The sequence below is a fragment of the Lathyrus oleraceus genome, chromosome 3, assembly GCF_024323335.1.
Source record: "Lathyrus oleraceus cultivar Zhongwan6 chromosome 3, CAAS_Psat_ZW6_1.0, whole genome shotgun sequence".
Lineage (NCBI taxonomy): Eukaryota > Viridiplantae > Streptophyta > Magnoliopsida > Fabales > Fabaceae > Lathyrus > Lathyrus oleraceus.
The window spans coordinates 87471281-87543369 of record NC_066581.1 but is presented as its reverse complement, the minus strand read 5'-3'; the positions used below and the strand labels follow the sequence as shown (position 1 = coordinate 87543369).

General features: G+C 36.4%; 3 protein-coding genes across 11 annotated transcripts; all 3 read right to left on the bottom strand.

The window, feature by feature from the left end:
- Positions 1–7672: 7672 nt before the first annotated feature.
- Positions 7673–14111, bottom strand: LOC127125504 (cell division cycle 20.2, cofactor of APC complex). 9 transcript variants are annotated; one of them, XM_051054296.1, is made up of 11 exons: positions 13678–14111; positions 13288–13551; positions 12905–13174; positions 10591–12465; positions 10203–10467; positions 9740–9928; positions 9562–9663; positions 9185–9421; positions 8819–9029; positions 8608–8721; positions 7673–8528 (listed from the first exon to the last, which is right to left on the bottom strand). In XM_051054296.1, exons 1-4 carry the CDS (start codon positions 13777–13779, stop codon positions 11740–11742), a joined length of 1362 nt encoding a protein of 453 aa, XP_050910253.1. In that variant the 5' UTR covers positions 13780–14111; the 3' UTR covers positions 7673–8528; positions 8608–8721; positions 8819–9029; positions 9185–9421; positions 9562–9663; positions 9740–9928; positions 10203–10467; positions 10591–11739. The 9 variants fall into 9 exon arrangements, with proteins under 9 accessions (XP_050910253.1, XP_050910251.1, XP_050910258.1 ...); XM_051054294.1 differs by having other exon boundaries at positions 9562–9608; XM_051054301.1 differs by having other exon boundaries at positions 9562–9608; positions 9740–9786.
- A 6768-nt stretch (positions 14112–20879) lies between these two features.
- LOC127129829 (uncharacterized) lies at positions 20880–24313 on the bottom strand. Its single transcript, XM_051058948.1, has 4 exons — positions 24217–24313; positions 22237–23074; positions 21979–22151; positions 20880–20884 (listed from the first exon to the last, which is right to left on the bottom strand). Exons 1-4 carry the CDS (start codon positions 24311–24313, stop codon positions 20880–20882), a joined length of 1113 nt encoding a protein of 370 aa, XP_050914905.1.
- A 19408-nt stretch (positions 24314–43721) lies between these two features.
- Positions 43722–48408, bottom strand: LOC127125503 (ABC transporter G family member 22). Its single transcript, XM_051054292.1, has 11 exons — positions 48306–48408; positions 47861–48222; positions 46845–46915; positions 46240–46475; positions 46006–46161; positions 45689–45872; positions 45304–45612; positions 44928–45215; positions 44524–44808; positions 44323–44430; positions 43722–44235 (listed from the first exon to the last, which is right to left on the bottom strand). Exons 2-11 carry the CDS (start codon positions 48213–48215, stop codon positions 44020–44022), a joined length of 2208 nt encoding a protein of 735 aa, XP_050910249.1. The 5' UTR covers positions 48216–48222; positions 48306–48408; the 3' UTR covers positions 43722–44019.
- Between the last annotated feature and the right edge of the window lie 23681 nt (positions 48409–72089).

Below are 72089 nucleotides of genomic sequence, written 5' to 3'. Positions count from 1 at the left end.
CTCCCCAACTTCACCATCAATACTATCCTCTATTATTTTCTCCTCATCATTTTTCTCATCCTCTCTTTTTTTACTCTCATCTCTCTTGTCACTCTCACTAATCAACTCCCTTCCACTTCTCGTCGTTATCGCTTTACAACACTCTTCATGATTCGTTTGCGTGTTCGCAGAAAAAGATGGTCCAGGTTGTTGTTCCGCTAGTTGTGTAGTAAGTTGACCGACTTGAGTTTCGAGATTTTTGATTGTCGCATCGGTGCTCTTTTGATTAGCCATCGACATCTGCATAAATTGTGTCAATGTCTCTTCTAACTTTGAAGTCACAACCGGCGGTTGTTAAGGTTGGTAAGGATTTTGGGGAGGGTTTTGACGGCTAGAAGAACCACCCCCATAACCTTGGTTATGGTAATAGTTACTCCTTGGTTGGAACCCTTGATTCCCTTGAAAGTGTTGTTGTTGATTTTGAGGATGTGATTGATAAGGTTGTTGTTGTTGTTGTTGTTGCCTCGGTTGGTAGTCTCGTTGGTTCGCCATGTAGTTCACTTCTTCGAACCCGGGAGGTGGACAAAATCCGGTGTCATGCTCACCTTTGCAAAGCTCACAACAAGCTATTTGTTTAGCTTTTGAAGGTTCTCTCAACTCTTTTATTTGTTGAGTTAAGAGTTCAACTTGTTGTGAAATGAGTTTGTTTTGGGCAAGAATGGCATCGTTCGTCCCAAGTTCAAGCACTCCCGGTTTCTTCAAAGAGTTGCCTCTACTTTGACTTTGGAGGTCATTTAGAGCCATTCGGTTAATGATATCTGTAGCTTCTTCGGCGCTTTTAGACAACAAAGAACCACCCGAGGTAGCATCCAACAAAGTCTTGCAATTCGGTTGAAGGCCATTTTTGAAAATATGGATTTGAGTCAATTCATCAAAACCATGCCCTTTACACTTCCGAAGCATGGATTTGAATCTTTCCCACGCCTCATTCAATGATTCGTTGGTCCCTTGTGAAAACACGGAGATTGCCGTTTTGGATTCCATGAAACGGTTGTGGGAGAAAAATCTTTCAATGAACTTCTCTTCCAACACGTTCCAATCCGTCATGACTGCAGGTGTTTGATCCAAGTACCAATCTTTCGCTTTGCCGAGCAAAGCGTGGGGAAAAAGTCTTTTGAACAACGGTAGCTCTTGAGCTTGATCAACTCCGGCCGCCAATGCTATCTCATAAAATTTGGTGAGAAACGCAAAGGGATCTTCATGGTCCATTCCGGTGAATGGACTTCCATATAGTAGGTTAAGAGTTCCCGTTTTCATCTCGGCTTGCCTTCCCGTGTGGTTGGCAAACTGAGCAGTATTCCTTGGACTGTTGACAAAAGGTGTGGACATGAGCGGTGGTTGTGGTGGTTGATCCATGATAGGTGTGAAAAGTGGTGGATGTATTGTAGAAGAACTTTCTCCTTACTCTTGTCGTTGTCTAGCTTGTTGCCTCCTTCGTCTCGTTCTGCTATTCAGTCTCCTTGCGGTTCTTTCGATCTCAGGATCAAAAAGAAGTTGGTCCTCAGGAATCTGCCCTCGCATAAAATGATAGCTGCACACTAAACCAAACAGATTAACAAGCACAAGTCAAAAATTCGAAAGCTAAAAATTAAGCAACTATTGCGATGCTCGCAATATCAATTCACAATCCCCGGCAACGACGCCATTTTGTTGGGATAGGGTATGTATGTCGGGTTTTTGTTATCGTCTCCACAGGGATTGTGAGATATCGCCGCCGTTCGACAGTTGTTTTAATTGTTAACTCATAGTAACAAGGGTGGTTTTGGTTTTTGTCACGGTATCTTGCATAAAAGTGTAAGAAAATGCGGTAAAAGTTTTGGTTTTTCTATTTGAGAAATATTGTCAAAGTTAGGGTTCGACGATCACTTTGCATGTATATGTTCGATCAACAAGACTTATAAACTCCTTTAGATGATAAACTATTTCACAAAGTCCTCCCAATGTGTTTATCTCTAACACACATTATGGGTTTTCCCATTTTGATCCATTGTTTATCTCTAACACAATCTATCAAAATGACAACTTTTTGGTTCAACTTTATGGTGAACAAAATCATTCATTACTATCTCTAGCTAACAAACAAGATTGGATGAAAACCTAGGTAAAGAGTTGGTAAACATCTCTCGATCATAAACCAACACAAAGAGTTTTCAATAAAATAAAGTTTTCACCATATATTTATCATTAAAGAGTTTACAAATGAAGATCATCTCATATACACACAAAGCTAATGATCATCTACATCTAACCTTGACAAAATGAAGAACTTAGCCACTCATTTTCATGGTGGCTTGTACAACAAGTCTCGGTTGAAGGTTGATCAACATCCAAGTCGAAGAATCGAGATCGGATGGGAATCCACCTTCTTTTTGTAGAATCTTGCTAAGAGATGATGAAAAATGAAGAAAAAGTGTTTCTAGGTTACAAAATATGATCCCAAGACAATCTGAAAAATATCTAAGTTCTAAAAGTATATGTTCCAAAAAGTAGCCCCAGCTACTTATAGTACTGCTATCTGAACTGCTATGCTCGCTAGGCGAGCAGAATGGTTCGCCTAGCGAGCCCCAAAAATAGGCACCAGAGGCACCTGCGCCCAGAGAAATATCTTTGGCCAGATTTCACATGTTCGCTAGGCGAAGAAACCTTCGCTAGGCGAAGCCCACGCTTCATCCTTCGCTCTAGCGAGTTCAGAAGGTTTTGCTACTGGAATTGCTTGCTGGGAGCTCGCTAGTGGCTCGCCTAGCGAGTAAGTGCTGGCTGCTCTTTTGACCAAGTCTGGGCGTGTTCGCTACCACCTTCGCTGGCTGTTCGCCTAGCGAGTTTGTTGACATTTGCTACTGTAAAGTTCTGGGGATGTTCACTGGCAGTTCGCTAGGTGCTCGCCTAGCGAGACCTTCGCCTAGCGAGCATGCTGATGAATGCATCCTTTCTTGGTTCCTTTGCTAACTTTCTTGTGCCTTCATTCTCTATTATTTCATGCCTAATTCCTGCATAATAACGCACAAATTAAAGGTACCAAGATCATTTAATATTGTATTACAATTCATCTAAAACAAAGGCGGTTTCGAACACTTTAGCAACAAAAATGAGTGAAATATGCCCATATTTGATAGCTCAAATAAGCACTTTTGGGCATCTAACACTTATGCACGAAAAATTATGTATGAGCTAGGGAACATATATCACATCATGTAGAATAAAATCACGATCATCGAACATTTTAAGTCTAGTCGTACCATGAACCTTGCAAGTCTGATTTTTACCAAGTCGAACGACTCTACCATCTTCCAACTTCAAAGTATCAAAGTATTATTTCCTTAGACTCATGTAATAAGAAAAGCTTTAGTCCATGACCCATATATTTTCAATCTTAAAACTCAACGCCACTAATTCACAAGCATTCTCATAACTATCATCATCTGAGGTAATTGTAATCTAAACATAATTTTCATTGTCCTCCCTCTTGGAAAAATCCTTCTTTAAGTGATCGTTTTTCTGACAAATAAAGCATCTTAACCTTGAATTATCAAACCTTTTGGATTTGTACACCCTTCTACGCTCATTTCCTCCTCATGAGACAATCAAGCATTCAGCATTATTGTCAATCTTCAAATCTTTTACCTTTAAAAGTTCATCGGATCTCATAATCGTCTAGACTTCATACAAAGTAATATTATTTTCCTTATCATAAATAAGTGTATCCTTAAAGTTCTCAAAAGATATGGGTAATGAGCTTAACGATAGTACAATTTTATCTTTATCATCAATCTTCACCTCAATATTTTCTAAATCATCAATGATCTTATAAAATTATGCCAGCTCCTTCATTATGCATTTGTTCTCTATCATTTGAAGTTATTAGAGTTGTTGTTTAAAATAAAACTTCTAAGCAAAATACTTGGTCATATACAATGATTCAGGATTTTCCCACGTCAAAGTTGCAAACTTCTCCCCAACAACTTCCCTTAGAAATTTATTTTTGAGGCACAAGATGATGGCATTTTTGGTCTTATCCACCATATTGGTCTTTTCAACATGTGCTAGGCATGTAGGCAATGATGTGTCACTCTTCAATACTTCAACACATTTATGTTCAGTTAATATTTCTTACATCTTCACTTTCCACAATCCAAAATTGATGTCCCCGAAAAACTTCTCAATATCCTAGATCAACCACTCATTCTATTGTTGAATGACTTTTGTCTTCCTTTCGATGACGAGCAAGAGATCTCTAAAAAGATTATTAGATTCTTTGTTCATCATAGAACTTGCACCCCCGAGAGAAACTCTTAGTTGTTGTTGTGGGATCGACGCTTCCTGGAATGATGATTGATTATGCATTGTAGCTCCAACATTACCCTTACGCTCGCACTAGAGACATTTGGGAAATTTTAGAGATTTCATGTGGTCGTAGCTACAACTTATGCTCGTTTTCTTTTGTAATTCAGCATCATATACATAGTGAAAAGAAAATGTGGAATCATTAGAAGAAATTTCGCACATATGATGCCAAATGATCTAATTTAGTCCTTTTTTATTTAAGATTTGTTTGTGACAATGGATCCGGTGGCGATTTCTCGAGTGGTCTTCTAGCTTTGTTTGTCTATGGGAGGTGTACCTGCAAATACTTCCACGCTTAATTTGATGAGTCATAATTGTGAGGTTTTAGGTTAGAATAATGTGAATATAAAAATTATGTGCAATACTCCTTTTATATTGAGGTTTTATGGTTTATGTGTCATAGAACCTTTTGCTCATTACGATTAGTTTAGAGGAGAAATGTCAAAGAGATCCTACAAAGTAAAATATGGCAGTTTCCAAGGACCTGTTAAATGTGATCAAGTATACTACTAAGTAGGGGTGCTAAACGGGAATGTTCGTCCCATTTAGCCTCGTCCCTCAAAATCCCATAAAAAACGGGGTGGGGAGGTGCATGCATTGTTGAGGGTGGGTGGGGCGGGTCCGCAAGCACTACACTTTTAAAGCCTAAAATTTACAATAATGTATGTTAATGCACACATCCACAAAATCCTATAAAACATGGATTATAGCAGGGTACATATTAGAGGATGCAGGTCTAATTATTGGTTCGTCCCCACCAAAAAGTGCGGACAAAATGGACATGCCTTGGTAGGTCGGACTCGTTTTCCCACCCATACTACAAAGGCATATTATCTTCATACTTTGAGGTACTAGAACCTTCTTTCAAGCATAGCTCCCCGTATGGGTGCATGTGGGTTGATGTTAGTGGATCTCAATGTTTATGTGATTCCATATTCCTTTGTTGATTAGTAGACCCCAATCTGGTACTACTAAACCAATTATCTGGTATTGTTGAAGCTGAAAGGGTTGGGTCTCAGCTCAAATCGAAAGATATATATTTTCTTATATATTCCTTTTTTGGGATTGCTTAGTACACCTCATATGTTTCTTGAGATAATATTATCCTGACAAATTCCTACGCAGTTTTCGGTTTTAAACTTTACTGTTGCAATGCGTGTAACCGTCATAATTTATGCCAATTCATTTCTCCATTTGTTTATACAACAATATGAGTGGACAAATTGAAAATTACAGTCGGTATTTTTTTGTAGAAAGATGGATGAATGGGCACTACATATATTATATATGGGAGTTGCTAACCGTATCCTATGAGGTTGAAAAACACCATATGAAAATCTGAAAATACCCTCCAAATTTTAGAGATGCATCTTCAGACGAACCTAAAATTACACAAACAAAGACGTTGCATGTGAGACACCTCTATTTTTCCTAAAAACAAAGTCCGGAGATACATCTTCAGAATTTGGAGATGTATCCCCGTAAAGTTTCATGGTGTTCCATTACCTATACTTTCTTCTCACTGTGGTCAACAATTACCCTTACATGGATAAAAAAAATTGAAAATGTATTTTCAGACTATTTTTTTACAAAATGAGGGTGTGATTCAGTTACGCGTGCATTTGATGTATTTTGGAGTGTGTCAGAAAATGCATCTCCAGAATCTGTGGGCATTTTATGTTAGACGATAGGCCAAGATCTAGAGGGGGTGAATGGATCACAAGTTAAAACTTGAACCAAATTTGGTTTCAAAAAAGTTTATAGCACGGAAGCAAGTTTCAAATTTTTCCCGGATCAAATAATCGTTTAACCGAACCTACTATCGAAAAGCTCGGTTATGCGTAGAGGTGTCAATGCAATGATAATAATCCACAACTCAATTAACAACAACTAATCACAACTAGTTGAATACAATACAATAGGAAAAGTCTATCTCCAATGAAAATACACACACAAAATTAAGTCAAGCAATTTATCAAACACTTAGTGTCGATCAATAATATTTGGAATTTTATATGGTGTTTGTTGTTCTAGAAATCCAATCACAATCAAATGGTTTGTGATCTACACAACAATACAATTTTCAAAACACATTCAAAATTATGATCCAAACAATATTGATCAAACGATCAATGCAATCGACAATTTGCAAACTGAAAAACAAAATAAAGATTGAGAAAGAAAGAGAGTACACAAGAACTTGTTTAGGTAGTTCCGCAATCGACATCGCTATGGGTATGTTTGCTCTCAATTCAAATTTGAATTGAGATATTATATTATATCTTACTTTGCAAAATGTGTGTATACATAGCTTTGATAGGTTCTTCATCTTGTAGGGTTTGTAGGGTTAAAGTTCTTCATCTTACTTTGCAAAATGTGTGTATATAAGAGGTGGCACATGGACAGTGGCTACATGCTTCAATGTTGAAGCATGTGTACCGGCATATGCATTCTATGTGTCAACCTGTGCTGAAGAAAATCTTCTATAGGTCGATCTGAAGTCGTATGTGTCGACCTATAAAGTGTTTCTCACACAAACACTCAATTTTTGATGCATAAAAGTCTTTTCTTGGTGCATGAATCCTTTCTAAACCATTCCCAAACATGTTGACATGCTTCCTAATGCTAAAATGCATAATGCACACCTAGAATCAGTTGATACCGTACAATGTACAAAAATGCTAAAGTTTCTCCTAGTTTTGACGTCATACAAAACACACTAAATAAAAAGTTGCACTCACATTTTAGTATTTTCACATGGTGCTCTAGTAATATATAGGGTGCATTAAGAAATCCTCTTATATATTATAGCAAGTCAAATATCCAAAATTTTCTTATTTCAGGCATAATTTATCTTTATAGGACTACAAAATAATGTCTCATTTTTAACCACGTCATGATTGATTCTACATGTAACATACACCGAATGTACCAACAGAAAATTCAATAAGCAAACAAAACGGTCTAATTCAATCATCTATTAAATGTGTCCTCAAGTATGATATTGTTAATCCTTAACTTGCTATTTAAGAAACCAAAAACTTGACCATTAATCGCATATATATGTTATAGGATTTTTGAATTTTATTGTTAAATTGGATTAAATGTATCATCTCCTATTGAGGTGTTCTTGTTCTAACTTTCTAAGAAGGCTGCATATTTTTACTAGCAGTTGTAAGTATACAAACAATTTTTAAACCACAAGTTTTCATATGTGATTTTGCTGTTTTTCATTGTTATTACTCAAAATGGTTCATACAAATGAGAATGGCGTAAGAACAAGTGAACAAGAGACAACAAAAAAATACACTAAAGAAAAATATTAACTCCACGTCAAAATGAATCTACGACATTTTTTACAAAAGTGAAAATTTCCATCAAACCCACCCCATAATTGAGTAGCCTTTAGACCAATCATAACACAAACACCAGCTAGCAGATCTACAACTTTCTCAAATTAGTTTGACTGTAAAATAAGAAACCAATGCAGGTACGAGCCAAAATATCATAACTATACAAGATCTGTAATGAAACTCCAATGAACTTTCTCAAATACATCAAATGCTAACCATGATCAGCATCCGAAACACAATAGAAATTTATCCTCAAGTACATTTGCTTCCAAACTCTTCTCCAGCCGCTTGAAACCAACACTAACAACTCTGCCTTAAACTGAATCAATCTATTAATCCAGCCATAATCTCAAAACAAAGGACAAATCATTCCAATAACAGCTTCCTCATAGCTGGCAATGAGCCTAAACACCTCTACCAACCGAAAAAGAAACTGAATATTGAACATGCCAAAATCATATGTAGCCAAACATATTAAGCTTAGCACTTCATTTGCGAGTCTTCCTTATATGATTTTAGTATAATTATGAGCCGCCGTCATTCAATATCACCCTCCTTCACAAGTACTGCTATGCCAGCTATGGCTGTTTCATCCACAGCAGAGAAAAACATGCCAATAAACGGTAACCAAAAACCATGGGGATTAAAGCAACACCTCCATTCAAACCACTTTCAATTCTGATCCCATTTATGCTAGGTGTAATGTACTCATATTGCAGTTTTGGCATAAGCATGTATAGACGTCTGGTAGTTGAAAGATTGGTACTGAATCCAAGATAGGAATATAGGGGCGTTCTGTCAAATTTAGTAAGCATGTGTCAATTACTCAATCAATATCATTATTAGTGGGACACCAAAAGTTAAACAATTTTACCTTTACTAAGAAACCCCCAGTCAAGATGAAAGTCGTGACAGTGAGTGAAGCCAAAGTTGTTGCCCTTTTCAAGTCCATTAGATTAGTGTTGCCCCAAATAGCAAGTCCAAGTCCCTACAATCATCATCAGTAATTACAACTTAGCACTCATTAAAGGCCTAAGTTTATGTTACTTACAAGCTGTATTGTAAATTACTACAACAATGTATACCGAGTCTCAAACCAGCCTTGGAAGAGCACTGGTAATACAGGTCTAATGAAAGGTCAATTGTGGTTCTAGCCATAAAAGAATGTACTTAATCTGTACATATCTGTTGCTCTTTCCTCGTTCAACATTGCTCTTTCTTGAGGAAATGTGAATATTGCAGTGAACACGAGAAAAACAATCCCAAAAACACCTCAATAAAGAATAGCAATCCAGCCTACAATCCAAAAAGGTCAAGGCAGAGAGATAAGTAAAGTCTGATCAATAACTTTTATGTTGAAAGTGTTTACAGTAAAGTCTGATCAATAACTTTTAAGTTGATAGTGTTTACAGTAAAGTCTGATCAATAACTTTCAAGTTGATAGTGTTTACCTAGTCTTAAAGACCCTTTGGGTTGCTAGCATCAGACTGCCGCCAAAGTAATCCCAGAAGGATTGTAGTGGAAAGAACTTGGTAATTCTCAACCAGCTAAAATAGTCATGCCTACATTCTTTGAATCCTCTAGAAAACAATATTGAATATTGTTCTGACCAACTTGTCTTCACTATCTTTTACGTGAACAAGAGAAATTGGAACCAGTAGTTTTTTTGCTATAGGTGCTTTGTTAGTCTGCGTAATATGTGTATTATTAATTTTTGTCTTTTTGTAGTCAGTACAAAAAATAATTTTTACCAGGACTAAAAGCAAATTGTAGTATATTTGTAGAGATAAAAAACATATTTATAAATTGATCATGTGAATTTATTTACCTCCTGTACAACTACAGCTGATGGTTTCCCATTCGATGTTTCAGCTTCTGCATGGTACAGAAATATCAATCGTATTTCCATTTGCAAGATCCAATAAAAACTCTGTTCATGGTAATGAGAGGTGAACACCCCTATAAACTTGTGAAAGAGTCTGCTTGATGATTGACGAATTATTTACCTCCTGTACAACTACAGCTGATGGTTTCCCATTCGATGTTTCAGCTTCTGCATGGTAAAGAAATATTAATCATATTTCCATTTGCAAGATCCAATAAAAACTCTGTTCATGGTAATGAGATGTCCCTATAAACTTGTGAAAGAGTCTGCTTGATGATTGGTGGATTGTTGCCACTATAGTTTACCCAGCCTGATATAATACAACACAAAAAGTTAAGATGTCTCAAAGGATAAAGTGGGGAAAAAAACCACAGCTATGTCGTGTAGCATCTTCTTAACAATACTCAAGGCTTGTAGAATCCAAACTAGATGTTTGTTCATCAAGAAATAGAAGAAAAGGATTGATTATGATATCATAGTGTCTTAACACATGTTTTCATATAATTAAGCATACAAAATATTTGACGGTATATCTAAATTTCGATTATTGAATATATAAAACACAAGACTTTCAAACAACTAACCTGAGGAATACATCGTTGGGGTTTGGATAATTTAGATTGAGGAGGAGGTGAAGGAATCCCTAGGTATGAGTTCAACCGATTTTGGAGGCTTATTGTTGAAAGCCGAGATTCAAGTTCTATAATTGATGTTAAGGGCTTCAGCAAAGAATTGTTTCTAGTATGATGAAATCACCGCTGGGTTTTCTTTTCCCTTCTACCCTCTGTCGGCATGTAGTGAGCGAACCAAAATACACATTGCTGATCTATTTGGAATAAACCTGTCCAACTGTTGCAAAAAATATATCCTAAATTGAGAAATTCTGAATTGATAAAATCAAATCAAACTAAAAAATAAATAAATATTCATTCTAAATCAATAAAAACAGTAAAAGTGAGGGAAATCACTTACGTTGTCATGATCCTGTGAAGAATTCTTCCGATGAAACTTGCAACCGTGTGACATAAGCATCTTCAATTATATTAGGAAATGTTACTTTGTTTTACTCAATATTATTTTTTGTTTAACATTTTGTTTAGTTGAGAAAAATGGAGTTAAATCATTTACAATATTTTCTGTTTCATACATTTTAAAAGGCAGAGATACTTGTTATCAGCTATCACACCTAACACAAAGAGTGCAGGGAAAAAATCAAACCCAAAATAGTTAATACAAAAATACACTAAAGAAAAATATTAACTCCGCGTCAATCAATGAATCTACGAAATCTTCTACAAAACTGAAAATTTCCATCAAACCTGCCCCATAATCGAGTAGGCTTTAGACCACTCATAACACAAACACCAGCTAGCAGATCCACAACATTCTCAAATTTGTTTCAGTAAAATATGAAAGCAATGCAGGTACGAGCCAAAATATCATAAGTACACAAGATATGTCCAATGAATACTCTAATTACAACAATGCTAACCACTATCAGCATCAGAAACACAATAGAACTTATCCTCAAGTAAATTTGCCTCCAAACTCTTCTCCAGGCGCTTGAAACCAACATTAACAACTCTGCCTTAAACTGATAGATGCAAACCACAGCTATGTCATGTAGCATCTGAACAATCTCCAAGGCTGATGTAGAATCCAAACTAATAGAAGAGAAGGATTGATTATGATCTCATTGCCAATACAAACTCTTTCCTCTCTCCACCAGACACTCCTTGACACATGTTCTCATACAATTAAGAATACAAACATATTTGTCAGTATATTAAACTCTATTATGTTGTTTTCGAGCATGACATTGATTATGAATAATTGAGACTCTAGTGGAAGCATGAATGTACCTCTCCAAGCCTAGCTCATAGATACCATATGTGAACAAGCTGCATATGTCAATGTTTCTTTTACAGTTAGGTGAGGAAACATAACATCATTCTTCACTTGTCAGTATATTAACATTCAGAAGCAGTGTTGCATAGAAAATCGTCAAAAGAAACCTACCTGCTTTTTAAGAACTTGGAATATGGTTGATCATTGTAAGTAACAGATCCGCCAATTATTGGTCGAAAGAAACCTACCTGCTTTGCATATGAGAGTTCATTTTTACCGGATACGGTTGAATTTTGCAAACGGTTCACTATATGCCTTTGGCGCAGCTTTTCCTGCTGTTGCTGGGTTTCCAAAGACATTCCAAAACCTGAGAGTCTCATCTGCGGCTGCAGATGCCACAGTACACCCATCCGGGCTCTGTGTCATGTACAGCACTCTCGAGGTGTGACCGTTGAGCTCTGCCATCTTCACCATTGAAGGATACTTCCAAAGGGTGAGCTGGTTTTTAGTGAACCCATGTGAGCTAAGAAGCTCGCGCTCATTCTTGTTCCAGAGCAGAGAACAAACTTGTGATCCTGTATCGAAAGAATTCAGTCTCGCACCTGTGTGTGTGTTCCACAGTTTAATGCAATGATCACCCCCACCTCCACCAGATGCCAATAGGTTACCCTGAAAAGGACACCAAGCTAGTGCCTTCACAGCAGCTGTGTGTTCCTCAAACCTATGAAGCCAATTAGTAGGTGAATTTGAGGAAACCACAGACCTATCCCATATGTGAACAACATTATCGTTTCCACCACTCGCCAATTGATGTCCTGAGGATGACCACTTGAGCCCACAAACTTCCTGGTTGTGTCCTCTGTACGTTTCAACAATGTGAGATCTCACTCTAACATCATTGTTTACTATTTTACCATCCATTCCTCCTGTTGTCAGAATGTGACTGTTCCAAGCCAGTGAACCCACTCTTGTTCTATGTCCACCCTTTAGTGTCCTTAGCTACAGCAACCAAAATGAAACCATACAAATATGAGACTTGAGAACAATGTTAAGTTTAAAACAATACAAAGAATGGTTTAAAAAAAAACAGGACAAATTCTGTTCAGAACCAAAAACATATTTTGCCCTAAGAAATATGCATCTAGTATGATGAATAAACAACAATAAAAGCATCATAAGAACAATGCCTAATGATTTATATGATAACTACCTGTTCAGAACCAAAAACATATTTTGCCTTAAGCAATTTGCATCTATAGTGTGATGAATAAACAACAATAACAGCACCATAAGAACAAGGCCTAATGAGTTATATGATAATTACCTGTTCAGAACCAAAAGCATATTTTGCCCTAAGCAATTTGCATCTATAGTATGATGAATAAACAACACAAAGAGCACCATAAGAACAAGGCCTAATGATTTATAAGATATTTACCTGTTTAGAAGCACTGGTATCCCAAATCTGGACATGAGAATTGTTCAAACCAATGGCTAAATGGCGACCATCTGGGGCCCAGTTAACACTTGTGACAGGACCATATTCCTCATCCACAGTGACAAGTTCTGAAGTGGAACTATCTGAAGCATTCCAAAGATAAACTGTATTTTCAAGGGCAATACTAAGGACATTATCGCTACCCCAATCTAGTAAATTCAAGTAAAAATCATCCAAGATATCAGGGGCATCCAAGGTCCTATCAGAAGTCTACAAAAACATTTTTACAAACACATTACAGACATGCCAAAATTGAAAAATTGAAAGACTTAAACAAATTTGATTATTGAATATAGAAAACGCAAGACTTTGAAACAACTAACCTGAGGAATACATCGTTTGGGTTTGGATAATTTGGATTGAGGAGGAGGTGAAAGAATTTCCCTAGGTACGAGTTCAACCGGTGTCGGAGGCTTATTCTTGAAAGCCAATATTCGAGTTCCGTCATTGATGTTAACGGCTTCTGCGAGTTTTTTCTGGTATGGTGTAATCACCTCTGGATTTTCTTTTCCCTTTGTACCCTCCGTCAGCATGTAATGAGCATAACCAAAATCCATTGCTGATCTATTTGGAATAAACCTATCCAACTGTTACAAAAAATAAACCCTAAATTGAGAAATTCCGAATCGATAAAATCAAATCAAACTAAAATTAAATTAAAAAAAAATCATTATAAATCAATAAAAACAGTAAAAGTGAGAGAAATCGCTTACGTTATCCTGATCCTGCGAAGAATTTTTCTGATGAAGGAAGCGTTCTTGGAAAGGGACACGGGAATCGGACTTTGAAAAAGGCCTCCACCATCCTGAATCCATTATCAAAGAAACCTGCAAGAAAGAAAGAGAGAATTAGAGAAGTGAAAGAGAAGAATGGAAAACAAATGAAGAAATGATGATGATGATGATGATAGTGAGGAAAGGAAAAGATGGGAAGCGTGTTGTGGTGATCGATTTGCGCAGTCTCCTATTGATGAAGCTTCGAGAAAAGCTTCGAGGAGAGGAAGATGAGAGCGAAAGAATGATGGGAAGCGTGATATGGTGATGGATTTTCGCAGTTTCTGAGTGATGAAAGCTTCAAGAAGAAGATGATGATGATGATGAGAGACGAAAGAATTAGCGAAAACTGTAAAATGTGTAATAAGATGGTTCTGTTATATATGAAAGTAGCCGTTGGGATTTTTTGGTTTAACGGAAATAACCCTTAATTAACTCGGTAACGTTGTTTTACTGTGATGAAATGAAAGTATTTTATATGTGGGCTTGGGCCCAAATTTTGGAATGTAATTGTAGAAATTTTGGGAAAACTTTACCCGTATCCCTGCAATTGTACCCACACCCCTACATTTAAATTTTTTTGACCAAAATACCCTCATATAAATAGGGTATATTTTTCATTTCTAAATTTTTTTACCATTTTCGTCTGAAGACTTCCAGAAAGCAAATTTTTCATTTTTTGGCATTGTAAACCGGAACATTCAGAGTAAGTCTTCCGGTTCACGTAATGTATACCGGAACACGTCTAAAGAGTTCCGGTTTGTTGCCTTTTGGGGGCACTGAACCGGAAGTCTTTTAGAAAGTCTTCCGGTTTGGTTTGTTGTATACCGGAAGTCTTTCTTAAAGACTTCCGGTTTGGATGATCTAAACCGGAACTCTTTTAAAAAGTGTTCCGGTAGTCATCCTTTTTTTTTAATTCACCGAAACTCTTCTTTGAAGTGTTCCGGTGCGTTTTTTTTTATAATTTTTAATAATTTTTTTAAAAAAAATTTTTGCAGTGGTTCGAAGACGAGGTGCAGATGGTAGGATTCCAATCTGCACGTTAGACTGGGGCGCATCTTCATCTGCAGTTGAGCCAGCTGGATGTCCAGGAGGGTCGTACGATACCTCTCTTTTGGTGAAGTACGAGCATCATGTTGCTCGACATTTATGGTTCGGTGAGGTAAATAAACGAGATATATTTGAAAATGAGTAATAGTTGAATATATTGTGTTTTCTAATATGTGTTTTAATTGTTTTTAGGAAAGAGGTCTAAAGAAAGAGTTGGAGGTTGCTAGACATGGACTGAAGTTGACATCTAGGGTTCCATTGGCTCTTCCACCACAGATGGAGAGTTGGGTATCTAGATCTGATTTATCTTCACTTCAGAGAACCAGTCTGAACAAGATAGACACAAATCTTGTCTCTGCATTTGTGGAAAGATGGCATCTAGAGACATCTTCATTTCACATGTCGTTTGGTGAAATGATCATTACTTTGGATGATGTCTCATGTCTGCTTCACTTGTCCATCAGGGGTATCTTCTGGAGCCCTCAGGATGTGACGGAAGAGGTAGCTGTTGAGCTTGTTGTTGACTACCTAGGAGTGTCACAGGGTGAGGCACAGTCACATGTCCGTAGCTGCAGGGGTTCGTATTACAAGTTGGATTATACGACTTATTCATACATCATAGAGTTGCTTCCAGCTAGGCATATGCGACCAGAGCATATTTATTGATGTTGGTGGGTTCCACCATATTTGTCGATAAGACCTTTACACTTGTAGAGGCAACGATACCTCCTCCTGTTTACGGACTTGAATAGATGTTCAGGATATAGTTGGGGAGCAGCTGCACTAGTTACCCTATACAGATATCTTGGAGATGCGTCCATGTACAGTTGCAAACAGCTCGGTGGATATCCTACTCTCCTACAGGTACATAATTTAATTTTGTTTATTAAGTGTTGGATTCATTTTATAAAATATGTTGACTTAATTTATTTTATTTATTATGTTTGTATTTTGTAACAGTGCTGGATTCACGAATACTCTCCAACTGTTGGAAAAAGAGGAGAGAATTAGAAACCTGTTGATAATTGTGGTCTTCCCCGAGCGATGAGATGGTCGTATAGGTAAGGAGTCCTGAAGGTTGATGATTTACGACCTATTTTGGACGAGCTGACACCTGCCGACGTCATATGGCGTCCATTTGAGGATCATAGAGCATGGCGTCCATTTGATGAGATATGTCTTTACAGGGGCTGTTTGAAGTGGGGTGTGATCGGAAAAATAGCAAGTGTACTATTTTTACCGATGTAGTAATAAGGAGTTTTATTTCCAAGTATCGATCTCAGGGATTGCGTAGGAAATACTTATTTTACTTTGATTCTATCAGAACAAAAAGATAATGGTTTGGTTGTTTTGGAATTTATAATAGTAAACACAAAAATAGTAGAAATAATTGATTAAGATAAAATATGCTAGGGTGAGTGGTTGATTTAACCAGTTATGAATTCAGTCAAGATTTCCTTCATACATATGAAACATTCAATCACCTAACCTCAGAATGTTCTTCCTTAAGTCCTTAAGGAAGAAACTATTAAACTACCAATTCTTACTCAAATGTCCATTCAATTAATCATTGGTTTTAATCATAAACAATATCAAGGTTTACGGTGATTTATAAAAGTTACTAGTCCTAGATGATGCATTCATAAACCCAATTGTGTGAAAACCCTAACAATCACAATCCTGTTATTGAAAGTCATAGATCAATTTGTATTTGTCCGATACAAAAGCATAATAACATCACACAATTGAATTGAAATAAGTAACATGGTAATCAAGAAATCATTTGTTCAAATTCATAACATATGATTAAATCAGGACCACCCCCCTAGCATAAGGGGGTTTAGCCTCTCATAGTACTCAAAGAATTCATAATGTAAAGATTAGACATTACAAAGAATTATGAGATTTTGATCTTCAATGGTTGATGCCCTTGAATATCGCCGTCTTCAAATCCTTCGTAGTAGCTATCTTCTCCAATGCAATGTTTTCTTTCGTCCGTCAAAAAAAGTGCCTTCTCCTTTCTCTTCCAAGCCTTCTTATAGCTTCAGATCAATCTCTTCCAAGCAAAAGGTCCAAACTACCCTTAATGAGCAGAATCGGTTCACAAAGCAAAAGTTAGGGTTTCCAAGCTGCGCCCAATCAACACGGTCGTGGGTCACCACACGGGTGGCCGTGTTGTTCTCCATGATAATTATTTTCAACACAAGCTACAGAGGCAACAACACGGGCCGTGTTCCTCCATGCGGGTGCCCGTGTTAATGCATTGTTTTAAACAACACGGGCGTGTGTCACCACACGGGTGCCCGTGTTGATCTCTGTTTTTCTCCTCTCATTTTGCTCTGCCTGATCAACAACACGGGCAGTGTTGTGGCACACGGGTGCCCGTGTTGACCTGCTATTTCTTCATATTTTTGCCTTTCTGAGTATCCATAGCTTCACCATTATTGCTTTTAAACCTGTGCAATGGCATGTAACAATGACACTACCAAATGAAGCATAAACGAGATCTTTTTGACATAAACTTGTAATCGAATGCAATGCGATACCAAACCAACAAAACATGATAAATGACTCCGAAGCAACTAAAAACAAACATAAATCTTACCAAAGTGATGAAAATATGTCGGATTAACGGTGGGAATTCAATGGAAATGGTGACCGATCAGGGTGAAACAGTTGTTCCATACTTGCCTGACAGATGTTTACGTCAGTTTCGGGTATAGGCAGTATGTTCCATCCCCACCTCTTGATTGTATGATGGCGACGGATATTGATGTTGATTGGATTAGTTACCATCAGAGTGTTATCGCTGTGATCGGTCTGAAGGAGAATTGCGATCCAAAATGCAGCGAAAATTAAAATTTTCTCCTTTAGAGATCCTTACGAATGGTCATGATCAGTGATAGAATATTTACCTCTTGTGACGATTGAAACCTTTGGTGCAGATCTCTCGTGACGATCAAAACCTTTGATGCAGATCCACGGAGCGATCACGAACGTTGAACGATGACAACGTCTCTACTCAATCCACACGAACGGATTCCTTCAATCTCAGTGCTAGCTAGTACGAATGAAGGCTTTGAGTGAGTGAGTGAGAGAGAGAGAGAGAGAGAGAGAGAGAGAGAGAGAGAAAACGAAAATCATGCAACCGCGCTCAATGCTTCTGCACAAGGGTTCTATTTATAGAACCACTTGTGTGGGCTTCAAGCTAAAAAGGCCACTTAAGTGTATTTTGGCCCATATCTTATAATATGCCCAAAATCACTTAAGCCCATGGTACCTTACCATATTTTGTATTCTACTCAAGTACACCGTACCTTACGATGTTCTATAATTCACTTAAGGGCACCGTACCTTACGGTATTCCTTAGTTACTCTATCCCTCTCATCAATTCGTCCTTTGTATGTGACCCTGTAGGTTTTCGTGACGTTGGCAATTATATTAAATCACTCATTTAACATAATAACTAGTGAGCGGTATCTAGCAACACATCACTGCTACCCAAGACACGAAAATGTCATGTGATCTGACAAAACCTTCTGTGATAATACTTATGTGTATAATTACCCTTTTGCCCTTATGTCTATATTGAACACAAGGCATAGATCGTGTCATTCTTGTCCAATTCAATATTGGGCCCATAGACATTTATCCTGTTATGCAGGATGGGCAAATTCCATCTAGGTCACTCATGTCCCTCAGCATGCTTTATGGAGTACCCATCAACTGTCTTTATGGTTATCCAGTTACGGACAACGTTGGATCAGCAATAAAGCACTCGACTCTACATCTAGGATCCATAGTGGTTTCAGGTCGAAGAGTGGTATACACTATTATTGTAGGAGAATTGCCATCCAAGGCGCAGCGAAATTTAAAAATTTCTCCATTTAGTGATCCTTACGAATGGGCATGATCAGTGATAGAATCGTTACCTCTTATGGCGATTCAAACCTTTGGTGCAGATCTCTGATAATGATCAAAACCTTTGATACAGATCCACGGGGCGAGTTGAACGATGACAACGTCTTTACTCAGTCCACACGAACGGATTCCTTCAATCGCAGTGCTAGCTGTTATGAATGAAGGCTTTGAGTGAGAGAGAGATACGAAATTCCAACTCTTCAGTTGTGTTGTCTGTGTCAATGAGTTACTGTGGAGTGACAATGCTTCTACCCAAGAGGTTCTATTTATAGAACCACTTGTGTGGGCTTCAAGCCAAAAAGCCCACTTAAGTGCATTTTGGCCCATATCTCATAATATGCCAAAATCACTTAAGTATTTGGTACCTTACCATATTTCGTATTCTACTTAAGTACACCGTACCTTACGATGTTCCTTAATTATTCTATCTCTCATCAATCCGTCCTTTGTGTGTGACCCTATAAGTTTTCGCGGCGTTGGCAATTATATTAAATCACGCATTTAACATAATAAACAGTGAGCGGTATCTAGCAACACATCACTGCTACCCAAGTCACGAAAATGTCATGTGATCTGACAAAACCTCCTGTGATAATAATTATGTGTATAATTACCCCTTTGCCCTTATATCTATATTGAACACAAGGTATAGACCGTGTCACCCTTGTCCAGTTCAATATTGGGCCCATAGACATTTATCCTGTTACGCAGGATGGGCAAATTCCATCTAGGACACTCATGTCCCTCAGCATGCTTTGTGGAGTACCCATCAACTGTCTTTATGGTTATCCAGTTACGGACAACGTTGGATCAGCAATAAAGCACTCGACTCTACATCTAGGATCCATAGTGGTTTCAGGTCGAAGAGTGGTATACACTATTATCACCATGAGAATAACTTATGACACTTTGCATAACTTTCTATATAGTATTCTCATAGGGGGTCAATCTGGTATAAATATTACTCCTAATATTCATACCTATGTTTAAGACTTGATAACTCTTTATCCATGATCCATGAGATGTGATCATCAGTCTACAAACATAATAGTCTTAATGCTTTAATGTTATCCCACTTCACATTAAAGCTCGACTACGGATACTTTAAGAATAGTGCCCTTATGTTTAATGTGTTCTCATGATTAAGTCACACTTAATACATTAAACGGACTATCTATTCTAGGGACTTTATTAATCAACCATAATAAAGAAAATGCCTTTAAATAATTCGATACAAGTACCAAAAGTATTGGCCTCTAGGGCTTACACCAACAATTATCACCATGAGAATAACTTATGACACTTTGCATAACTTTCTATATAGTATTCTCATAGTGAGTCAATCCGGTATAAATATTACTCCTAATATTCATACCTATGTTTAAGACTTGATAACTCTTTATCCATAATCCATGAGATGTGATCATCAGTCTACAAACATAATAGTCTTAATGCTTTAATGTTATCCCACTTCACACTAAAGCTCGACTACGGATACTTTAAGAATAGTGTCCTTATGTTTAATGTGTTCTCATAATTAAGTCACACTTAATACATTAAACGGACTATCTATTCCAGGGACTTTATTAATCAACCATAATAAAGAAAATGCCTTTTATTAATAAATAATTCGATACAAGTACCAAAAAGTATTGGTCTCTAGGGCTTACACCAACACGGTCCATCTACCCTAGCCACCACTCCAGCTGATGTAGAAGATGGTTATCTGGAGTGGTATTATTGTGTTTCGCATCCACGGTTGGTCCCTCCCCATCGTGACGATCCAAGAGAGGTACCAGATCCTGTATATGACGTCGGACCATCTGATCCTGATTGAGCTCGTGTATCTACATTTATTCATCGTTATCTGAGACAGGTTAATGCCGAAGAGGAAGATCCACAGTTTGCTGATTTATTTGAAGCTTTGCATATTTCTCGTTCACATTGATTTATGTATTAAGTTTTAGAACTGAATATAATAGACATAATATAAAATTCATGTTTTGATTACATATTTATGTTTTGAGTACATATTCATGCTAATACAGGTGTAAGTAATTGCAAATGTTGCATACGTCCTGCAAATCCTAACATCCAAGTAGTTGTTGTATGAGAACGATATTTCCTCCAATCTAATGTGACCGGTGGCAATGGAAACCCTTCTTTCACGTTAACCTGATAAAATAAAATAATTAAAATATTAAGTCATATAAAATATTAAGTGAAATAATTAAAATATTAAGGCATATAACATAACTTGTCATACAAAATACATACCCGAACCCAATGATTGTGGGTAACAAAACCAATGCAATAAATAGAGACATTTGGTGAATGTGAACTTGTCATCGGAAAGAAAGTCATGCACGGATTTCCTAAACAGACAAGTACAACATTATAGCGATTCGCTATCAAGTAACCCATATCTGGTAGACTCAACCATTTTTCAGGTGGCTGTGAACCAAAGGATTATATCATCAAAGATTCTCTCACTTCTGACAACCGATTAGAAAATAACTTGTCATACAAAGTTGACCTATCCTTGTCTATTATTTCCAACCCCAACTCTCTGCGAACCATTGGCCAACCATCCTCACCATATCCATGCAATGATGCAATGACTCTAAATCCATAATTACCATCTGATTCAACATTAAATACATCTTCAATGTATGACCTAATATGATTAGGAAATTGAAGAATGAATTGTGGTTGCTTCTTTGATAATTTTAACTTCTTCGAAGTATGTGATGGTTGAGATTGCCTTTGTGAAGATTGATATGCCTTATCAACATACTCATGATACGAAGGGTCCCTATAAACATCATATTCTGCTAGTTTTTTCCCTTTCTTCTTCACTCCTCCTTTGGTTTTTAGTTTCTTAGGTGGTGGACACAATGGAGTCATTGTTGGGTATGCTAGTTCACATACCCTACTCTTTAATGCCCTTTTCCCAATAACATCTAATGACCTAAATCGTCTCCATAATTCATCCATTGCACAAGTCATATCCACCTCTGATCCATCATCTTCACCTACCTCTAACTCAACTTCCATAGTTAGTTTCCTCCAATGAACATGAACAACATCAATGGGTATCGGTATACCATCTAGTGTGTATCTTCCTAACTCACAAGCACAAGGTAACCCATAAGATGTTCTAAGAGTATAACCACATATTTGCCTGTTAGTTCCAACATTATCAACTCTCAATAACTCTTCAGCAATACGTCTCAAAGCAGCTCGAGATACGGAACCACGCAAATAACCATAAAAGGGACTTATGTGCGCGTTCTCAACTTCGTAAAAACTCTTTTGAAAAGAAGCTCTAATGTTTCCCAGTTGTAACCTCAAGTTGTTATTCATGGCTTCCCAACATTTGACCATGTCACCTATACTGTTTCCTAACATCTGCTTTAACTTCCAATGAGCAGATTCAACCCTAAAAATATTGAAAATAACACATAAAAAATACATAGAAATAATATCACATATAAAAATAACACTTAAAAAATTATAAGACGTACCGATTAGTCGTTGTGTTACCCAAATGTAGCACTCGATTAATCCATGCTCCAACAAATCTATGCCTATGTGGAGTCAACCATGTGTCTTTCACATAATTAATAAATCCACTATAATCAACACATGCTTGCTCAAGTTGATGCAACCGTTGACCATACTCAACCTCATCACTAGCCCAAACAACTTCCATCCATAATGTGTCTATCGTCTTTTGCAGGTCATTCACCACATGTTGTTTGCATTTGGCACCAACGTTTTTGTTAATGTGAAATCTACATAGCAAATTAATCGACCTGGGAAACACAATTTCAATTGCTTTCATCAAAGCAAGATCTCTATCTGTCAAAATCACTTGTGGACATATGTCTTTCTTCACAAACAACTCTTTTAGTTTCTCCAATACCCAGCAAAAATTCTTTGTCTGCTCAGACTCCATATACGCAAATGCAACAGCAAAAGTCAACTCGGTCGATGTCATGCCAACAATTTCAAACAAAGGTTGTCTATATTTATTTGTCTTGTAGGTGCTATCCATAACTAACACAATCGGAAAAATATTCAACAACTTAACTGAATCAGGATGTGCCCAAAATATCTCTCTCACCACTTCCGAGTCATCCTTTTTTCTACTCCAATAGACATAGCCTGCATCCTCAATAAGCTTAAACAGATGTTGTATCTCACTCCTAGGACCTCTTATCTCTTTTTGTATCACACTCTTATGCTTGTATACTTGCGTAATCCGAGTGACATTATCAGGATCTCGGTCTTGCAAGGAAAGCAATATGTGTCTAGGGGGTACACGTCTCTTTGTCAAATCAGCGACATGTTGCTTCTCATCTGTGGTCAACCTACCGATAAACGAATGACCATATAATCTATCAGGTAAACCATGATTATGTAACCCACATTTTACATCAATCTTCCAACCAGATCCATCTTTCGTTGGAGTCGACCTGATTTTAAATGGGCATTCACATTTCTTGGACGCACTTTGGGTACCACTATCAGTCCTCTTGTGTTTCCCACCTTTATCACAACCAAATATTAATTTGTTACTTCTCCCTCTCTTCCCTGTTTCAGTATCTGAACGACTGATAATAACAGTTACTTTATTATCGATTCCAACCTCTTTAATCCATCTGATAACCTCTTCTCGTGTACCAAATCTTTCAGTCGTTATAAACGCATCAGTAGTATCTACACATATTTGGGGAAGATTTTCCATTCCTGCAAAATAAAAAACAGATTAAAAAAAAAAGTAAACCGGAACACTTCTTCAAAGAGTTCCGGTAAACAAATTTACACAAACCGAAACACTTCTTCAAAGAGTTCCGGTATGTGTAAATTTGTTTACCGGAACTCTTTCAAGAAGTGTTCCGATTTGTAACTTCTTTCTGATTGAACCGGAACTCTTTCATGAAGTCTTCTGGTTCATTGCTTTGTGTGTTCCGGAAGTTATTTTTGAAGTCTTCCGGTTTGGAAAAAATACATACCGGAAGTCTTTTTGCAGGAGTTCCGGTGCGAGGGGTGTGAAACGTGTAATTTCTAAAATTTTCAACTGAATGGTAAAAATGAAATGGTAAATTGGTTAAAACCAATTAAGGGTAGAATGTGAATTTTTGAAAAATTATAGGGGTATGAGACTAACTGTAGGGGTACAAGGTAAGATTTTCAAATTTTGGTTGAACAAATGAAATATCCGGTACAAATAAAACAATCTTGTAGTTTAATTAAAAAATTCGATAAGCAAAACGAAATTTAGATATTTTTTTAAAACAACCTTATTGTATTAAATTTTTTACAAATCGTCGAAAAAATTTATACTTTAAAAGTATCCTTTTTTAAAATTCCTCTTGCACATACCAGATTTTTAAAGGATGTGAAATAAATTCGGTAGTGTAATTTTAAGGGTTGAGATTTTGCCGACAGTTTGTACGGTTGTGATTGCATCAACTATTTTGTGTGGTCCTTCATATAACCCGCAGCAGACGCCTCAGTAGTTGTATGTAGATTAACATTTGTAGTAGTCTGAGACTCTATCTCAGAATGATGGGGCATCTCTGTCTCGGACACCATCTTTCTATCATCCTCAACAGCTGTTTGGACATCCTCGACAACTAGCTCATCATCAGGATCTCTAGTTTATCCAGCAGCAGGTCTACATCTTATATGTCACATACCGCGGGTACGAAATTATCTTATATGTCGCATACCGCGGGTACGAAATTATCTTATATGTCGCATATCGCGGGTACGAAATTGTTCGTCCGTCAAACGCCTCTTGTGAGAATCGGTCGAGGCAACTCTTTCCACCAAGAGAGACGAGTCCTATAGGTCATATCCACTCGCACAAGCTCTTGCTACATCTCTGTCACGCTGCGTAGAAATAATAGTGTCGTCTGATCCTTTGGTCCTCAATGGGAAAAAATAATGCAATTTAAACTACACTTCTTTTATATCTAAAATCCTTTGTGCATTTACCATATTTTATTTAATTTCCAGCTAACCAAAAGCTAATTTTACACTATCGATTTTTTCTAAAACCATATGTATAAATGCATGCATATTTACATTTTTGTTTCAAAAACCCGATAGAAACCATGCATTTGTATCGGATTTTATAAAAATATTCGAAAGAATGATTTCATTTTTACTAATTTTTTCAAAATATCTTATAAAAAGTAAGCATTTTTACCGGTTATTTTGAAATAACCGGTAAAAATGCATGAAAAACAAGAGTTTTTACCGAACTTTTCTAAAAATGCGGTAAAAATGCATAATTTTTTACAAAAAATTTGGTATAAACATAAAAATTCGATAAAAATTGAAACTCACTTTCATAAATTCGATAGTTTGTCTGAAAAATTCGGTATTGACGAGAGCTTTTCAAAATATTTGAAATCTTACCATGAAATCGTGAAATAAATTTTTATATTTTACAAAATTAATATGATAAATACATAATATATATGGGGATGTCAAGTCAGATTTTGAAGGTGGTAGGATAAAACTTCACAATTTTAAGAGAAATTTTACTCATCTATATAGTTTTTAATATTTTTTACAATAATAATATCTTCAGTTCAACCTGTCTTATGTCTTTTATAAAAATAAAAATATCATCGGATAATGAGTTATTTATGGTATAAATTTTATATTTCATAATTGATTTAAAATAAAATCGTGGCCAAAATAAAATCACTAAAAAATAATATATTAAATATTTCAACTTTGAAAATTCTAAATAAAAACTAATTTATTCTTATTAAAAAATAGAATATTTAGTATATATTTCAGTATTATATACCACTTTTATTCATTGATTTATTTTGACAACAATTTTATTTTAATAAAAATTGGGATATATTTATAAAAAAATTATTGCATATTATTAATTAAAAACTTCGGTAATAAAAATTATACTAACTGCAACCTAAAATTTGTTTTGGCTATGACATATCGAATAGGCAACATAATTGTTGTCTAATTGTTGCCTTTTGTTCTAGCAACGATTTTCTACCTTCCGACAATGCTTCTTAGACGTCACTTAATGTGTTATAGTGATATGTTATGGAAAGATGTTTCTGAAAGAGGGTGGTGTCTTGACAAGATCCTTCCATTGCCTTTGATTTTGGCAATGACTTCTTTTTCTTCTAGTAACAGTTTTTGGACGTTGCTCAAAATCATGCTTTCAAAAAACTGCTTTTAGACGGGGTGCACTCTGAATGATCTTTCCAAACATGTCGGAATAGAGTTTTTATGGGTCCCTAAGAAATACATGGGTTTGGATTGAGAATATCTTGTTTCTTTTAGTCAATATGTGTGGTTTATGGTATGAGCAAACTAGGATAATAACACTACAACAAATAACGTTTTTTTATGACGAAATTAACATATCGAACAATAAAAAATAAGGGTATAGATATCGGGAGTATTAGGTTTCATTTTTAAAAAAAAATAAACAATTATTTATCTCAACTTTTAAGAAAAGCGGGGAAATAGAGCTATAAGGGAGTTCGCTTGGACACCCAATAATTGAATTTTATGTTGTTGCTTTTTTCAGTTGTCTAGTTAGTAATTTCTCACTTGACATCTTTCCCAGTTCCATTTTTATCATTATTTTTTTTATTAGTATTTACCTCGACTACATAGTCCAACTAGAGAGATAATATATTCTGCATTAATCAATTTCAAAATACTATTTTTAAAATCTTATTTTAATTTTTTATTTGATATGTTCAAAACTCATCGGTTATACAAAAAAAAACGACGTTATATATCTTTTAATTGAATTTCCAGAATATGACACTATTGTGTTTTTTATATTTTATATTTTTAACTAATATTGTCACGCCGGATTTTATATAAAACCGACGTGACACATATATTGCATGAAATACTTCAGACTACAATTTAGATAGTTTCTAACTTTTCATTTACCTATCAACGCTCAAACGTCGTTTTGTCACTCTCATTTCACAAAAAAAAAACCATAGGCGATTTTCAAACTGATATTCATCAAAACTCTTCCAACAGATATTCATCAAACTTCATTTTTGCAACAAATTTGTTCTTCATTGAAACGAGTTATATATCACTTTATTTTTCACTGATCATTTTGTCTAGGGTTTTACGTTAGCTTGTCTTTTGATCATTTTGTTTCTACAATTTTCCATTAGTTTTTATTGAAACGTTAGTTAGTATAATTTCTCTTGATCATTTGGAGGTTTATTTAGATAGTCATTTCGTCAACAGATATCATTTTTCAACATGTTTGTTCTTCACTGAAATGAGTTATATATCACTAAAACGAGTTATATATCACAGAAATAAGTTTATATCATTTTGTTTTTCACTGTTTGTCTCTTCATCATTTTGTTTCTACGTATTTGTCTCTTGATAGTCATGGCCGATTTGACAAGCACCTCTCATACAACATCTTCTGCAACATCTGTTAATACAAATCGTAGAAGACAAACTAGAGGTATCACGATTTATCCCAAGGTGAAAAAAGTCCACAAAACTGGTGTGTTCGCTACCCAGTTACAATTGATGACGCAATCAGTAGGGCTTATTATAAAAACGTTAACGATTTTATGGGTTACATTGCATTACAAGAAAGAAGTAAAGTGATCATTTTGATAGATAGTTGGCACGATGTTGAAGGGGACTTGAAAGATGCCATATGGGAAGATGTTCAAGTATTTTATGATTTGTTTGCACGACTTTGATAGATAGTTGGCACGATGATGAATGACTGACATATTTACTTGTATATATGATCATTTATTTTTTATTTAATACTAATAACATCTCTTTTGTGTAAATATATAAAGTGTTCATTGTTAGTCCAGATGATAATAATGTGAAAAAAAAGATGCTTACATATTATGGTGAGCGTTGGAGGAGATTTAAGACACAACTCACCTATGATTATATTAAATATAGAGAAGATAAAGAAAAACATTCATACGATGTGTATTCATATATTGATCAAGATGTTTGGGAGAAATTTGTAGAGTCTTGCAACACTCTTGCCTTCTTGGCAAAGAGCCAAAAAGAAAAGGAAAATCGAGCTAGAAATATTTATCCACGTAGATTATCTCGTGGAGGATATTGAAAACTTAAAAAGAAGATGATGGAAGAAAAAATAAAACAAAGGAAGGAAGAGCTGAGAGGTTCTACGAGTCTTGATCGCACTCTATTTCCATCATCACTCTACGAGAAATGGAAGAGGGCGCATCAAAGAAAAGACGACGAGTTCACATTAGATGCAATGCGCTAAGTGGCTCAAAGGATTGTAAGTAAATACTTTTTTCAACAATATCTTAGTTAAATCAATTCGTTAAAGATGAAATTGCATATGTGTTGTAGGATGATCTGGTTGAACAAAATGAAGTCGGCCTCTTCACTTCACAAGATTGTCATGACATCTTGGTATAAGCGATTGGAACCGAGGAACATCCTGGGCATGTTTGTGGTCTTGGAAGAGGCATTGGTTTCAAGGTATATTTTGGACCATCTAAATCATTTAGAGAAAAATCATGTAAGAGATAGATTAAAGAGATTGTTGTTGTTGAGTTGGAGAAGGAAATGGAGAATCAGGATAGGAAGTTGGAGGAGAGGAAAAGGTGGAGGGATGAGCAGGATATGAAGATGTTTGAGGAGGAGAAGAAGAGGTGGAAGGAGGAGCAAGATAAAAAGTTGAAGGAGGAGAGAAAGAGGTTGTTGCAGACGGTGCGGAAGAGTGTATAGAAGGAGAAGGAGAAGCGATAGAGGATGACTGAGGAGAAGGTGTTCGAGAAGTGTACCCGCGATGTGCTTAAGGTATAAGTTGTATGTGCATATTTTAATTTTGAATTGTATTTATGTTGTTTTTATGATGCATAAATTGAATTTGTTGGATCTATTAAGCTACACAAATTTAAATCAGTTAGAAATTCGAGAGAATTAAGTTTAGAAAGTTACGGGTGGTACAAGCGAGAAAGAAAGTTTTTTCGCCAACCAATGAAGTATTGAACTCACTCCGTCAAAAGTAGATAAGATTAAGAGACTAGAAATGATCATTGACAGTATTCCAGACCCATACATGTGTATTACATTAAGTCATGATCAAACTCATTTATTCTTACTTTCTAAGATTTCTATCCATGAATTTTTGTCGGGAAATGTGTGCCTAGACAATTTCGTGTTACAAATTTGATCCTTGTAAGTATAGTTTTTACGTTTATCTCAATTTATATTCATATGTTCTTCTACTTTAACATAAAGAATTGCTCTTGCAGGTACATCCATGAGTTATGTGTTGAAAGGAAACTTCAAAACAAGTATTGCATCTTAGATCCGACGCACATTGGTCTTACTTGCGATTCGATAGGAAACAATATCCTTCTTTACTTAAAAGATAAGTTGAAAGAGAACATCAAAGATTGTTATTTGGCACCGTTTTACCGCAAGTAAGTATATATTAATTTGTGTTTTCATTTATAAATAAATTTTATACATATTAATTATTCTGAATGTTTATGCAGTTCGCATTGGTAACTAATTGTTATATGTCCCGAGAAAAATACTATAGTTGTGTTTTGCTCGTTACACTCTTAACTGTCCGAAGAAGTGGTTAACGCTTTGAATGGGTAAGTGGTATTAGTTTTAACTTTAGAGTTGTAGAGTTTTTATTCATGTTTAATTTTAACCGACATGTTTAGAGCGACAATAGAGTATAATGTGTAACACCCTTTTTTCTACCCAAATTATTTAGCATATAAACAGAGTAAATAAACACGCATATAAGAAAAGGGCGTCACATCGATGTTTTCGAAACTTAAAACTTTTCAAAAACCAATAATACACCTGGCTAATTTAAAGTAACACATCCCAATCATCATGAATATTCAAACATATGCGTTCGCAGCGGAAAATAAAGAATACTCATGTATTTCGTAAGATGATCCATGTCCCATACCATGATCAAATAAAATAAAACAATTAATGACATAAAACATGTCAAAATAAAATACGAGTTCAATACCACTAATCTACCCAGTGTTACATGACCAGAGCATTGACTCATTACCAAATTCAAACTAAATACGGAAACTCTCCAGCTAATCTTGAGCGAGCTACCGTCCACCTACTCCAGCAATACTACTCTGTAGTATCTGCACGATACCCATGTAAAGGTAACATTCAAACAGAAAGGGTGAGAATTCCAAATCATTACGAAATAGCATAATAAGGTACAATGAATTAAAACATAATTCGAGAATTCATCACACTTGGTAAAATTATATCAAAGATATTAACAGACAATCATTCCACATATTTCAATGCACATCATACTCACGTCAATACATGTATTCAATAATCACATAGTTACCGACGACTCAATGCAAGACAATGTGACTCTATGCATGTGGTACCTCAATGTGAACTCGAAGTTTCACCGCTTTCCGATTCAATATCTAGAATCCAAGCCACGCTTCAGATCCGGACAAGACCAAAGCCTACGTTTGTTTCCAATGAAGGATCACCGCTTAATACTACGCCTAATCCCAATCAAGGATTAACGTCTGCTACGTCTGTTTCCAATTAAGGATCACCGCTTAATACTACGCCTGATTCCAATCAAGAATCAACGTCTGCTACGTCTGTTTCCAATAAAGGATCACCGCTTGACCATGCTATGAATGAATGCACACATACCAACACATATGCAATTAAGACCTCCTATACCGTCTTAACATCCCACATATCACCATAACTCACAATTGGTACATATACACATTCATAATCATAAACCTTTCACAATTCAATAATGGCATACATACACATTCATGCAATATATTATTCACCAATATAGGCCAATCATCAAATATATACACATAATTCCATTCCAAAACGTACACAATATTTAAATGTCAATTTTTCACTTTTCAAACAGTGTTAACCGGTTAACGCCCTGGGTTAATCGGTTAACGCAAAACAGAATGCGCTCCTTGGCAATTTTTAACAGTGTTAACCGGTTAACGCCCTAGGTTAACCGGTTAACGCAAGACAGAAATTATTTTTTTTAATTATCATAACAGTGTTAACCGGTTAACGCCCTGGGTTAACCGGTTAACGCAAAACAGAAAGCTGTTCCTGCGCTAACAACGAACAAAATGCAGAATTACCCGCATTATTCACCGTTGGAGGACTTCCGGACCTCCGATTTCGATTCCGTAAAAAGCTACACGTTCAGAAAATTACGACTCGTCCAAATATAGATTCATTCACAGTTTTAACATAATTTATTCATCACAATTCAAGGGTATTTATCAAAACCTAATAATTCCAATTCATGCCAATTAAGGATTTCAACCTAAAACATGTTCCTACCCATTGACCCAATCATGCTAACCCACAATGATAAGGATTTCCCCCCTTACCTTGTAACTCTGATGGAAACCTTAACTCCTCTTTACGTTCTCTCTCTTCTTTCTCTATTGCCTTCAGTGCTCAAGTGAATTTATGATTCTCACTCCCTTCACTCTTACTATTTATAATGGTATTCTAGTTGGGCTTAAATCATCTAATTTAATCCCTAGGCCCAAAATACCTAATATTTAAATACCTCTATTTAAATTCCAATAATTATCCACTCACGATGCACACCAATTTAATTAATTAATTCCATTATTTAATTACCGCTCCACATAATTAAATTAAAATATAATAATAATAGTATAATAATTAAATACTAAAAAAAATGGGCTGTTACAACTCTCCCCCACTTAAAAGATTTTCGTCCTCGAAAATTTACCTCAAACGAACAACTCCGGATATGATTCCTTCATCTTATCCTCGAGTTCCCACGTAGTATTCCCATTGGCGACTCCGTCCCATATCACTTTTACCAAAGCAATCTCCTTACCATGAAGCTTCTTCACTTCTCGATCTTCAATCCGCATAGGTGATGTATCAATCGTCAAATTATCCCGTACTTGCACATCATCTAATGGAACAACATGCGATGGATCCGCAATGTACTTCCTCAATTGAGACACATGGAACACATCGTGAAGATTAGAAAGTGATGATGGTAATGCAATCTGATATGCCACTTCTCCTATCCTCTCGGAAATCTGATAAGGACCAATGAAACGCGGCGTCAACTTACGCGACTTCAAAGCTCTACCAACACCCGTTATTGGCGTAACTCGAAGAAACACATGCTCGTCTTTCTCAAATTCGAGAGCTTTCCTCCTCTTATCATGATAACTCTTTTGACGACTCTGGGAAGCCTTCATCTTCCCTTGAATCATCTTAATCTTATCTGTAGTCTCTTGAATCAACTCGGGTCCAACCACAGCACTCTCTCCCGATTCGTACCAACATAAAGGAGTTCTACACCTTCTTCCATAAAGAGCCTCAAACGGTGCCATTCCAATACTCGAATGGAAACTGTTATTATATGTAAACTCGATTAAAGGCAAGAAACTATCCCAATTTCCTCCTTGTTCTAAAACACAAGACCTCAAAAGATCTTCAAGTGACTGAATAGTCCTCTCCGTTTGACCATCAATTTGCGGATGATATGCTGAACTCAAACGCAACTTCGTACCTAAAGCACTTTGCAACCTTCCCAAAATCTCGAAGTGAACCTCGGATCTCTATTCGAAACAATACTCGACGGTATACCATGCAAACACACAATCCTCTCGATGTACAACTTAGCAAGTCTCTCCATCGAATAATCCATTCTCATTGGAATAAAATGGGCACATTTCGTCAGTCTGTCCACAACGACCCAAATCGCCTCACAGTTACTCGATGTTCTCGGCAAACCTGAAACAAAATCCATAGAGATACTATCCCACTTCCACTCGGGAATAGATAACGATTGCATCAAACCAGACGGCTTTTGATGTTCAATCTTTGACTTTTGACAAGTCAAACATGAATACACAAATTCCGCTACATCCTTCTTCATACCTTGCCACCAAAACATCTTCTTCAAGTCTTGATACATCTTAGTAGCACCAGGATGAATACTCAGACCACTTCTATGCCCTTCCTCAAGAATCCTCTTTCTCAAATCCATAACATCCGGAACACAAACTCGATCATGACATCTCATGATACCGTTCTCATCAATCCGAAAGTTGCCACCTTTACCTTGGTTAATCAATGTCATAACATCGACTAACTTCAAATCTGACTTCTGACCTTCTCTAATCTCGTCAAGAATGCCACACGTAAGCTTTAACATCCCAAGCTTAACACACGAAGACGTCGCTTCACAAACCAAACTCAAATCTCTAAATTGCTCCAACAATTCAAACTCTCGCATCATCAACATAGACATATGCAATGACTTTCTACTCAATGCATCGGCTACAACATTCGCCTTCCCAGGATGATAATTCAAACCAAAATCATAATCCTTCAAGAATTCCAACCATCTCCTTTGCCTCATATTCAATTCTTTCTGATCGAACAAGTACTTCAAACTCTTGTGATCACTAAACACATCAAACCTCGATCCAAACAAGTAATGTCTCCAAAGCTTCAACACGAACACAACAACGGCCAACTCTAAATCATGCGTCGGATAATTCTTCTCATGAACTTTGAGTTGCCTTGAAGCATAAGCTACCACTTGCCCTTTTGCATCAGAACACCTCCCAAACCCAACAAAGAAGCATCACAATACACAACGAAGGTTTCTAACGGATCCGGTAAAATCAAAATAGGAGCCATATTCAATCTTCTCTTAAGCTCTTGAAAATTCGCTTCACACTGCGAAGTCCAAATGAAAGCTTGACCCTTCCTAGTCAACTGTGTCAACGGTAACGACAACTTAGAAAATCCCTCAATGAACTTCCTATAATAACCAGCCAAACCAAGGAAACTTCGAATCTCAGCAACAGACTTAGGAGCTTCCCACTGAGATACAACTTCGATCTTCGTAGGATCCACAGAAATCCTACCGCTCGAAATCACATGTCCAAGAAAACTTACTTCACTCAACCAAAATTCACATTTAGAGAGTTTAGCAAACAACTTCCTCTCTTTCAACACCGATAACACAACCTTCAAATGCTCTGCATGATCCTCTTCGCCTTTGGAATAAATCAATATATCATCGATGAACACAACTACAAACTTATCCAGATAATCATGAAAGATTCTATTCATATACTCCATAAATACACCAGGTGCATTCGTCACCCCAAAAGGCATCACGGAGTACTCGTAGTGACCGTACCTTGTCCTAAAAGCAGTCTTCTGAATATCCTCAGCTTTTACACGAATCTGATGATACCCAGACCTCAAATCAATTTTGCTAAACACACAAGCTCCAACCAGCTGATCCATCAGATCGTCGATCCTCGGAAGTGGATACTTGTTCTTAATCGTCACTTTATTCAGTTGTCTATAATCAACACATAATCTCATAGAACCTTCCTTCTTCTTTACTAATAGCACAGGTACACCCCACGGCGACACACTAGGACGGATAAACTTCTTCTCGAGTAAGTCTTCAAGTTGACTCTTTAACTCTTTCAACTCAGAAGCGGACATTCGATAGGGAGCCATTGATACAGGACTAGTTCCAGGAACTAAATCAATCGAAAACTCGACCTCTCGTTCCGGCGGTAAATCACTTACATCTTCCGGAAATACCTCCGCAAATTCACAAACTATTGGCAGTTCTTCGATCGTCCTCTTCTCCCGAATATCCAAAGTTGCCAACAACATAAACAACTCGGCGCCATCTTGCACCGATTCATCAACTTGCTTAGCAGACACACACCAATCTTCCTTAGCATCAACCTCAGGAAAACTAACCGTCTTCTCGAAACAGTTGATACACACCCGATTAACTTTTAACCAATTCATACCCAAAATTACGTCGAGTTGCTCTAACGGAAGACAAACTAAATCAAGTCCAAAATCCCTACCAAATATACTCAACGGACAATTCAAACACACATAGGTAGTAGAAACAGAACCCATAGCAGGTGTATCAATAATCATACTTCTACGCATATCAGATAATATGAGATTCAGCCTCTTAGCACAATCCAAAGAAATGAAAGAATGTGTTGCACCAGTATCAATAATGGCAATCAAAGGTGTACCATTAATAAAGCACGTACCTTGGATTAGTCTATCATCGGTAGTGGTCTCCGCACCAGACAATGCAAACAGCTTTCCCTTCACTTGCTCCTTCTTCGGCTTATCACATCTGGTACTAATGTGACCTTTCTCACCATAGTTGAAACAAGTTATGTTCGAACCAAATCTACACTGATTGGTTCTGTGACCCATCCTGCCACAATTGAAACACTTTCCAGAATCTCTACTACACTCCGTAGCACGATGCCCTTCCACACCACATTTGAAACACTTAAGTGGAGTAGAAGATACTCCCTCACTTGGCTTCTTGCCAACACTAGATTGTCTCATCTTGTCATCATATGGTTTCCCCCGATCTTGGTTTTTCCCCTTCGGACTCTTGTAGACAGAAGCACTCTCCCTACTATCCTCATCATAAATCCGACTTTTGTTAACCAACTCTGTGAAACGAGTAATCGGTTGGTAACCAATGGCCTTCTTGATATCATGTCTCAAGCCATTCACAAACTTCAAACATTTAGACCTCTCAGCATTAGCAGTATTGTAATGAGGACAATACTTGATAAGCTCCTGAAATCTAGCAGCATAATCAGCAACGGTACCATTTCCTTGCTTCAATTCAAGGAACTCCACCTCTTTCTTCCCACGACAATCTTCCGGGAAATAATTCTCCAAGAAGGTATCACGGAAAAGAGTCCAAGTAACTTCAATGCTGTCTTCTTCAAACCTCTGAAGAGTGTTATTCCACCAATCTTCAGCTTCCTTCTCAAGCATATGGGTACCAAACTGCACTTTCTGAGCATCAGTACAGTTCATGACTCTGAAGATCTTCTCAATCGCTTTCAGCCAAGCTTGAGCTTTCTCAGGTGCATGCTCACCCTCAAAGATAGGAGGATTGTTTCGCTGGAATCTCCCCAAAGCACGGAACTCATCATCATCTCCCTTTTGGTTACCGGCATTCACATTCTCTTGATGAACATTCGCTTGATGGATCTGACCCATGGATTCCGCCAGCATCCTCAGCGCCTCAGCAATGGCATCGTCATTCCTGCCTGCAACCATTGTCCTGAACAACCCGAAACATCAAACAAACAGTATCGATCGTGTCAGATACACAAATCAAATACCACGGAAAACCTACTACTATTGACCAACTGGTCGACCATGCTCTGATACCACTAATGTAACACCCCTTTTTCTACCCAAATTATTTAGCATATAAACAGAGTAAATAAACACGCATATAAGAAAAGGGCGTCACATCGACGTTTTCGAAACTTAAAACTTTTCAAAAACCAATAATACACCTGGCCAATTTAAAGTAACACATCCCAATCATCATGAATATTCAAACATATGCGTTCGCAGCGGAAAATAAAGAATACTCATGTATTTCATAAGATGATCCATGTCCCATACCATGATCAAATAAAATAAAACAATTAATGACATAAAACATGTCAAAATAAAATACGAGTTCAATACCACTAATCTACCCAGTGTTACATGACCAGAGCATTGACTCATTACCAAATTCAAACTAAATACGGAAACTCTCCAGCTAATCTTGAGCGAGCTACCGTCCACCTACTCCAGCAATACTACTCTGTAGTATCTGCACGATACCCATGTAAAGGTAACATTCAAACAGAAAGGGTGAGAATTCCAAATCATTACGAAATAGCATAATAAGGTACAATGAATTAAAACACAATTCGAGAATTCATCACACTTGGTAAAATTATATCAAAGATATTAACAGACAATCATTCCACATATTTCAATGCACATCATACTCACGTCAATACATGTATTCAATAATCACATAGTTACCGACGACTCAATGCAAGACAATGTGACTCTATGCATGTGGTACCTCAATGTGAACTCGAAGTTTCACCGCTTTCCGATTCAATATCTAGAATCCAAGCCACGCTTTAGATTCGGACAAGACCAAAGCCTACGTCTGTTTCCAATGAAGGATCACCGCTTAATACTACGCCTAATCCCAATCAAGGATTAACGTCTGCTACGTCTGTTTCCAATTAAGGATCACCGCTTAATACTACGCCTGATTCCAATCAAGAATCAATGTCTGCTACGTCTGTTTCCAATAAAGGATCACCGCTTGACCATGCTATGAATGAATGCATACATACCAACACATATGCAATTAAGACCTCCTATACCGTCTTAACATCCCACATATCACCATAACTCACAATTGTTACATATACACATTCATAATCATAAACCTTTCACAATTCAATAATGGCATACATACACATTCATGCAATATATTATTCACCAATATAGGCCAATCATCAAATATATACACATAATTCCATTCCAAAACGTACACAATATTTAAATGTCAATTTTTCACTTTTCAAACAGTGTTAACCGGTTAACGCCCTGGGTTAATCGGTTAACGCAAAACAGAATGCGCTCCTTGGCAATTTTTAACAGTGTTAACCGGTTAACGCCCTAGGTTAACCGGTTAACGCAAGACAGAAATTAATTTTTTTAATTATCATAACAGTGTTAACCGGTTAACGCCCTGGGTTAACCGGTTAACGCAAAACAGAAAGTTGTTCCTGCGCTAACAACGAACAAAATGCAGAATTACCCGCATTATTCACCGTTGGAGGACTTCCGGACCTCCGATTTTGATTCCGTAAAAAGCTACACGTTCAGAAAATTACGACTCGTCCAAATATAGATTCTTTCACAGTTTTAACATAATTTATTCATCACAATTCAAGGGTATTTATCAAAACCTAATAATTCCAATTCATGCCAATTAAGGATTTCAACCTAAAACATGTTCCTACCCATTGACCCAATCATGCTAACCCACAATGATAAGGATTTCCCCCCTTACCTTGTAACTCTGATGGAAACCTTAACTCCTCTTTACGTTCCCTCTCTTCTTTCTCTATTGCCTTCAGTGCTCAAGTGAATTTATGATTCTCACTCCCTTCACTCTTACTATTTATAATGGTATTCTAGTTGGGCTTAAATCATCTAATTTAATCCCTAGGCCCAAAATACCTAATATTTAAATACCTCTATTTAAATTCCAATAATTAACCACTCACGATGCACACCAATTTAATTAATTAATTCCATTATTTAATTACCACTCCACATAATTAAATTAAAATATAATAATAATAGTATAATAATTAAATACTATAAAAAAATGGGCTGTTACATAATGCGCTCATACATAGCGTACTTGGTAAAAAGTCAATCCATGTTTCCCCAAAAGTAAGTATATTATTTGTGCTTTTTGACATTATATTATTTATGTGTATTCGTGTGATATAAATATATGAAAATCATTTGTAGTGGAGAAAATAACCTGACATCCATTCATGTGGATACTATGTTATGAAATATGAGATATATGCTCTATATTGTCTCCACAGGCATTACAAATGGATGGATAAAACATAAGGTATTAACTTAATACATATCTTCTTAAGCTAGTGTTGTTGTTGTTGTTAACTTATCGTAATTTAATTTTTATTCTAATTATAGGAGTTTAACAACAAAATATCATACTAAAAAAAAGATATGGATGACATCTGATCACGTTGGGTCAGAGTCTTTTTATCTTTTTATGATTCTCTTAAACAATAGTTTTTTCTTAGTTGTAAATGTGTGGATTTCCTTAATTTGTTTTGTGCAAATATGTAAATGTATGCATTCTGTCTTGATGATCAGAACAATATAAATTTTTAACCTTGGTCTAAATGATATGATATATTCCAACTGTGTCGCATATTTTATAATTTTTGTGTAAAAAATGATACATGCAGGTGAAACTAAGATTTAAAACAATATAAATCTGGTATTAATTGGTTAATAGATTTATAATGATATGATACTGGCCAATAAAAATGATACATGCAAAATTATGCAGGCCAGTGAAAATGATACAGACAAAAAATGAGATTTTATCCCTCAGTTATTATTTAAAATCGAGGTAAATAAATAACTTATTACCTAAGCCTAAAAATATGTAGTTGATAGGGATCAAACCCAAGACCTTTTAATTTCTAACCTCAATTTTAGAAACACCAAGGTGACAAGTGGTTATTTTTCATGTCACCTTTCGTTACCTTGTATGTGTAGCTGAGGTTAAATGCATTCCACGATCGAAATTAGATGTGTTATTTATAGTAGTGTAAATGGTGCGTAGGGGTGGAAATAGGCTGGACAGAGCTAGGCTTTACCAAGCCTAAGTCTGGCCTGCCAAAAAAACTAAAGCCTAAATCCGGTCAGTAGTTTGTCATAGGCTTATTTTTAGGCTTAAGTCTAGCCTTTTCGAATGCCTGGTTAACCTATTAACCTACATAAAAGCCTATTTATTTTAGACATATGTAAATAAGCAAATCAAATAATGTTTAAATAGACTAACAAACTATAAGACCGATGAACTAAAAGTTTGTTTGCATTGAATTATTTTAACTTACCTATTAGCATAAATGTTGTGAGACTATTTGTTTAAGATAACTTATAAAAACAACTTATGACATTATTCATAAGGTATTTTCATCTTATTTTCATAAGTTTTCCAAGATAATCAAGTTATATATATATATATATATATATATATATATATATATATATATATATATATATATATATATATATATATATTAATTTAAAGAACAAAAAATAACAATGATAATAAAAAATTATCAATATTTATTTAAATAGGTTAGTCTGAAAAGCTTAAAAGATTTTTTTTTTATGGTTTGAGGCCTAGTCTTTTTAAGTAAATAGGTCTATAAAAAAGTCTAGATATTTTCTATTTAAAAAAAAAATTGACTTGAGCTATGTAAGTTAGGATGTAAGTCCCCATTAGTCGGTCTGAACTATTTTCACCTCTAGCGGTGCATAACATTTTCGGAACTTTTTACATGAAAAAAATCATTTTTTTATATGGATAAACTTCCTTTTGATAATCTGAACCAAAGCTCCCCACCCAATTTTAGAGTTCCTTCATCATCTCCATTGGTGGTGTTTGTGATAATATGGTTGTCACACTTGAAAATTATTTGAGTCAAGCAGTAATCAATCGTAAAATGTATGGCAAGGACAATGTTTAACCTATGTAGCCACCACCATCATCTAACATTTATTATTTAGAACCACTTCATTGATTACTCATCTCTCTTCCACATTCAGGTTTGGATCCATGTCAAATTTAAGTCATCCCTTCTCCATAGTCCCACTTATTTTTATTATCCTCGTTATCGCTTTGATTACTTTTCATATTGTCGCTTTATTTTCTAGGTTTGTTATCTACTTGAGATCCCATATTTCATTTATCTAAAGTTGTGGCTTGTCTTGTGTGAGGTTGACAGTCTCTTTCAGTGAACCTTTTTCTTTTATTCGTGATTTTTTTCTTCATCTTGCATGTCATTGTTCTCATTGTTACTTTCTTTTTCATGTGCATGGAGATTGGTTCCGGTTAAGTTCATATGATGATCCGTTCTGCCATCATAGTTAAGACCACCATCATTTTTAGATATTCATAACTACTGCCACTTAGACAATGGATTTTAAAATTAGTACCTTTTTGCAACCATGAAGTTGCTAACCATAACATTGATTAGAGTTGATCGGTCAACATAAGAGAAACTTTTTAAAAAATTGAATGCTTGAGTTTTGAATGTATTAATTTGAGCATGTAACTCTAGATAGGTATTTGATTATGTTAATGATTTATAGGTTGATTCAAAAGTTGAAAAGGATTTTGTTATAGATAAGAATGTTTTTGCTAAACATAATCTTGGACTTTCTAAGATTTATTTGTTGACTAGAATCTTTGTGATAACTATTGATAATATTAATAGGTAGAGCATATTATGGTTTTAAAAACAAATTGAAACAATGATGAAGTTATTGGTGTCGAAAATCAGAATGATTGTGTGACCAAACACGATAATTAAATATAGGGAAATGTTTACGGAAAATATAAGATAAAGGATTTTTTTTTAAAATAACCATTTTTTTCAATTTAATTTTTAAAATAAGAATTTTTTCCAATTATATACCAAACTATCCATGTTTGAAAAAAAATCACAACAAAGAGTTTGCATCAGATCAATTGGTGTCTATATTATGACTTTTTGAAGGGGCTTCATACCAATTGATGCCTATTTATGGATCTTATATGCATGCGCCAATTGGTCTGGAGCAAATGTATATCCATTTTCTTTTATTTTTTAAATTAAATTTATAATTGAATAATAAAAAAAATTGGGAAATAAAAAACTAAATAGTAATATTTATTTAATTTTAATAAAATTATATGCGGGAAAATTTTGTACACGTATTTTGACGATCCGCTCAATCATAACGACCATCGATTCCACACCCATGTGGTGCTCTTCGCCTTTGAGACCTCCCAAGATTCACCTGAGGTGTTTGGTGCGAGCTCCTTGGGATATCAGTGTCATCCATCAATACTCGCATCTCTTCCCAAGTTAGTTGGGATGCACTGTCGTAATCGATTTTGGTACCCATGTCGTCATAGTTTTTTGTGTTAGTTGGGTTACGGGTGCACGGATTGGTCGATTGAATGGAGACATTGATTTGTTTTAGAAATAAAGCAATGGTTGTCATGGTGTTTGGTAGGCATGTGTTGGTTGAGTGCTTTGGTGGTGTGATATTTGGGTGCTTTGGTGGTGTGATGTTTGGGTGTATGTTTGTTGGGTGTTATGGTAGGAAGTGGTGGTATCATATGCCTCATCGGTACTATAATAAGATGTGGTGGCGACATATGCTTGTAGATGGTATGAGTCATGTTCTTGATTTTGTGTTTAAGTGTGCGACATGTATTAGTTGCGGGTTTGGGTGTATGTGGTTTGTAATGTTATTGGGTGTATGCGGTTTGGTAATGTTGTTGGGTTGGTTATTGGGTGTAGGTTGCGAGATAGCAACGGTAATATCTTTCCAATTGTCTTCACTCTAGTTGAAGGTAATATCTTTCCAACGGTAATATCTTTCTGAATATATGTTGCTTCGCAACCCAACCGCTGTTTGATTTTAGAGAGAAATGCATTTATTAAGAGTGCATACAATAATCTTGATAATAGTTGGCAAGATCCTCCTTCCACGCATGTCTACTGCATTAGACATATTGCACAAAACTTCATGCGAGAGATCAAAGACAAGACTCTTCGGGAAAAAGTCGTGAACCAAGGTATGTGTTAACTCAACCATCATTCCAACACTACCACGAAGAGATCAGATTGTCAAATGCGGATGCATGAAGGTGGATTTATAATATTCTAGTGGAGAAGTGGACCAGGGCATTTGAAAATGGTCAACGATGGGGTCATGTGACAACAAACCTTGTGGAACCAATGAACTTTGTTTACAAAAGCATTAAAACCTACCCATAATCGCGTTGGTGAGAGCAACCTATTTTAGGTTAGGTTCATGGTTCGCAATTAGAGGTTTAAAGTGGAGTTCACTGTTAGAATCGGGGCAGTTGTTTTGTGAAAGTTGTATGAAATTTATGAAGGAGAAAATTGTCAAAGCTAACGCACATGCGGTTACATGTTTTGACAATCATATACACGATTTCAGTGTAGATAGGACAATGGACCATAATGAGGGGATACCAAAGGAATATTATTGGGGTATAACTAAAATAGAGGTTCGTGCGAATACGGAAAGTTTCAAGTCTTATGTATGTCTTGTCCACGTATCAGTGTGGCATGTTCATATGATCTTCAGGACGCTTCCACGCATCTATTCACCATTTACATAGTCGTAAATGTATTTAGTATGTACAACAATAGTTTTCCGGTGGTATATGTCGTTAGCCCGGACACACACATAAATATTTTCCCAATCTTGGAACAAACTCCACAAGATAATTATTGTACACACTCTTAGATATGTATTTTTTTTGGTAATCATGAAATTTAATATTGAATGTAACTTTCGGTTTCAACAAAACGAACACAAACACGCATAAAACAACAACACAAAGAACAAATAAAAAGACTTAACACTGCAACATATCTAAGATATTACAACCATCATAACAATATCATATGGTCTATACAACATAGCACGAACATCGATGTCAATTTTAAGTGACTCCCACGCACGTCGTGCTTATTTATTTTCATTCACAATTGAGAAGACCGAAACAAGTCTATCAATTCTTTTGATTTTTTCATTATCTTTAATATCTTTGTCTAACCAACAGATCAAACTCCTCACAAGTTGCTCGAAACTCTGGATGTTCCAAAAATGCATCTTCAACGGAAGTTTGAGAATCGAATAACAAGCATACTCATTTCTTTTAATAATCATGTTAGAAAAACTTAAGAAAATAAGAAGAAGTGTGAAAATGGTGGAGAATGAAATACCTATTTATGAAAAATGGAAATACTCATAGGTATAACCTATTGGCACCTCCTATTTGTCCTACAATATTGACGTCAATTGGACTAACGTATTGGTGGTGGAGTCGCCACTTTGACTAACGCCTAAGTACAATTTTGAGAGAAGACACAAACTAGTCTAGCGCATGCTTTTTGTTGCAAAATTTTTTTGTTTAAAACATGTGTAGAATAAAATTAAATTATGGTTATTTTGAAGGAAATAAATCGATGAAGTGTTGAATAAAATTTTAAAATTTGATCACATATATATAATCTAATGTTCATGAATGATTTTTCTGGAGACAAGATCCTTCCTAACAAGGTGAAAATGGAGTTTTCTGGAAGACCCCGATAAATAAATAGTATGGATTGAGGATTTTCCATTTTTGTGTTCAAGTGATGGAACATTTAGCTTACCATATTGCAAAAACATAGAATGGAAATTAGTTTTTCCCCATTAAAATTCTTTAGCATCCCTCCAACAACATGATAAAACTCTATCTATGGAATCTCATACAGATGTAGCAGTCAGTGGTAGGTAGCTGATAACATTGAACGTGCTTTTGTTATTAGAACATGCCAAATGAAATACAATATACTCAAGATTAGATGTATCCAAACAAAGCTTTGGCACTTCATTTGGTAGTCCTCCTTATATGTCTGATATAATTATAATTATAATTATGAGCCGTCATTCAATATCACACTTCTTCACAAGTACTGATATGCTAGCTATGGTTGAGTTTTCATCCACCTCAGAGAAAAATAGGCCAATAAACGGTAACCAAATACCATAGCTATCAAAGCAATAACCTCATTCATACCACTGTCAATTCTGATCCCATTTATGCTAGGTGTAATGTGTTCATATTGCACCTTCAGCAAAAGCTTGTATGTGTGGTAGTTGAAAGATAGATACCGAATCCAAGATATAAATATAGGAACATTCTGTCAAATTTGGTACCACATGTTAATTACTCAACTATACCATTATTAGTGTAACACCAAAAATGGTTAAGTTAAACAAATTTTTACCTTTACAAAGAAACCACCAGCTAACATGAAAGTCATGACAGTGACTGAAGCCAAAGTTGTTGCTCTTTTCAAGTCCATTAGTGTCGCCCCGATAGCGAGTCCGAGTCCCTATAATCATCATCAGTAATTACAGCTTAGCACTAAACACCATGCAGAGAAAAGCTATATTCAAAATTACTACTACAAGTCTACAAGGCATACCTGAGCTGCTACAATGCAGAGAAAAACAGTAAGGATACTAAGGAAAAAGGGTCCTGCACTGAGTCTCAAACCAGCCATGAAATAAACAACTAGCAGGAAGAGTACTGGTAATACAAGGTCTAATGGAAGGTCACTTGTTGTTCTAGCCAAAAAGTATGCACTTAATCTGTACATATCTGTTGCTCTTTCCTTATTCAGCATTGCTCTTTCTTGAGGAAATGTGAATATTGCAGTGAACACAGGAAAAAATCCCCAAAACACCGCTATAAAGAAAAGCAATCCTGCCTACAATAAAAAAAGTTCTAGATTCAAAGTCTTTTTGTCAAAACTATTCGGTATCGTCGAGGCTGAGAGATAAGTAAAATTTGATCAATGATTATTTTTTAGTAGAAAAGTGTTTTTACCTGGTCTTGAAGACCCTTTGGGTTGCTAGCATCTGATTGCCACCAGAGTAATCCTAGAATGACTGCAGTGGATAGAACTTGTGTGATTCTCAACCAGCTGAAATAGTCATGTCTACGTTCTTTGAATCCTCTAGAAAACAATATTGAGTATTGCTCTAACCAACTTGCTCCCCACTGTCTATCACGTGAATAAACCTTAGACTTCATTTCTTCATCAAGAGGAATCGGAACCAATATTTTCTTCTTCTCAGTTTCTGCTACTTTAGTCTCATATGCCTCCACTAGATACTGATGAAAATTCATACATAATCACCTCTCAAAGAGTTTCTAAAACTATATTCAAAACATTCAAAATGAATATTGTGAATATACTTACCTCTTGTACAACTGCGGCTGATGGTTTCCCATTGGATGTTTCAGCTTCTGCGTTTTCGATATGAACTTTATCCTCTAACTCTGATGGTACAGAAATATCACTCATGTTTCCATTTGCAAGATCCAATAAAAACTCTGCTGGGTTCATGGTAATGAGAGGAGAACACCCTATGAATTGGAAGTAGTCCATTGCTTCTGATGCTTTTCCAAAGAAAAGCAAGTTCCCTTTTCCCAAAAGGATTAACTTATCGAATTTGTGAAATAGTCTGCTTGATGGCTGGTGGATTGTTGTCACTATCGTCTTACCAGCCTAACGCAAACCAAAACGAAAAGTTAAGATGATTCAAGAGAAGATGAAAGATACTCGGAGTGAAAAGAAATAATACCTCAGCTATGTCATGTAGCATTTGAACTATTCTCAATGCAGTTGTAGAATCCAAACCAGATGTTGGTTCATCAAGAAACAAAAGTGAAGGATTGATTATGATCTCATTGCCAATACAAACTCGTTTCCTCTCTCCACCAGATACTCCTCGAACAAACGAACCTCCTATCATAGTGTCTTGGCACCTGAAACCAGATACATTAATTATTCAATGAATCTAAAAATCAATTTTTTTTCTTATAAATAGGACCAAAGAGGGTAAGTTCCTTCCATACAAGATGATGAATAATTGAGACTCTAGTGGAAACATGAATTTACCTCTCCAAGCCTAGCTCATAGATAACATCTAAAGCTCTTTTTTCCTTCTGCTCTCTAGTTAATGTTTTCGGCAACCTTAAACGAGCTGCATATGTCAATGTTTCTTTGACAGTTAAGTGAGGAAACAAAACATCATCTTGTGTCACAAATCCAATCCTGCCAAATTCATTCTTCAATTGTAAGTATACTAGCTAACTGAAGTAAGCAAGTGTTAATTAAGCACTTTTTTCCTACCTGCTTTTTAGGAACTTGGAATATGGTTGATCATTGTAAGTAATAGATCCACCAATTGTTGGTTGATGTGACCTAGCTCCAATTAGATTCAACAAAGATGTTTTTCCACTTCCCGAGGGACCCATCAACGCTAAAACTTCTCCTGGATTTACACAACCAGTGATCCCTTTCAAGATATCTTTGTCAACACTCTTTGTCATGCCTTTGAGCACTACCTTGTATGTCACATCCGTGAACTGCAAAGTTCAACAATAATAACAAAGTAACTCATCTAGTGTCATCCGTCACGCGCGCATAGTTCAAATAAAACACAAAAGTTCTACATATATATAAGCTCAATTCACTAAAATATAGTATCATCTAATCTAATTAGCTAATAATACATCGATCCATACCCTTGTTTGTCAGCAAAATATGTTATAGTAGTAGTTTCAATGTGATGATGCCCTGTGGTAGGCATCAAAAAAATTTGGATTAAAACAAGTAGAAAAATTTAATATCCAAAACTATACTCAAGGTTTGAACATTAATTAGTACTAGCCTAGATAGGTGCATGCGTGGATGAACTATGTATATGACATTTTATTACAGTTGTTATGTGTTACCTTTAGATATATTGGGAGAGTAGGTTCAGTTTGAAACTTTGGCTTATGGATTCCAGCTTCAATATCCTCAGCTGCAACATGCATAGTAACTAAAATTAGTATAGTAGTTAAAATATACTTGTGAGTTGAAGTAAAAATGCATGAAACGTGCATGAAGTGATGATTGGAATATAAATTGATTAGACCGACGTTACTATATGGTTGTGGGGGACCATATGTATACAAGTGGATGGTAAGGAAAAGAACACTGTTTTGAGTGGTTTGGGTTGTAGGAAGCATTGTGAGTCACTTGTTTTTTGGACCGTTGATCACGGGTTTTGATTTGTAGTTAGAGGTGGTTGGTTTGATTTGACACAACTAGAATACCTCCACGTAACTCAACACAATTGACAAGACATCACCAACTAGGATAAAATTAATCTTTTATAAAATTATTCAACTCCCTTCCCTCTAAAACTTCCTGATTGTAATAAAATTTATTGTGATTATTACTGTTAATATATTTTGAAAAAATAATAATAATCTTTATTTTATATTTTTTTAAACATATTTATATTAAGAAAACTTCAATTTTATTTTATTTTGACAGCAAGAAGACCTCAAAATGTATCACAAGTTCACAACATAATATATGTATGCTGCTAACATACTACTATCAATTGCTTTCTCATAAAAACAAAAGGTTTTACTTGTCTTCTTTTGCTTTCTCATAATCAATACCAATATAGTAGTTAACTTTAATCCACCTATGAAGGTATATTTTGTGGTTAGCACATTGCCACACACATACAAGAAAAGAGCAATATTATTTATAACCTTTTGTTCTTGAAAGTGATTGGAATCTATCAAACTCGTGAACATCTTGAAAAGCCTTTCATATCTAACTCGGTCTCAAAATTTTACACTCACTTGCCATTAAATCACCTCTTAATTAAATTCTTTACTATATCAACCATCATAAACACTACTAAATAAAATAAAATAGCACAAAAACTACACACATAAAATTTACTTACGTATATCTTCGTCATCGCTGAATGGTTTGGAGCTACTGATTTCATCAAGAGGAACAGAAAAACCAGTAAAAGAGAACGAGAGTCCCAAACTCGAAGCTCTGCTAAGAGCGGCACCACTATTAACCTCATCCAACTCAACTTTCAAAGACGTTTGAACGCTCCTCGCCTTCCTTATGTGTGTGTTTCTTCCTCCCGGCGACGCTCTCCTCGACTTCCTTGTAAGACTCCCGCTGCCACCGTCCGCCACTCTTATCGACTCGCTCGATCCCGGAGTCGAGTTCAAATCTTCCGCCACTGATTCCAGTTGCTCCGATTTCGTTCTCCATAATCCACTTGCATAATTCCCATCCTCCATGCCACCACTATGTTACAGAAATGAGATAAAGGAATAACTAAAAAAAGAAATGAGTTATAATCATTATAAAAAGGGAATAACTGAATTTACCTTACTGTTTTTCTCAGAAAGGAAAATGAAACTGAAAATGAAACTGAAGCTGAAACTGAAAATCGCGGGATTATATGAAAATGGTATAGATCTAGACGGTGTATATACCATATAGCTTTATGAGTACAAAGACCAAATTGCCCTTCATGTTGGGTCCTATATATAATTGTATTGTGATGTGTCCACTCATATAATTGAATACGTCTTTGTACATGATTGACATTTCATCAATGCACGCCTACTCATTCATAATTACCGTACACGTGTATGGTATTTCTCATTTTCCATGCAGTTCTAACATTTTGGTTACAAACTAGTTAAATTTATATGATACCATATATAATATATTATAATATATGAGAAAAGCAGTGTAATTTTATTTTATATTGTGAATCAATAACGATAATGCATCGTGGTAAATTAGATTAAAAAATTTAAAATACTTTAATATCATGGAAAAATGACATATTCTTATTGGATGACCGTGTAAATTATTAGATAAAAGTGTAATATTTTTTACACCGTTATTTCATCACTATTAAACTTATAATATATTTAGATATATATCTAAATTTAAAATTAATTATTAATTTTAAAATGAATAATTATTATATAAAATCAATTGTATTAAAATATAAAAAATGGATATGTGAGATAAAAGAAAAAGTAATATTTAATATTTAAAAATAAAAATTTTATTTTTTTAAATTAAGATAATTATTGATTTAAATAAAATATATATTATGTTGATAATGACATGTGCGAATTTTTTTTTAAAATATCCAAAAATTTAAAAAAAATTTCAAAAATATACAATTTTTCAAAATAATTACACAAATGGCCAATTTTGGCCATTTTTTACACTTAGGCGCCACCCTAGTTGGCGCCTACCCTTAATGGGTAGGGCAAGTCGCCACTAGGAGTGGCGCCTATGCCCATTCCTATTTTTTTTTTTTTTTTTAAATGTTATTTTTTTTTTTAAATGTTATTTTTAAATTTATATTTTTTATTAATTATATTAATTTATGTTAAGACATATATATAAATAAATATTTTTACAAGATATATATATATATATATTAATTTATATATATATATATATATTATTTTTATATATATATATATATATATATATATATATATATATATATATATATTAATATAATTTATAAGTAATTAATATTATTTGTAAATTTTTGGAAAAAAAATTAATTTATATACGTATAAAGATATGATAGACAATATTTTTAAAGATAAAGATAAAGATATAAAGATAATAAACAGAAAATATTTTTATTTAAATAATAGACAAGACAAATATTACAAAGATATGATTAATCACATATGATGCGGTCCCTGGTACGATCCGCACGGGGGAGGTCTAGTTACTCGCCTAGACGGTTCACGTGGTGGTGGTGCTTCCCTATTACCACCCCTTGCCCTAACGCGCCCCCTTGCCGCTTGCCGTTGTGGTTGGGTCAAAGTCCCTTCAGTGCTGTAGGAAAGACGGGTCCCCTCTGCGCCCTCGAAGCTTTGTCTCGGTGGGACAAACTGACTACTGCTGGGTGCGCCCTCGAATTGTGGTCTTTGGTAGTTTAGGGTTGAATCGGGTTGGCCAAAGTGCAATGTTTGTTGTGGTGTGTAGTAGTCCTGTTGGTAGTCCTCTTGTATACCCGTGTCGGGGCTAGGTGGAGGACTGGAAGAGCTTGGGAAATTGTCGTGTTGGAAGTGTTGGGATTGGTGGAAGTGGGGGGATTGATATTGTGGTAGGTGTTGGGACTGTGGATGGTGGTGGGAATGTTGAGTTTGTTGTTGGTAGTCTTCATGGTATTGGGATTGAGTTTGTGGTATGTATTGTTGATTTGGTTGGGGGGTGGACATGTGTTGTGGTGGTTGTTGTTGGTAATATGGTGGTGGTGGTTGTTGTTGGTAATAAGGTGGTGGTGGTTGTTGTTGGTAAAATGGTGGTGGTGGTTGTTGTTGGTAATAAGGTGGTGGTTGTTGTTGTTGGGAATACTGTGGTGGTTGTTGTTGTTGGGAATACTGTGGTGGTTGTTGTTGTTGGAAATATGGTTGTTGCATCCGGGGATCGTCCAAATAGAACGGGTCAGACACAATCATTTCTGGATTGGTATTTGCTCTATACCAATCCACATATTCCCTTGTCGGCTTCATTTCGTTGGGCGCCACCGGAAATTGTAGAACATAGTGGGCACGGTCTTTCCACATTTTACGAAACTCCTTAGCAAATTCCTTCCAATTTTGGGCATACCACTGGTGGCTGACTTTTTTTAGATGCCAAGGTTCCATAGACATTGGGGGGCCTGGGATTTCTTGATGCATTCCGAATTGAAGCTTGACACGGTCACTTTGGTGCATCTCCACAGTGGTGAACCGCATTATGGCCGTTTTTGCTGTCCAAACAGCTGCATCTTCGGGGTTGGGTTGATGTTCCAATCCCAAATATGGCCTCCAAATAAACTGCAAAGAAAAAAGTAAATATGTTATTTATCGAGAATGCATGACATTAATAAATCAGTTAGAAGCTGAGTGATTTAGTGGTAATACATCCTGTGCTCGGAGACGATCCAACAGTTGACGATAAAATATAATTTTATTTTTGGGGGTAAGACTGTAATCCAGTCCGGTTGTAATGAACCTAAACAAAAAAAGATAAATAATATTAGTTACAAATATTTATAGAATAAATATACAAAATGAAATAAGATCATAAATTTACCTAGTTGCGTAGGGGAAGGAGTAGTCATTAGGATTTTCTGGGGCTAGCCTCGGCAATCTCCACCACCCCCATGTTTGGAGCAAAAAAGCACATCCAGAAAATGTACAGTGCTCATTTTGTGCATTTTTACACAAAGAGCTATATAGGAATGCTAATACTGCAGAACCCCAACTATATGTGCTTATTCTATCAATGTCCCCGAGCAAACTCAAGTACATAAAATTTATGCTATTTCCCGTCCCTTCGGGAAATAGCAAGTTCCCAAACAATAGCATAATGTAAACCCGGGTTTTTATGACTTTTTCTTGTTCGGAGGATTCCTCAGTCAAAGTTATGGAGTCGTGGTACAATTGTAGGCTAGATAATTTAATACCCTGACCCCTTGCTTTGGCAGACCCCTCACCCTCGACCAGATCTACCCCCAACATTTGAACACATATTTGGTTAGGCTGTTGAACATTTCCGGTCACAGGCTTACCATCTATTCTAAGACCTAAAAGCATGTACACGTCCTCTAATGTGACGGTACATTCACCAGTTGGTAGGTGAAAAGTGTGTGTCTCAGGTCTCCAACGTTCACACAGAGCCAAAATGAATTTGGCATCAATGGTGGCATTTACGACATGCATTACATGACCGAAACCCGCACGCTCTATGTAAGGTACGCACCATGGGTCTGGATAAGGCATTGGGTGTGAACGTTGACGAAATTTCTTGGGATCCTTTAAAAACAAACAATATAAAAAATCATTATATTGGACTTTTAAAAAACTAATTACAAACATACGAAAGAGGCAACGTTCAAGAAAAACTTACGAATGAGGCAATGTTTGCCCTAGTTCCTCTGTGTTCTTGGCCCATGGTAAGAAGCGACATGACTGCAATGTAGGAAGAAGCTTGGTGGATGAGAAGTTTCGCCTGAGTTCTCTGAATAAAAGTGTTAGTGGTTGATGAAAACTTGCAAGAATGACCCTCTATTTATACTCGTTTTCAAGTAGACTGAATATGCAAAAATGTGACAAGTGTAAGGCATGCGTGGTAGTGTTGGCATGCATTGGTGGAATCTGATGATGCAAAAATGTGACAAGTGTAAGGCATGCGTGGGAATCTTGCAGAATAGGTGCAGACTAGGTGGCAGTGTTGGCATGCATTGGTGCAGACTAGGTGGGAGTTGTCTTGTCTTGGGGAAGACTTGGTGGAATCTGATGATGCAGAAACGTGACAAGTGTAAGGCATGCGTGGGAATCTTGCAGAATAGGTGCAGACTAGGTGGCAGTGTTGGCATGCATAGGTGCAGACTAGGTGGGAGTTGTCTTGTCTTGGGGAAGACTTGGTGGAATCTGATGATGCAAAGGTGTGACACGTGGAAGGCATGCATGGGAAGGCATGTCATTTTATGGTGATCTATGTGCTTGCGCTTTTTTTATCACATTTTTTATTATGCCAAAAGGGCATAAGTAAACTCTTAGGGGGGAGTAAAGCATAATCTCTTTATCAGTGAGGGGAGTTTAATCACTCCAAATATTTATCCAACATTTTTTATTTACCACCCCCTTGAGAGATGCATTGTCCTCATCAAAATGGGGGGAAATATGGATAGGTGGATAGGTTGGCATGCGTGGGAATCTGCCTAACTTGGTGGTGAAGACTTGATGGGGAACAGGCATGCATGGGAATCTCTGAGACTAAGTTCAGGCTAGGTGGATAGGTTGGCATGCATTAGTATATACTAGGTGGGAGTATTGCATTCAAGGGTGTGACACGTGTAAGGCATGCCTGGGAATCTGCCAGACTTGGTGGTGAAGACTTGATGGAGAACAGGCATGCATGGGAATCTCTGAGACTAAGTTCAGGCTAGGTGGATAGGTTGGCATGCATTAGTACAGACTAGGTGGGAGTGTTGCATTCAAGGGTGTGACACGTGTAAGGCATGCGTGGGAATCTGCCAGACTTGGTGGTGAAGACTTGATGGGGAACAGGCATGCATGGGAATCTCTGAGACTAAGTTCAGGCTAGGTGGATAGGTTGGCATGCATTAGTACAGACTAGGTGGGAGTGTTGCATTCAAGGGTGTGACACGTGTAAGGCATGCGTGGGAATCTGCCAGACTTGGTGGTGAAGACTTGATGGGGAACAGGCATGCATGGGAATCTCTGAGACTAAGTTCAGGCTTGATGGATAGGCAGTAAGATTCTTGCAGTATAAATATTCACACACATTTTCGCAAAGGTATTCACAATATCTTCACAGCAATCTTCACAAAACCTTGACAATATCTTCACAAAACCTTCACAAAACCTTCACAAAACCTTCACAAAACCTTCACAATGTCTTCACAAAACATGGCATCTTCATCACAATACAAAATCAAAGCTCACGTCAATGGTGAGACTTATGAATGTGATATGTCTGGCTTCCTATTTAGAAACACCGAATGCACTCGTTTTTGTCTAAAAAGAGGAGCTGACTTCTCTTATCTGAAGAGGAAGATTGAGTCCAAACTAAGACAACCCGTGTCCCAAATTTTTTATCAACAACCTTTTTTTTCAGAAAACAACTCTGTCAAGTTTTATAAGTCATTGATTCAAAATGACATGGAGACACAATACATGCTTCGTAACCATGAGTACTCTGGTTACAAATACATAGTGTTGTACATTGTGTTGGAACAACCTCAACCAACTCAGAATATTCAATCACAGGTTATTGATCCTGTGATTGATGACGAACAAGATGCTGAGCACCACGTTGAAGACGATGTGGTTGATGATGCTGAAGACGTGGTTGATGACTTGGTGAACCGTCATTCTGAAGACGAAGACCAAGCTCAAATACCTATAGCGCAACGCTACTCACCTCCTGCGCACTTCACAACACTTAACTTGGGCGAGGATGAGCCCTCATCAGATATGTTCTACAACCCATATATGAGGTCTGATGAGGACTTAAAGAAGGGTGACCAATTTCGGACCAAGGAAGAGTGTCTGTTAGCAATAAAGAACTGGCACTTGAAAAATTGTGTTGACTACGATGTTATCAAATCAAATCCGGAAAGATACGTTATTGTATGCAAAAATCCGGAGTGTGGATATAGGTTGATGGCATCGTACAAGAAGAAGCATAATGCATGGGTGATAGGGTCCATATCTCAAGCTCACATTTGCGTCAACACCAACATGGCACAGGATCATCGCAAACTTAGCCATGACATGATCTGCCATTCCATATTACCTCTAGTTGAGGCTGACCCGTCACTGAAGGTCAAAACAATTATCTCCCATTGTGTGGCTGTTTTCAAATATACACCGTCATACAGAAAGGCTTGGTTAGCGAAAACCAAGGCAATTGAACTGGTGTACGGTAACTGGGAGGAATCATACAAACAACTACCACGCTACCTGGCTGCACTACGATTGTATTCACCTGGGACGGTTACTATAATGGAGACCTTGCCTGCACAATCCCCTGACGGAACTCGTCTAGAAGGTAATGGAATTTTCCATAGACTTTTCTGGGCATTCCGTCCCTGCATCATCGGGTTCACATTCTGCAAACCACTTGTTCAAGTCGATGGAACTTGGCTGTATGGGAAATACAAAGGATCGTTACTGATGGCGGTCGCACAAGATGGCAATTCAAATATTTTCCCAATAGCCTTTGCATTGGTGGAAGGAGAAACGGCTGCTGCTTGGAGTTTCTTCCTTAAGAATCTTCGAACGCACGTGACTCCACAAGCTGGCATCTGCGTGATTTCTGACAGGCACGCTTCAATAGACAGTGCATACAATAATCCAGCAAATGGTTGGCATGACCCCCCGTCTACCCATGTCTACTGCATCAGGCATATTGCTCAAAATTTTATGCGGGAGTTCAAGGATAACTTCTTGAAGCAAATTTGATAAACGCGGGGTATGCATTAAACCAACCTGGATTCCAATACTATCGCCGGGAAATAGTGTTGGCAAATTCTGATGCAGGGAGGTGGATCGATAATATCGACAGAGCGAAGTGGACTAGATCATACGACGATGGGGTGAGGTGGGGCCACATGACAACAAATCTTGTGGAATCAATGAACGGCGTGTTTAAGGGCATACGTAACCTCCCGGTAACCGCATTGGTGAGTGCGACCTATTTTCGGATGGCAACGTTGTTCGTAACAAGAGGCAGGCGCTGGAATGAAGTGTTGCAGACGAGTCAAGTATATAGTGATGCCTGCATGAAGTTTATGAGGCAGGAATCTGCCAAAGCCAGCAGCCATCGGGTTACGGAATTCGACCGCCATGGCCACACTTTTAGTGTCAAGGAAACAATTGACCACAACCAAGGGCTGCCCAGACAAGAGTATAGGGTCCTAATACCAGACCGTTGGTGCGACTGTGGTCAATTTCAGGCCTATCGTATGCCTTGTTCCCATGTCATTGCAGCGTGTTCACACAGCCACTTCGATGCATTATCGCTAGTGTCTCCAATCTACAAAGTTGCAACATTGCTCAATGTATACGACAATCCCTTTCCGGTGGTAGCATTGGAGGCGTATTGGCCAGAGTATGACGGGGAAATTGTTTGGCACAACGAATCGATGCGGCGGAATAAAAGTGGTCGCCCAAATAGCAGGCGCATTAGAACTGAAATAGACGTCGCAGAGAAAATGCAGAGGAAGTGTAGCATATGTAGACAACTAGGGCATAATAAGAACAAATGTCCATATCGTGGATCTAGTTCCACAACTTAGTTTTCACTTTCATAAATCTGTGTACCAAAATCATTTTAAATTAAAGTTTACTTTTTATTCCAAATAGAAGATGACACTTGAACAACAAACACAAACATCTAACATTACAACACCAATTACTAAAACAAAAACAAATACTGGAACAAAAACAAGTACTAAAACAAGAACAAGTACTAGAACAATAACAAATACAACAACAACATGACAACCAACCATTAAAATCTAAGAAATTACAACAGTTAACACTATGTCGTCTGATCCATGCATCATTTGGATGCAATCAATGTCCCTTTCAACTTCAACCCACCAACGTATCGTTTCTCCAGTTTCAAATGAGAACCTTGTTCTAAGCCTCTGAATCCTTCTGATGACTTCACCAGGTTGGTAATCTCCCTCTAACCAAGACATCAAGGACCTTTTTAGTTGGTCCAACGAACGGATGTTCCAAAATTTCATCTCCATTGGAGGTTTCAAAGGCGAGAAAATAACATGCCCATCCCTTTTTAAGATTACTGGTTCAGGATCCGGGCGCCTTGATGATGTTCGCTGCCATGACGACGGTCTTGGGGATGCCATGAACTCAACTTGATACAAAAAGTGATAGGAAACAGTGGTGAAGAAAATGCAAGGAAATAACACTTTATTTATAGGAAAAGATCTGGGTTGTACACCAGTCTACCTAACCCTAATTAGTGTCGCACTTGATTACTTAATCTTATAGGGAATTAGGGTTTCAATTAGGTCATAACTACCAAACTCTAATTATAACCGATCAATAAACCCTAATTATAATTGATAAATTAACCTTAACATGATTAACCCTAATTCTTCCAAAAAAATTTAAATAATAATAATTACTTATAAATTAAATTAGTATATATATAAATTAATATATATATATATATATATATATATATATATATATATATATATATATATATATATCTTGTAAATAATTTTATTTATATATATGTGTTAATATAAATTAATATAATTTAGAAAAAATATAAATTCATAAATTAAAAAAAATAATAATAAAAAAAAAACATATTTAAAAAAAAAAAAAAAAAAAAAATTTTAAGGGTAGGCGCCACTCCTAGTGGCGACTTGCCCTACCCTTTAAGGGTAGGCGCCAACTAGGGTGGCGCCCATGTAGGAAATTAGGGCAAAAATTGCCCATTTTGGTAATTTTTTGGAAAAAATGGATATTTTTGAAATTTTTTTTAAAATTCTGGATATTTTAAAAAAAAATTCGACATGTGCAATATAAAATTTATTTTAATATAATATAAAATATATTTATTTATATGTGTAAATTTAAAATAAGTTACTTAATTGTAAAATAAAAAGTAATTATATAAACTCAATTCTATAAAATAATCATGAAAGAAAATGACTTGTGAGAAAAAGAAAAGAAGAAAAAAAAGAATATTTTAATATTTTAAAATAAGGATTTTTTTTCAAATTAAGATAGATTATTAATTAAAATAAAATAGATATTGAGCTGATAATGATCCATGAAATAAAAAAAAATATTTAATACGATATAAAATATATTTAGATACACATGTAAAATTTAAAATAATTTACTTATTTATAAAATAAACCATAATTATCTTTATAAAGTGAGAATGAGGTAATAGAAAAAGAAATATAAAGAGAAAGTAATGAAAGATGTGAGAAAAATATATCTCAAATATAAGTTTGAAATTTTAATTTAATTTTGAAATGGGTTTGGTTTTGGTGGGAGGAGGAAAAACTTTTATTTGGAGTAGCCAATGGTTGATTGACATTTAATATGCAAATAGAGATTTTGTTGAGATTTTTTTTGTGACATTTGTTGATTATCTATATGTTCAAATATTACTGTAAATTAAAAAAGTTAGAAGGACAAATTTGAAATATCATGGATTAGTATTTTGAAGGATTGATAGTAAATTACTCTAGTTTTTGCGCACACATTAAAAAATACAATAATATTATTATAATACATTGCTCTTTTATTAAATTAATCTTACTAATGTGTTGGGAGAAGTATACCGTGTACTCGCTCCATCTCAAAATGAGAATCGTTTTAGAGAAAAAAATTATTTAAAAATGACTAACATTATTACTTTTAATGTATAAATTATTGTTATTTTTTTATTTATATCTTTTAATTATTATTTTGTATATTTCCTTCAACACATTAATCCTAGGATAATCATTTTAAAATAAAGATGAAATAATAATTAAAGGATACAAATAAAAAGTAATAATTATTTTTATATTAAAAAATGAAATTAATAGTCGCTTTGAATTATTATTTTTAAATGACAATCATTTTAATTTTAAAAGAGATGCTTTTAAAAGAAATGTATATGAAATTTCAGCTTTTTGATTTTGATTAGTGGTTCACATTTCACAATGTGTTTGATTTATTTAGTCAAGTTTGAATTTGAACCCTTTGATTTGAATCAAGTGGTGGAAAATGGGTTGACGGCAAATGCTATAAGAATCCCATATATTTGCATGCTTGTGTGTCCAATTGTTGGAGTTTTGACGTGACTAAAGCTAATAGCAAAAGCTTTTTGTATTAATGAAGATTTGGAAGGATTGATTCATCATACACTAATAATTATCAACGAGTGGGACAGTTGCCATGTAATTTGAGTTGGGTAAGATGGGGCAGCATGTGTCTAAGTGTGTGGTCTAAATTTCATCCTAGATTACCGGCACTATAGGGAATTCATATGGAACTTAAGACAATATTGGAGAAATTGAGGTTTTTGGAATTTTGCAAATTACAAAAATATGTACGTTTTGATTGAGTATTATCAGAGTCGTATACTATATATTTGTACGTTGAATAGAGTTTGGTTTGATTAATATTGTTATTCCAAATGGTACAGCTATTTGAGGATGAAAGATTATTAATGCAGGAAGCTGTCAAATGTCGTCATTCCCAACCTTTATTTCTTGATAGGTGTTTTCGGGTCCCTTTTAATTGTTCTTGTTAGTGACTAAGTTAATGAAATCTCTTTGAAAAACTAGCTTATGTGTTTGATGTTGTGTATTGGTGATCAGAGTTGAACTAATTAGATTGTAAAATGATAAGAAAAAATTGAATATATAATAATGCATCATTGGAATATCCACAATTTAGACTACGAATATTACTCACACGCGGGTATAATAGAAACAAATCCATTCTTATTATTAGACCTAATATAAGGGACATGGGAGTTGATCAAGAGAAAGTGGATGGTTGTAGTTGGTCGGTGCTGAGGTGTGGTGTAGCTTGCAAGCAATGTGGCAATCAAGTAAAAGTCATAGCTATGCCTATAAGTGTTGGAACAAAACAAAACACTTTCAATTTCTTACTTCTATTACAAATATTACATAAAACAACTAATTATATTTAACATATTACCTGATTCATTGGGTTTAAGTTTTTTACACCTATTATAATTATAAGTTTCTTGAACAACTTCACTTGCACAGCCTTGATCATGATATTTTCTACTTAGGATTCACATATACAATGCTCTAAACATAACTTTTCATTGCTAATGTACTCCTTAAGGTAGTGGAACCTCATTTATATATGTTTACTTCTATCATATTTATGTTGCACATATGTCAAGCTTACTATTGACCAAATTTATGGCAGATATGTTGTCTATGTTGTCAATCTTTATGGTCATGGCTTCATAAAATTTGTCATTTATTTCATCAATCAAGTTCACCAACCATATAGCTTAACAAGCACAAGTGAATATGTTACGTATTATGCTTCACATGATGATAAAGTTACCACAAGTTCCTTCCCTTAGCTTCCAGTTACTAGTATGCCACCTAGGATAAACACATAACTTTTTTATTTTCGATCATTGACATCACCACACCAATTATAATTTGTGTATTGAATAAGTTTGCACTCCCTTCCTTCATTTGTAGCTAGAAATAAAATGTCATAATCAAATATGCCTATAAGATACCTTAGTATCCTCTTTGTGGGCTGTGGGCTGCTAGATGTGACAATTGTGTCTTTTGCATGAGTTTGTGTCATATCCCAATTTTGTCTCTCGATAAAAAAAATACATTCATCATGACATTCACATCACTTGCATGGCATGACATACATTTTATCACGCATAATGCCTAAAATATCTACCATAATAAATCTTCGAATATACAGACAGACTAGTTGTATCAATTTTTAAATGTACGTAAATTAACAGGCAAAAATTTTGAAATCGAGCTTGCAGACGTCAGTTTTATTAATATACGGTTCGCATAGTTTAATCTGGCGTGCTCGTTTTATTTTTCGACTCCTTTTACGATCGCATTTTGACCAGCTTGAGCCTATTCAACTGAGCGTTTTTTACTTCAAAGTTTTATCAAAACCTGTTTAATATAAAAGATATTGAACCCACAAAGACTTTTTAGTTAACTTAATTATTATCTATTATTGTTATGTAAATTTAAGGATAATCGAATTTGTTTGTTTTGAGAAGGAAATTTAAAACAATAAAATAAAAGTTGGCTAGTAAGAATAATGATAAAAGTGAGACCAGAATGTAATTTTAGACGCACCTCTAGGATTCAATAAATTCTTTGGCATTTACTTTGGTTCTTAAAATATTTTTCGGAAGAAAATATCAACTTAAAAACACTGCTCACTCTTACGAAGCCCGTGTTATGTTTCAAAACCATAAATGTTTTGTTATCGCTCACTCGGTTTACAATTTGGGAACTGTTTTTGAAAACCAATAAATCCTAATTAATCATTAAAGTATTGTCGATGTTTTTAGAAGACTAAATCCAATTTTTATGTTTGGGCATGGGTCTCACATTGTCGCGTCGTTGACCGGTACCTGAGTGTTTTTGCTTTCGCGCAAAACCTTTTTTATTTTTAAACTAAAAATTGGAACAGAAAACAAATTAATATTGAACCAAGTTTCGTCAGAACGACGGTCCTCACATCCATACTTGATCGCGACTTAGTAAGTCTATGTGAATCGTGACTGCAAGTGCACAGTCCTATCGCGTAGTTTTAAAAATTATCGAACCCACAAGGACTAATAATCGAACGTATCGTGGTCTAACGTTGCTATGTAAATCTAAGGCTGATGATCGTTATAAGATTGGAGGGATGAAAAGAAATAACTATAACATAAATAGAATAAAGATATGGGATATAGGGGATATCGGTATATAATACATCAAACTTCGGGGATTCGATAGATAGTTGGTGTAATCTTATTGGTTAAAATATTCTTCAGTAGAAATTATTTATAGAAATGACTTAATCTCACACTCTCGTTTTTATTGACTCTGACCATACTCCTAAACCAGAATGCTTGGCTCTCGCGGTCTCATTTTGAATTTAAAAGTAATTTTTTAATATAAATAAAGTCTAATTAATCCTAAAGCGCTCTCGTTGTATTTAGGATTAATGCCTAGTTTCAGCTATCTGGTTAAAATCTCAAACTCTCGTTCTTGTAGACCATAACCTTAGTTTGTTTTGTACTCTCATACGAAAAATAGTTTGATTAAAGTAAGAAACTAAAACCGGAAAAATAAGTTTTATAAAAACTAACACCAATTATTTATTGAACCCCGTCGTTTCGACGGTCTTTACATACTGATATCTAAGGGTTTAGTCGGACATGGATTCGGTAACAGACATGGTGATTGGGGAATTAAACATGCAATAAGGCATAAATAAATAAAGCAGTAGTCAAAATAAAATCTGGATTGCAATTTAAGAACTCGAACTGAATCTTGAATCTTCGATTAAAATAATTCCGACAGACTTTGGCAATGAATAACCCTTACAATTGAATCCCAAATGCGTAAAATAATAAACCGTAATAGACCCCGATGTGGAGAAACTATCATTTTTTACAAGGTAAGGAAACTGCCTAGAAAACTAAAAGAAAAATAGTGTTGAACAAAATTAATCGTGAACTTGAAAACTGGAAGAAGAGAGAGCTTCGTGCGAGTCTGAGAGGTCTTTTATATATTTTTTTCATATTCCTCATTTGTAGAAAAGGTAGTGGCAATCGTGGCTAAAAAGGTGGAGGAAATGTAGGAAGACTGGGTTGTGGCGGTTGCCACAACCCTGGCTTTATGATGAGTGGCAAGCGCCACCTTTGTAGCAACAAACTGCCGCTTCTCAAGGGTTGGTGGCGGGCGCCACCTACCTCTTGGGCCAATGTGACGGGCGCTACACTCCTTGGATAATGGGCGCCACAAACCCATTTTCTTTGGTGGCCCATTATCCCTTTGAAAGCTTCATTTTCTTCTCTTTTTCTTCCCTTTTCCTTTCCTTTTTGCTATTTTCCATTTTGCTTGCGATAAACCTTTTAATCGATAAATACCTGCAATAAACATAAAATATTGTGTAATAATAAGTGTTAATCGAGTAAAAAGCAATGCATATGGAGCCAAAACTACGATACCTTTTCGCGTTATCAAACTCCCCCATACTTAAACCTTTGCTTATCCTCAAGCAAATGCCGCGTACATAAAAAGTTTTGTAAAATATCTGCAGCATACATTATCAAGACTCATAGAAAACACAGTTGCATTCGGATACTCATTATAGTCTATAAACTTTACTTTGGTTCAAAATTGTATTAACAGGTACTCACTTCCACACTAAGGGTATCGCTTACTAAACCTTATTTTTATCCTTTTTCATTCTGGCACAATCACATTAAGCCCGTTATCATTTCACATTCATAGCAAGATAGTCTATTAGTGACTATGATCTCATCATTATTTCTTTCTTTCTTTTTCGCACTTTGACTCAAATAACAATTGAGGATGGTTATACCGTTGGGCTAAATGACCGGGTGAGGATCACCTAACTTAGAGGGAACAACATTTTTCATAATTTTGTAATCTTTCCTTCTTTTAAGCCTGAAATCATACACTTATTTGCATCGACTTCTTGCGTAGTGTGTGCTTATGATGGTGTTGACTGCTAGATAAACTACTTAAGGAAATATTAAATGATAGAATTTAAGACTATGGCATAACAAGTACTCAAATCGATCTTATACTTGGGAGATTTAAGGTGTTAAAATGATACCGATCTTATAAAGTTTTTCCAAATCTCTACAATTCAACCTCAGTTTGATTTATAGTTTAGAATTTTCAAAAGATGCATTGTATTTATAAGTCTAGATTTTTTCAAAAAAATTTGTATGGCTTAAGTCAATGGGAGAATTAGTAAATAACGGAAGCCACGCATAAAGACTCGACAACACATTGATATTTAACTTCACTGACACTTTAACAAAAATTAAAATAACCAAAAAATTATAAAATAACAAAACAATATTTTAAACCTAACTAGAAAGCGATAAATAAAAAAATGGTAAAGCTTCCTTTCCCATACTTAAATCTTGCACTGTCCCCAATGCAACGACATAAGATAGGAAAGAAAGGTAGAACCTGGTTACTCTGCTACTGACGCCTTCTGCCACGTGTACGTGGACGTCCACCATTTCCTGGCTGGTGAGGTGGCATATAGTTTTGGAGATCTTCCACACGCATTGTCAATGTTGTCATTTCATCGGTCAAGCCAGACATGTTTTGTTTGGTTCTGAAAGCGTAGCTGTGTTGATCATGTTGCATTTGGCGAATGATTTGCATCATTTTAGTTTGTTTAGCTCCCATGGTTTGGATCTGTAGGTCTCGCTGAGCGTCTAATTCTCTACGCCGCAGTAGTTCAACATAGATCTCATCAAGAGTGGTCGGTGCCACATTTCTTCTTGGTCCTTGACTGGAAGATGTACTTGCAACATTTTCAAATGAAGTGTGTATGGTGTGTGGGTCAGTAGCGAGAGCAGTTTGCTCCGGAATGTGATCCTCATTGGTGTCCCCGCCAGCAGCTACATTCTCAGGAATGTGCGCGGGGACTTGGTTAGGCACCGAATCATTAGTATAATAATAATTATCCGGGTTGTGCACATCTGTGCAATTTGGATTTGGGACGATAAATTCTTGTAACACATTATTAGCAATTATTAAGTTAAATTTGTTAGTACCTTAAGATTGGCATTAATTTAGTAAAACAAATAATGTAATCACCTCTGTTGTTTTAATATGTTGGGTTGAAGAAGTTCAACATCTGGACCAACATGTCATGTAAGATGTCACGACATCGGGACTGTGACATCTCACATGTGTATAAAACTGAATCAGTTAATTCTGGTTTGGTTTGTGATTAATTAGGAGATCTGGTGAATATCCTAACTCCTGTGTGGAGATCTTGAAGATTCAATCAGAAGATTTGGTAAATATATTTGGTGAATATACAGTTCCCAAATATGGAGATCTTTTAGGAAATAAAAGATTGAAGACTTTGATTGTAGCAGGAGAATTCTGCCAGCTCTGTAACAGCAAAGGAAAGATTTGCTGCGATTTCTGAAGGCCCAAATCCAGTTGGGTGGTTAGGTTATAAATAGCAGTTTGTAACCTAGGTTTTGAAAGCCTAAAACAATGTAAAAAATTAGGGGTGTGTGTGAGGTAAACCTCCCAACCTGTGGGAAGGTTACCATGTGTTTCTCAGTGCTTGAAAGCATGAGATTATTTGTAACTCAAAGCCTGTAGGCAAGAGTTGTTATGTTCTTGAACGAAGTTGTGAAGCATGTTCAAGTTGTCTAAACATTACATGGTAATTGTAGTGATAGGAATGGAAACTGGAGGTTTCTATCTAGGAGTGCCTAGGTATAGATTGCATTGGGTAGGGATTAAGTGAAGAGTTGTAAACGGGGGAGTTTAACTCTGAATTAATACTGCTAATAATGGATCTTCTTCCTGGCTTGGTATGCCCCCAGAGTAGGTAATGTTGTACCGAATTGGGTTAACAATTACTGGTGTTTTTACCTTCTGCACACTATATTTTGTCTGTTTTAACTCAGTCTGTTTCTAGTCTATTTATGAAGAGAATAATAGAATTGACACATAGCCTGCAGTCTGATTGCAAAACAGAATGTTATGACATTCATTATTGACTGCTGTTACTGATAGACTGGTTGGTCTGTTATAGTTCATCCTTCTGTAATGTTGGAACAGGTGATGTTCAAATCAATGTTGAGACATCATGCTAATAACTGGGCAGGATCAATAAACAAAAGTGCCATGTTTGATCTCTATTGTGTCTTTGTACTAGATGGATAAAACCGGATGTTCTTCTGTCCATGGTGGTAGAGTAGCAGATGTCGTGACATATGGGACTGTGTGCATATGAGTACTGGGTTTTGATTTGTATAGTTGTCTTGCAGTATTAGTAGCAATGTTGGATCAGATGTCATGACTTTGTGTAAAACATCTGAACTCTGACTATACCAGAATTTCAATTGGTATCAGAGCAGGCATCCTGTTCTGTTTCTGGATGAGATCCATGGGTGATACTTTCTGGTATCTTGCAAAAAGTTATGTTAGTACTGATGCTGGAACCTGTGGAAGGTTCTGTGATTTCCCTGAATAGTCCCTTGAAGTAGGTGGATGGACTATTCATGACAGGAACTGTGCGTACCTGTCTCTGGAGGTTGGCAATTGGCCTTTGTGTGGGACAGCTCTGCTAGTATTGAATCATATTCAATATTGGTATGATCTTGGAGGCTGATCTGGAGAAGTGTGTGTTCATAGGTTGAGTTGTATTATGATTTCCGCTGCATAATACCTGGCAAAACTCAAACTCTGATGTAGTTTCCCCTCATATGGATGAAAGGCTGTTGTATTCAAGATTGCATCATAATCTACTGAAGATGTCAAAGATACTTGAGTCTCCTCAAGTCCACTCATCATGACGTTCTCTCTTCAGGATTGTAAGAATCACCTGATCACTGATTCTTTTACTCTCTTGGGTAGTGTATATGAAGACCTTGAAGAATTTCAAGGAGGGTTTTGTTCCAAGGAGGTGGAACTAATGTTCTATGTGATGTTAGAACATGTTGTTCAACAAGTATGCAGCTACTGGTTGAAGAGCAGATGTGTTTGGGTGTCAAACAAAGGGATACTTTTGTTTGGAACCTACTCCTGACCTGGAAGAGGAGACATCTGTATGTACTAAGTTGACAAAGGTAGGGTCAACTGTATGAGTGCTCAAGAAGGTCACTTTTAGACGTCTGATCTCTAGAAGTGAAGCTGGTTGAGATGTGACATGGTGCAATTTCCTGCTGTCTGTCTTATTCCTATAGATTAATCAGGATTGGATAGTTGTTCCCTGAAGTACTATGTTGTATATGGAAGACAAATCCCCTGGATGTTAGAAGTCAATACTGGGGTAACCTGATTGATATTTCATTTGAGAGGATTGGGACCATGAATCTAGTTATTCAAACACCACGCTCAGAAGTGACAGTTCTTTCAAGGAGTGAGAATATGAAGATTCAGAGATTGATTGAGGTAGTATGCTCTGGCAATGCATAGCCACTATTGACGGGTGTTGTTTTCTTTCACCAGTACTTATGGTCAGCTGGAGCCTGATTGGTGTGATTGGAGTATGTATAGGTATAACTCATAGAGTTAATTGTCACCGATAGGGGTGATGTATGTCATGGTGAGACATTTGTGTACAATGCATGGATATTGGTGTGAAGTTTCCATGATTGTTAATTTGAGGGGGAGTTTTGGTTAACCTCCTCACGTTTGGTCAGCCTAAGGTCTGGTTGGCTGTTGACCTGTGTCACATGGGTTCTGGTTGTTGGGTGACACATTTGCAAGGTAGGATTCATCCCTCTCATTCCTAAGGGTGAATTTAATCTGGAAAGATTCTCAAAACTGTTGAGGTGCTTGCAAGCAGAAGATGTTGACACTAGAAGAGTATTTTCAAAGTATTCTTATGGTGGAAGTATCTGAAAGGAATATTGGGAAAGGATTTAAGATCAATGTCTACTTGTGCCAAGTACAAGTATTTAATTGATTATCCTTGGAGCTCAAGATAAATGATGTTTTGGAACATCTCTTCTTCAAGATCCTGTGCAGAATCACAGGAAAGATAGTACATTGGTTTATGATCTATCACTTTGGTGGCAGCAAAAGCATATGATCTCTGAAAAGGTTTCCTGGCAAGAAACATGTTCCGCCTTGGTGTGTACAAGAAGAAGAAAACATCATAGTCCTGATGGTGGTTACTTGGATCAGTTCACTTCTAATCTAGGTAAGGAAGTGCATTAGCTAATGCACACTGTGGAGTCAAGAACAAGTGGCAGCGGTCTTGACATCATGGAAACAGCTTTGCTTTAGGAAGTGGAATCCCTAGTATAGCTTAAGGGATAGTTTCTAACTGGTCCTTCTGAAGACTCATGCATCAGAGTGTCTGATGTCTTTGGAGAAGAAGCAGGGATTCATCAAGGTGTGAGCTTGGATGACTTAACTGCAAACCTGCAGGATGGAGGATGTTTACTCAAACTTGGTTCCACAATCAAGTCTATGAGAACATTGAACTCTTGTTCTGTGAAGGGAGGAAGTTCTTTCAAGTGGCAGAAGAAGGAGCTGAATTCAACAGCTAAATGTCAAAACCCAATGTTATGACATTTGGTTCAACATTAGAATCTTAGTTGGTGAAGTGGCACATCAACTTGAGATAGAAGGGTCTACAGGGTTGTAGATTGGATACTTCAAAAAGCTTGAAGTTCAACTCTCACTTGGAAGGTCATAATATCTTTGGGAGAAGTCTGATAAACGTGGAGAGGTCAAAAGAATGGAATTTGACTTTTTCATATGAGGATTCATGAAGGAGGTAATCAACCAGTGGCACTTGGTCTATCTCAGAAGTGAGTTCGAAGAATCAAGATAATCTACATATGGCAACTGATTATTCTTGAAGATAGTCTGAGACAAGTTACTTTTGAGCAGAAAAGTAGTAAATTGAAGACAAAAGGAGGTGTTTTCTAGTCATCTCTTGGAGCTTGTGGAAGGAGTTTTGAGCTATATATGGAAGACTATCTCTTGTAATGGGATGAGCATGTATATGTCCCAATTTGTGTTTGGTTTCTTGTGGATCAAGCTAATGACTCAGTAATAGCTGAAGATTATCAGATGGTGTTATGTTGTGAAGGATGTCCTAACTCATGTTAGAACATTTTGTGAAGTGGTTTTCTGTTCTGGTTGGAAGAGAGATTGACACAGAGTGTGGATGTGTTCAGCCAAGAGGGTTGAACAGAGGGTGTGCTCTTGAAGACATGAAGATGTGTCTTATGTTTTCCATTCATCAAGTGGTCTGGGTTCTCTTTGAGTCAGGAAGTGAGTGAAGGTCCAACCTTGGGGTGTTGGATATGTTCATGTGTGATCTCCATGTTTCAAGAGGAGAGTCGGTTGTTCATGACAGGGGGAGTTCTGTCTTTGCACTGTAAGTAATCATCAAGCTTGTGGTCTATGTGTTCTCAGATAACAAGGTATGGAAACTTGTTAGCTAGTGGGATGATGTGGAGTGTGTCAAGGCTGAGTGAGCAGAAGAATGTCTGACCGGATGTCATGACATTGCCTTGGACAATATTGTTATTTCCTTCTGAAACTTACAGTCATAAGAAAATATGAAAGCAGATGCCAGTACGACATTCTGGCTGGTACAGGTGCTGGAGTTACAGCAGCTGTTATTTGATGAATGCACAGATTTAGGGGGAGAAGAAGTACCCTTGTGCATTGTGGATTTGTGTGTCTTACTAGTTGCATCCATAACTAGTAACTCTGATTGTTGCACAGATTTAGGGGGAGGAGAAGTACCCTTGTGCATGTGTGTATTACTAGTAGCCATAGCTAGTAATTGTTTTGCTTCTGCTGCTGATTAAACTACTGTTATGTGGTTTAACTGCTGATAGTTTGCCTTGTGAAAAAAAAAGGAAAAAGTGTTCACAAGATGTCATGTGTGATGTCTTAACGTAAGATATCCTATGTACCTGCTGGAAGTTATATAAGGAAATGTGGATGCCAAATGTCAAGCTACCATTGGAGGTGAGAAAGTGGCTTTAGAAAATGGTGATAGGGAGGATTTATGAAGAACACAGACAAAAGCAGTATCAAATGTTCATACATAGCTTGTAACGTGTCTGACATCATTTATGGAATAGTCTTGGAACTGCTGTTTCTGGAAACAGTCAAGAGCTGTAAAAGGTATTCAAAGATTGTTTGGGATATTGGTGGTGATTCTCTGACTGATTCTCAGCAAATATGGATGGATCTTGACCAAGCATTTACTTCTACCGTTAATTCCTAAGCATTGTCTGGCCTATTTAAAGGATGTATCAGCACTCCTCTTCTCACAAGAGCGACATTTCATTCCCTCTAAACCATGGGGTTTGTTAAGATCTGGGCATACTGCTACTGGATCTGGTTTTGTGAAGGTGTCATTTGTAAATGTTTAGCTAAAAAGGGGGAGAGAAACATTGTCCTGAGGATGCACCAGAAGCAAGCAATACCTGGTAGCAAGGAGAAGATGGGTTCAAACACAAAAGTCACTAACTGGGTATATCAGTTGTGTCTTGTGATCTGAGTTAAGAAGACAGTTGTGTCTTGTGATCTGAGTTACATTATCTATGTACTCAGCATTACATATTCTTCAGGAAGCCCTACTGTTGAGCGGAAGGGTTGTGGTGAAGCTGATCCTTGTACATCTTCTTCCTCATGTACACCAACAGTGGTGGTGGCATTGGGGCTGTCAAAGACAAAGAGGAAGTGTAGACCCAGATTTGGGTTATTTGTTTTAGCTAAAATTTGCCAAAGGGGGAGATTGTTAGTACCTTAAGATTGGCATTAATTTAGTAAAACAAATAATGTAATCACCTATGTTGTTTTAATATGTTGGATTGAAGAAGTTCAACATCATGACCAACATGTCATGTAAGATGTCACGACATCGGGACTGTGACATCTCACATGTGTATAAAACTGAATCAGTTAATTCTGGTTTGGTTTGTGATTAATTAGGAGATCTGGTGAATATCCTAACTCCTATGTGGAGATCTTGAAGATTCAATCAGAAGATTTGGTAAATATATTTGGTGAATATACAGTTCCCAAATATGGAGATCTTTTAGGAAATAAAAGATTGAAGACCTTGATTGTAGCAGGAGAATTCTGCCAGCTCTGTAACAGCAAAGGAAAGATTTGCTGCGATTTCTGAAGGCCCAAATCCAGTTAAGTGGTTAGGTTATAAATAACAGTTTCTAACCTAGGTTTTGAAAGCCTAAAACAATGTAAAAAATTAGGGGTGTGTGTGAGGTAAACCTCCCAACCTGTGGGAAGGTTACCATGTGTTTCTCAGTGCTTGAAAGCATGAGATTATTTGTAACTCAAAGCCTGTAGGCAAGAGTTGTTATGTTCTTGACCGAAGCTGTGAAGCATGTTCAAGTTGTCTAAACATTACATGGTAATTGTAGTGATAGGAATGGAAACTGGAGGTTTCTATCTAGGAGTGCCTAGGTATAGATTGCATTGGGTAGGGATTAAGTGAAGAGTTGTAAACGGGGGAGTTTAACTCTGAATTAATACTGCTAATAATGGATCTTCTTCCTGGCTTGGTATGCCCCCAGAGTAGGTAATGTTGTACCGAATTGGGTTAACAATTACTGGTGTTTTTACCTTCTGCACACTATATTTTGTCTGTTTTAACTCAGTCTGTTTCTAGTCTGTTTATGAAGAGAATAACAGACTTGACACATAGCCTGCAGTCTGATTGCAAAACAGAATGTTATGACATTCATTATTGACTGCTGTTACTGATAGAATGGTTGGTCTGTTACAGTTCATCCTTCTGTAATGTTGGAACAGGTGATGTTCAAATCAATGTTGAGACATCATGCTAATAATTGGGTAGGATCAATAAAAAAAGTGTCATGTTTGATCTCTACTGTGTCTTTGTACTAGATGGACAAAACTGGATGTTCTTCTGTCCATGGTGGTAGAGTAGCAGATGTCGTGACATCTGGGACTGTATGCATATGAGTACTGGGTTTTAATTTTTATAGCTGTCTTGTTGTATTAGTAGCAATGTTGGATCAGATGTCATGACTTCGTGCAGAACATCTGAACTCTGACTATACCAGAATTTCAAAATTTACCGTCACTCCTTCGTTTTACTAGTTTCATGTTCCTTGCCATGTCAATGTCAGTGGCGTGATGCGGGAGCGGGGTTAGCCTGGAGAATTTTTCTTCGAGTCCTAGGACTCTGGCTATGGAGGTTATTAAGCCTTCAAAAATAATCGGGTCTCGCTTCACATTGACAATGGCATGCATGTGAGATAGCATAATCGGGACGGTATTCACCTTTTGTGGCAAAAATGTGGCGAACAAATAGAAGAGTTCTTTTTCATTCACCTTGTTAGAATTTACTCCGCCAAAAATGGTGGACGCCAATATTTGGCATAAGTATCGAATAGTCGGGTTGTGAATTAAAGTGGCTTTGTTTCCCTCAAAACTATGGGTTACTGTACCGATTATTGCCCTCCAAAATAGTTGGAAGGTGCGTTGCCAACCCTCAATATCTAGGACCTCGCTTACTACGCCATCCCCATGGGGGAAATGTATCAGGTACGCTAGTTGGGAAAATGTAAGGGCATATTCGATGTTGAATAATCGAAACTAGACAGTCCCACTAGAGCAGTTTATGTTGGGTGTGGGACTAAAAATTAACGAGCTTAGGAATTCTAGTGTTAATTGAGCATAGACAGTGTCCTTAAGGGATAGAAAATCATTTAAATTTAAAGTGTCTAGCATATAGTTAACACTATCTAGAATTCCTAGGGCAAATAAACAGGGTTCATCGGCGTACCTTGTTGATTCGATCTTTCTTGCGCTTAGAGACGTGTACATCTCTTTTTGTAATTCATCTGGCTCACCGTTTCTGAACACTATTTCGTATTCCCTCATTTGCGTCATGATGAATTTTTAAATTCTTGTGTAATGTGGTAAGAATATAGCAAGAGAGAGGAGACTTGTGCTTATGAGAGGTGTCATTTGTTGAGGTTATGTTGGTGGTTTATATAAAGATGATGGTGGTTGGAAATTGATTAATGAAACAAATTTCATTTACGGTCTTCATTGCCTTGGTCAAAGAATTTGAAAATGGTTGAAAAGGCTTTAAGACATTGTCAAGCATGCAAGGGACATCACCATAAAGTGAATTGATGGGTTAAAATACACAGCCTGCGCGTGCAAGTTTGTGTAGTGGTCGGCGCCATTATGCGCTCTGTGGCGGGCGCCACAACCCTTACATGGGCGCCACAACTGTGTGTGGCAGGCACCACATGCAGTGTGATCTTCCTCATGTGTGTGCCTTTATGTGTGCTTTGACCATAATTTACAATGG

Bases quoted from the DNA above. Each gene is read 5' to 3' on its own strand.
- LOC127125504 (XM_051054293.1), bottom strand. From the start codon at position 13,779: ATGGATTCAGGATGGTGGAGGCCTTTTTCAAAGTCCGATTCCCGTGTC. The intron at 13,175-13,287 runs GTTAGTTGTTTC...ATGTTTTTGTAG, and splicing joins CCAAACGATGTATTCCTCAG to ACTTCTGATAGGACCTTGGA. The intron at 12,466-12,904 runs GTAAATATCTTA...TGGTTGCTGTAG, and splicing joins ATACCAGTGCTTCTAAACAG to CTAAGGACACTAAAGGGTGG.
- LOC127129829 (XM_051058948.1), bottom strand. From the start codon at position 24,313: ATGGTGTCCGAGACAGAGATGCCCCATCATTCTGAGATAGAGTCTCAG. The intron at 23,075-24,216 runs GTTATATGAAGG...GGTTGACCACAG, and splicing joins TACTGAGGCGTCTGCTGCGG to ATGAGAAGCAACATGTCGCT. The intron at 22,152-22,236 runs GTACGTCTTATA...CAATATTTTTAG, and splicing joins GGTAACACAACGACTAATCG to GGTTGAATCTGCTCATTGGA.
- LOC127125503 (XM_051054292.1), bottom strand. From the start codon at position 48,215: ATGGAGGATGGGAATTATGCAAGTGGATTATGGAGAACGAAATCGGAG. The intron at 46,162-46,239 runs GTAGGAAAAAAG...TGAATTTGGCAG, and splicing joins TCCAAGTTCCTAAAAAGCAG to GATTGGATTTGTGACACAAG. The intron at 44,236-44,322 runs GTAAAAATTTGT...CAAATTTGACAG, and splicing joins CTGGTGGTTTCTTTGTAAAG to AATGTTCCTATATTTATATC.